The sequence below is a fragment of the Suncus etruscus genome, chromosome 1 (genome assembly GCF_024139225.1).
Source record: "Suncus etruscus isolate mSunEtr1 chromosome 1, mSunEtr1.pri.cur, whole genome shotgun sequence".
In the NCBI taxonomy this organism is placed as follows: domain Eukaryota; kingdom Metazoa; phylum Chordata; class Mammalia; order Eulipotyphla; family Soricidae; genus Suncus; species Suncus etruscus.
This window is the reverse complement of record NC_064848.1, coordinates 121,864,178-121,936,266: the sequence shown is the minus strand read 5'-3', so window position 1 is coordinate 121,936,266 and position 72,089 is coordinate 121,864,178. Positions and strand designations below refer to the sequence as shown.

The 72,089-nt window shown below is 35.8% G+C and overlaps 1 protein-coding gene and 3 non-coding genes across 4 annotated transcripts; 3 read left to right on the top strand and 1 right to left on the bottom strand.

Moving 5' to 3' along the window:
• The first annotated feature begins 4,595 nt into the window (after positions 1-4,595).
• GPR85 (G protein-coupled receptor 85) lies at positions 4,596-9,022 on the top strand. The gene is made up of 2 exons (XM_049783524.1): positions 4,596-4,971; positions 6,389-9,022. Exon 2 carries the CDS (start codon positions 6,559-6,561, stop codon positions 7,669-7,671), a length of 1,113 nt encoding a protein of 370 aa, XP_049639481.1. The 5' UTR covers positions 4,596-4,971; positions 6,389-6,558; the 3' UTR covers positions 7,672-9,022.
• Positions 9,023-29,672: 20,650 nt separating this feature from the next.
• Positions 29,673-29,805, top strand: LOC126031968 (small nucleolar RNA SNORA51). Its single transcript, XR_007503777.1, has one exon. It is a non-coding gene; the product is annotated as a small nucleolar RNA SNORA51 (small nucleolar RNA).
• Positions 29,806-34,596: 4,791 nt separating this feature from the next.
• LOC126032290 (small nucleolar RNA SNORA51) lies at positions 34,597-34,727 on the top strand. Its single transcript, XR_007503842.1, has one exon. It is a non-coding gene; the product is annotated as a small nucleolar RNA SNORA51 (small nucleolar RNA).
• Positions 34,728-66,343: 31,616 nt separating this feature from the next.
• Positions 66,344-66,475, bottom strand: LOC126032084 (small nucleolar RNA SNORA51). Its single transcript, XR_007503814.1, has one exon. It is a non-coding gene; the product is annotated as a small nucleolar RNA SNORA51 (small nucleolar RNA).
• Between the last annotated feature and the right edge of the window lie 5,614 nt (positions 66,476-72,089).

Genomic DNA, 72,089 nt, shown 5'->3' with positions numbered 1-72,089 from the left:
AATAGTATTTTCCGGGGCCAGAGCAAAAGCACAGCTGGTAGGGTGCTTGCCTTTATTGTGGCCAACCCAGGTTCGATCCTTGGCATCCTATATTGTCCCTGAGATTTCCAGGAGTAATTTTTGAGTTCTGATCCATGAGTAACCCCTAAGCAAGGTCGAGCATGGCCCCAAAACAAAACCAAAACAAAACTAATGATAATAATAATTCTCTTGGCACTGTAACACAATAGTAATCCTAGCTCCATCATCACCTATAGTTACTAACTGAATTCAGATTCTTTACTTCCAACTGCCTATAGACATCAATCCCTGATTATTCCAAAAGCATTTTCTACTCAATTTATATAAAATGCACCCCTATCTCCTTCATCAAACTAACCCTTTCTTGTAAAAAAAAAAAAATCTCTGCTAACCTTATTTAATTTTGTTTTCTCTAAGTTATCCAAGCTTAAAACCTTAGTCAATTCTTAGCCTCACTTGCTTTCTTTTTCTAGCTATAATAATATATACATTATGCTTTTTTCCTTTTTCCCCTTATCTATCAAATCTATACATTGTTACTATTCATTACATCCTCTCCGTTGACTAGGCTTTCCCCAGTTGGATGCAACTATCTGTATATTGTTCCGCCTCTTTATGTTATTGTTTGTGTATTTGTTTGTTTAATAGGTGTGACCAGAGCTTTGATGCTTTGTTGTTGTTGTTGTTGTTGTTGAGGCATACACTGTGGTGCTCAAGGGTTCCTTGCACTCAGGAATCACTCTTGGTAATGTTCAGGGGACCATATGGAAGGCTGGGAATTGAACCCCGGTCGGTCCCATGCAAAGCCCTATCCACTGTACTATTGTTTCAGTCCCATCGCTTAATGTTTTATTCCTTTCTAGATCTGGCACAGTGACTCCTACAGAATAGAAACAACAAATATGATACATTAAATAAAAGAAATAGTTATAGAATTTTCAGAGTGAAGCAAATTCTCAACATAAAAGTCAAAGATGGTAAATCCACATATTTTTTATTTTTAAGTCTGGATCTTAAATTTGAGCTCTCAAAGAAGACCTTAGAAAGTTAATTAAAAATTTTTAATTAATCATATTAAAACTTTGGACCCTGTTTGTGGCAGAATAGAAAGGGGAAAAAAATCTTAGAAATGAACCTTTTTTGCTGTCTGGAAAGAAACATGCCAGATTCTTTTTTTTTTTTTAATGCCAGAATCTTAATCTTTTCAAAACTCATTAAAATTCTAAAGAAATTTCACTGTTTGAGACATTCACAATTATGGTTATTATTAATTCCCAAGGCATGATTTAAAAAATAGCCAATGGTAATTATTCATCTCTATTGCATTCTTTCTCCATTCTGTTCCTTAAATGATGGAGTATACCAAATCCCTTCACCCCCCCCACCCTAAAAAAATCAGTTGCTTCGACATTATCATGAAAATTGTGACTTTTGCCACTAAAATTAAAACTACTGTCAGGCAGAGATAGTACGAGGGTAAGGTGATGTCTTGAACATGACCAAATTTAATTTTTTCCCTGACACTGCGCATGGTCCCCTGAACACCACTAGCACCCCTGAACACAGAACCAAGAGTAAGGATCTGAGCACTGCTAGGTATGACCACCCCCCCTTCAATTACTTCCAAATATCTCAGAATATAAATTTATAATTTATATTGTCATTTTAAATTCCAGTTAGTGAATTTTAAAAAAATGTAGTAAAGAAAACTTTTCTTTTTAAATCTTTCTGATCAGAGCTTTCCTTTCGAAGATAGCTTACCCCGTCAAAACATGTGGATATCTTGTGTGTGTGTGTTTGTGTGTGTGATACACATACTTATTTTTATAGCACTTGGTCTAAGAAATGACCTACTTTATGTACAAAAACACATTAAATGAATGACTAACGAAGCATTTCTTAGAATAATGTATCCTAGCTATCATCCTCATTTGCTAAGGTTTGTTTACTTTCAGACACATTTTCATATATACAATGCACAGGACAAAAACACTATTTGCTCATCATGATGTTGTGCATTTGGGGAAAAGTTTAAAATGTTCCAATAATTTTGAAGAGAAGCTAATTGCTATTTTAAATACACTTGTATGCATTTATGATAAAAAAAAATTTAAGCAAATATTCAGACTTCCCTAACCCATTGATTAATATACTATATGCCAAGATATAATATTCTGAGAACAATATACTATTTACCAAGAACCTGAAAATCTTTGGAAGGAGTATAGTATTTTTACTGTACTTCATTGTTTACATTATGCCTCTTATCTAACATTAACTGTTCTGCTTGGTAAGATAAATAAAAAATGGATAAGATCAAATATGGTTATTTTACCTAAATGATTTGAATAAATAAGTTAACATTTGAGAACTTCATAGATATTATGGTACATTTGTTTGGCTATTAAGTACATTTTAAGTCTTTGTTGATAAAGACTTCAGTTTTTCTCCAGTAGAGTTAATGAACTAGTAGAAAATATCTTATTAATTTTGTGACATACCTCCTCCCTTATGAGGTAGAAATGACATTCTTTTTTTAACAGTTGGAATAAAATGAATTAACTTCATTCAAAGCAAAGGAAAATAATAGTTCTAATACACCCTGACACATGTATATGAAGGAATATTGTATACACAGACATCTACTCTCTTTTATTTTTAAGGACTCAATTCCTATTTCTTAAAGTAAACAGCTAGGTAGATCATTGGGTTTTGGCCCTATATCTTTTGGCAGGGTAAATTATTGCCTTATGGTCTGGCAGTGCAGTCACCCATTTAATTTACATTTAAATAGCTTTTCCCTAATCCATACAACATAAGATCTATCTAATCAAGAATCATCAGCAAACTAATTTGTCTCTTATTTTATAGATTTTTCTTGACTGTAAAAGTCTCAGAAATATTTTTGCAAGTTTATTGAGACATTAATTAGGAAGTAAAAATTATCATAATTATAAGAAATAATTACAATACTTTATTATAAATAATAGAACAATAACAAAATTGAATGGATTTGTAATTCTATAAAGACTAATTTGACATTTCACTTAGAAAGTTGCAGGTCATCCTATGGTTTTAAGCTCTTAAATATTTTGGGGAAAAAAAGTATAGTGTTTCACTTCAATGGAAATGCCTTCAAGTTATTTTGTTTCTTAAAGTTACGGGAACTCAAAAATTAGGTGCCCTGCCCATATTTTTTTAAAGCAACAACAAATCAATATCTGTTATTTGATGGGTGGGAGTCATCAAAAGTAAATCACAGAAATGTAACATTCCAGCATCACCAACATAGAGTTTTGTGTAATAACTGTGATGTGACATCATGACAGTGAAATACTCGTTTTCAACTTCAGAGAAAGCTTTCCCTCCTTGCGTCCAATAGAAATGCAATATGCAAATTAGCCCATATTATCTGTATGCTGATTGGCCCGAGTTCTCCCGAATGTCACCATCTCACCACCCAGCAATGAGGTATTTTACTGCTGTCTGGAGATCAAATTATTACTGTAGAAGATCTTTATTTTTTCTGTTTCATTAACAGATTATAAAGCAATAAGCACGCAGGAGGAGAAGCAGACGTTTTTACACTGGGAATTAATGAAAGCATATCTACTCGGTTTATGGTTTGTTTGGCTTATTTTTTTAAGATGGGGAGCTGTTTAAAATCATATACCACCCCCACAAACAAAACTCTTTAAAAAATGATGATATAAGCAAATGCATGATGCCAGAGGACATGGCCCAAAGCACCCAAGTAAATATAGGTGTACCGTGATATCATCAGACCTTTTGGATGGGTGTAAGTTTTAGAGAATTCCTTATATTCCTCGTAATTTTTTTTTCTCTTAATAACAAAAGTGGAGGGCGGACGACACAGGAAACTCACATACACAAAAGCTTTGATTTACCAATCTGTTGGTTAGCCGCACTTGCAAGAAGAAAGCAAGGGGTTATTGCTCGCCGGGTTTTGGAAAGCTGTGAACGGTCATGGGGGGAAATAACTAAAAACGTTAAAGCCTGATTCATTAGTCCTAGTCATAAGGGAGAATGGATGTAAGTCCTTTCCGATCGTCTGAACGTAGCTTCTCCTAACTTACACGTCTGTGTGCGTGCATTCAGAGAAAGGAAGCGAACTGTCAAGCGAGGGCTGCTCTGATCTGCTTTCCCTCCTTCCCCATTGACAAAGATTTGTCTTGACTGCGTTTCCCCCCTTTCTTTCTTTTTCCTCTCTCGTTTTCCAGCTCGAGTGCAAATGCAAACAAAGGTCAGGTGGGGAAAAATCATTAAAGAAGACACATCCAAGCAGCTGCCAAAAAGCTTTGGGTCTCCCAGGAAGAGAAAGGAAGGGGGGGAAAAAACCTAAGGATGGACCAGGGTTCCCGGACGCCCGGGAGGGAGCTGACGCCCTAAACTCAGCGGCACCTCGGTGCAATGCCCTAAGGCAGAGAGGGTGGGCCGGGAGACGGGTGGCTGGGTAGCTGGGTGGGTGGTTGGGTGGATGGGGGAGTCCCAAGCAGCCCTCCCCTCCCCCTGCCACCACTACCACCACCATCACCAATGCAGGCAGGGGAAAAGTTCAGAAGCAGCCCCAAGGGACGCAAGGCTCATTTTGACAGCTCGACGGGACCAGAGAGGCACTCCGGGAGGCTTGGTCCTGCCAGCGGGTCGGGGTTGCTGCTGGCTCCTCCAGGGAGGCTGAACCCGCCAGCCCCTGCAGCCGCCCTCGCCGCCGCCGCCGCCGCCGCCGCCAGGGCCCCTGCGTTATACTGAGCGAGACGGTGCCGCTGCGACAGGGGAGGACGCGGCTGGAGCTCAAGGAGCTTCAACGCGCAGGCGCCGGAGAGCCCTTGCCTGGAAGCTCAGTCCAGGCACTAAGGCAGGAAAAAAAAAAAACCCAGCAATTTATAGAAAGAAGAAGCGATAGTCTGTCGGGATATCCAACACCAACAGGTAGGAGGATATACTCTCGGTTAAGTTTGGGGGGGAAGGGGGGTGCCCAGTGTTGTGAAACTGCAGGTTCATGGGGAAACAGCCCTCCCCGAGGGTGTTTTTTTTTTTTTTTTAAACAATAAACTGCATAATGGAAGTCCATTCAGACAATGCATCTTCAGGAAGGGCTTCTTGAGAGACTCCATTTCTGGAAGAAAAAAAAAGTGTTGCAAGGCTGAGGAGAGCAAGACTGCTGCGAATCCCTGGGAAGTGTTCCCTTGCAGCAAAGAAGCAATCTCTCTCTCTCTCCCCATCTTCGCGTATGTAATGCATGTCTCTCTCCCCCTCCCCCTCCTCCACCACCCCCCCATTATAAATCCAAGGGTAGCGGATTTCAGGTTTCGTAATGTTGCATGAGGCGATCGCTTATTTACCCGGGGATGTACCGGTGGGGAAATTAAAATCATCGGATGCAGTTTTTGCCTGCCTGGGCTTCCATCAGCCTGTTCCCCCGGCAAGTGAGAAGTGGCCGAGGAAACATGCTTCGTGGGAATAACAGAGGAAGCAGATTTCCCTGGTGGAGAGCTCAGGCACCTAAGAGCAATGTTCATTGTGTTTTAAAATGAAGCCACTTGCGATTTGCCACAAAGATGATCAGTGTAATGGGAAAGGCTTAATTGCCCAAGAAATACAGGTTCATGTTAAATTCATTTGAATTTAGCAGTCAAGGTTTACAAATGGAAGTGCATTATTCCTCTGGGTGTGTTTCCCTGTTCAATATTACATTAACCATTTTTAATAATCATGTGAGCTTAAAAGAGAAAAGATTTGCCAAAATGGGGGGTGAGTAGGGAGAAAAAGACAAAAGATCAAATCCTGGGACAAGTTCTTATTCATTGCAAAGTCTAATATTGAAATGATGCCTTCAGATGAATCAACAAATACTCTTCTTATAAATCACAGCATGGGCAGTGTCACTTGAATTGAAAAATATATTTTGCAATGATTATTTGGGTTTAGATCATTAGAGAAGCTACCAGTAAAGCACTGGCAGATAGTAACACACCCCAAATAAATGTAGGTAATCTTCTCTCGGTCTCCTAATAACAATGTTTTAGATCCTATTGCAACACTAGTGATTAATTCCTGGACTGACATATTTTTACAGTTATGGAACATTTTATGCCTTCTGTCCTAAAGTATCCAATCAAATGTATGTACTCTAGAATGGGAAATTTTTTCATTCGTCTAGTTCAGAAAACTCAGCAAGCCAATCCTCTGAAATTTCAAATAAAAAATACTTATCTATCAGAGAATAGTTTTCAAAAATTAAAACTTTATTTGCTTTCTCATGAATGAACGAACAGCTTTATGGTAACAACTGCCTCACATCATTCTTTTCAACTTAAGAACTGATAGCCACCTTCTTTTTTTCCAGATATTCTGATGGCAAATCAAATGGAAGAAAAGAGGAAACATGACTGCAGCTGGAATCCATTCTTTTTGTGGATTACATTTTCTGTAAAATGTATGGATATATCTTTCCCTTGTTCTTATATCTAGATCATGAGACTTGACTGAGACTGTCTCTTTATCCTCCATCTATCTATGGCGAACTATAGCCATGCAGCTGACAACATTTTGCAAAATCTTTCTCCTCTAACAGCCTTTCTGAAACTGACTTCCTTGGGTTTCATAATAGGAGTCAGCGTGGTGGGCAACCTTCTGATCTCCATTTTGCTAGTGAAAGATAAGACCTTGCATAGAGCACCTTACTACTTCCTGTTGGATCTTTGCTGTTCAGATATCCTCAGATCTGCAATTTGTTTCCCATTTGTATTCAACTCTGTCAAAAATGGCTCCACCTGGACTTACGGGACTCTGACTTGCAAAGTGATTGCCTTTCTGGGGGTTTTGTCCTGTTTCCACACTGCTTTCATGCTCTTCTGCATCAGTGTCACCAGATACTTAGCTATCGCCCATCACCGTTTCTATACAAAGAGGCTGACCTTTTGGACGTGTCTGGCTGTGATCTGCATGGTGTGGACTCTGTCTGTGGCCATGGCGTTCCCCCCAGTTTTAGATGTGGGCACTTACTCATTCATTAGGGAGGAAGATCAATGCACCTTCCAACACCGCTCCTTCAGGGCTAATGATTCCTTAGGATTTATGCTGCTCCTTGCTCTCATCCTCCTAGCTACACAGCTTGTCTACCTCAAGCTGATATTTTTTGTCCATGATCGAAGGAAAATGAAGCCAGTCCAGTTTGTAGCAGCAGTCAGCCAGAACTGGACTTTTCATGGCCCTGGAGCCAGTGGGCAGGCAGCTGCAAATTGGCTAGCGGGATTTGGAAGGGGTCCCACACCACCCACCTTGCTGGGCATCCGGCAAAATGCAAACACCACTGGCAGAAGAAGGCTTTTGGTCTTAGATGAGTTCAAAATGGAGAAAAGAATCAGCAGAATGTTCTATATAATGACTTTTCTCTTCCTAACCTTGTGGGGCCCCTATTTGGTGGCCTGTTATTGGAGAGTCTTTGCAAGAGGGCCTGTCGTACCAGGGGGATTTCTAACAGCCGCTGTCTGGATGAGTTTTGCTCAAGCAGGAATCAATCCTTTTGTCTGCATTTTTTCCAACAGGGAGCTGAGGCGCTGTTTCAGCACAACCCTTCTCTACTGCAGAAAATCCAGGTTACCAAGGGAACCTTACTGTGTTATATGAAGGAGCATCTGTAAATCTTTAGCCTTGTGAAACACTAACCTTCTCTGCTAAGTATTGGTGGCCTGTAGCCATATCGTGAGAAGAAATTAAAAATGGAATCAGCAGTTATAAGGATTTGGGCAACATTCTGCAGTCTTTGCAATAGTTCACCTATAATCCTATTTTAAATCTCAGAGTGATCCTGCTGACTGCTCATGAAGGTTTGTAATTAAGAAAGGACTGGACCACTGCCCTAAGTTTCTTTATGTGGTTGAAAACTAGATAATGAAAGTAGCAGGTGCTAAGTATCAGTGCTAAATGCTGTGTATATCACTACATATGAAAAAAACATTAAAAAATTAGCAATGGACATCTTAATAAATTAAGTTGACATGAGGTAAATGTGTTGATAACAAGTAATTTTAGGGGTTTAAAGACTTTAAAACATTTCATACTCTTATTGTTTTTGCAAAGACTAAAATATTTGGGGACATAAAGTACTGTAAGCCACAAAAGATGTGCCATGAATTACCGGATTATTACACTTTAAAAAAAATCACCTTGTAAGTTTTGGGGAGCATTCCAAAACAGTGTATTGGTTCCAATTAGTTTACTTTTTTGTATTAATACACTACTATTTCTAAGTACCACTTTCCTTACCTACTAGTGAAATTGCTAGCATTGAACTGTATTATGTGGTTTTTGTTGATTTGGTATAAAGTTTTTCCAATTGCTTTCTATTTTATGAATGCTAGATATTGGTCTGGGAGGCAACATTAATGGTACCAACCCATCACAATTGAGCAACTTTAATAATGCAGAATAAACACATGTTGCCTTAAAGGGTTATCTAGTATCATTCATCTGATTTAGCATTGGAACAAATAGTCAAAGGAAATCAAAATTGGTCATAGATTCCAGTAAATTCCAGCAAAGATTTCAGTCATGCATCTGGAAGTGCATGGACGATCATTCAATATTTTTTTCTTTTTCTTCCCATGGTTTGAAAATGAAGGTGCACACCACTAGGATGATGAGATTTTTCTTCTGAGGTGTGCTATCCATTCTAGTGTATTATGAGAATCAGGCAGTTGATGTATGTTCATATTTTAAGTCAGCTGTCAGGGAGAGACCACAGCCTTAGTATGACATCCTGCACAATTTGTGAAGCATTTACTCTACTGAAGGCACAGTCTTGTTGATACTTTCTGCACATTCAGTGTATTGGTCGTTTAAATTATTTCAGTTTTAACTCGTGAAAGCTTATTCTATGATTTCTGGTATTTTAGAAATACATTAGAGTCTGTGAGTCTCATTCTTTAAAATACAGATGTGTGAATTTCAATATAAAGTTGCATTTGCCAAAATTTAACCGTGTAGCCTGTTACTTTCCTTGAAATAAATTTTACTTTTTTTGGCACTTAATAATATTTTTAACCTGGGAGGCGAGCACAAACAGGAAAGACTTATAGAGTGCTTTAAAAAAAATTGTCGCTACTATATTCTGGAAATGGAAATGCATGAATGATAGGAAGCATAAAGCTGACAAATAATATTATTCAGAACAGCATTATTTACTAGCTAATCATAATTAATCCTCTATTTATTCTTATAAGTCAATAATATTTAGAGATATATACTTGCTTGGTTGGTTCAGAATTTTGATATAAATATCACATTTTAATTTGGAATATAGTAGAAATTTGGGATTCTATCTAACTTGTAGAAGAAAGGTTTACAATAATGTTATGAAAAAGCCAAAAAAGTTGTTATTGTTTTATTTGTTTTCATTGTTTTACTTTGGGATTTTTGTTATTATTTTTGTTTTGCTTTGTTTTGATAGTTGAAAACTTGAATATAAGATTAGGAATCTAATGAAACAATTCTATATTGCTAGTACATCTGTAAAGAGAATATAAACATAAACAAGGAAAAATAAATCACTGAAATGCTTCAATGAGATAAAACTATTCAGTTTTCCTCATGCAAGCACAGATCAAGTTATGATTTAGTGAGCACCCTGTTTGACCTTATTTTTACCTTATACCAAAATTGATTGGCTTGAGACTGAGTTAAATGAACAAGAGCGAACTGAATGTAGCAAGAAGGGCCCCCTGTTGGTATCAAAATCGTTATCCAAAATACAATAGAGGAAATGCTATGAAAAGATATTCTGATAAACATGTATTCCAACTCAAAAGAATTAATGCAGTAGAAATTCACTACAATGATTATGTATAGAGAGAACTTTTGCTTTCAGATTCAGATATCACCATCAATCAAAAAATTTAGCACTGATCACTTTAGAGAGATCATAATTTACAAAGGCTTGCTTCTATGCTATAGACAAAAAACAAAACAACAACAACAACAAAAAACCTGAGACATGAATTAAAAGTAGGGGATTGAAGATTCAAGAATAATAGTCAAGTAAAGATGCTTGACTCCACCAAGTTATTTGAAATAACAAATACCTCAAGCTTTGGTAAGTGATCAGTCCCAGGGGTCAGTGAATAATGCTGAACTTGTAATGCTTTCTATTTAAATTTATGTCAGACTAACTTGGCAATGAAGTCAGTGAGTGAAAAATAGGCTCAATAATTAACTTCGTTTCACAACCATTGAGTAATAATAGTTATCATATAAAATAAAATATTGCCTTCATGTCTTAATGATCAAGTCACATGATCTATTTTGGCACCCCTACCAATATTCAATATTTTAAAAACATTTGGTAGGTAATTCAACTTGAAAATGTTGCTAATAATATCCATAAAAATACATTTTCACTTGGGAGTCCAGCTTCTCTCTGAGAAAAAAACCTTTATCAATAATAATATGTCCCTCTTAAATTATATCTAAAATTAACAGTCTTTAAAGTGTTTGCCTTAATAGTGGTAATGTATGTGCATAAATGTGCTATTATTTCATCTGGTTCCTTTTATGCATTTGTGAGATACCTGGTGGAGCATATATTGAGATAGAAGGAGTTGAGTACTTGCCTAGTTTTACACAGTAACCCCATTTAAATAAACAAAATTAGCCACAGTGATTAGATGAAAAAAATGTTGCTTGTTAGGGCAACCTATTGTCTAAATTATCTTCTCCAAGTAATTGCTTGAATTTAGATGATAACATCAACATTTTTTTCACAGAAGTTATGGTTTATCATAATTAACACATAAGTAATGACAATTGTCCTTTTCTTTAGATTTCCATGAATGCTACCTAAACTGCTTCTTTATTATTAGAACTTGCAACAAAAATGTATTGGGCAATGGGGTTGGTACTGAAAGCTGAGTGAAGAACACGGCAGAAATTATCTCTCTTAGAATTTTCTTAGTCTGGTGGAAAGACAGGCAGATATGTGGTAGCAATAATTAATATCAAAATAGAAAACATCTCTGAAATAGACATAATATTAAAGACCATACATAAATAAATCGTTTTTAATTCTCTTTTCAGTGCCTATCTACTATATTTTCCCAGTATTCCTTGAGCTCTTTTTTTAGAGGTCGTGGCACTGCTCTCGGGATTACTTTTAGCCAGATATGGAACTATGGCCACACACATGCTAGGTATGTTCTCTACTAGTTGAGCTATCTCTTGTATTCTCTTGAGCCATTGTTTTTTTGTTTTGTTTTTTGTTTTTTGTTTTTTGTTTTTTGGGCCACACCCGGTAACGCTGGATGCTCAGAAATCTGACTATGTGCTCAGAAATCGCTCCTGACTTAGGGGACCATATGGGACGAACTAAGGTCCTTCCTGGGTCAGCCATGTGCAAGGCAAAAAGCCCTACCGCATTTTCCCCAGCCCTTGAGCTTTTTTTATTATCACTGGTCCATCAACTTAGTAAGATGCCCCTATTCTCTTCAAAATTTGCATTTCCACTAACAATTCATTTAGATCAATCACAACATTTTATCTTGGAATCTTAACTTCCCAAATTGTTAATACTATGTAGGAAACAACAGTGAGTCCAAGTATCAACTGAAAGTCGATTTTCCTTGACTCCTTCAAAAAACATAGAAATGTCTTTTTATCATACTCATGCTTACCTGTCTTAGAATGTCTGAAGTTCATTCAAAGGATGCACTTATTTATATATGTCTCTGTGCAGTTTAGGCAAGAGGCCAACTATGGTGTTTAAGAAAAATGGAAATAATTTGTATAACAGGGTGTACATCTTTTATTACTAAAGAATGCCTCTCCTTCAGTTGTTTAATTGCTTATTTTTGAAGCTATAGCAAAACTTTTATAAGCACCTAAATACCAGCCAAAAGTATTTACTTTCAAAATGTAATTCTATGGCAAATTCAAAGAAACATATATAGTTTTAGAGGTAAATTTTTTTCTCCGCTAAGTGAGTTATGGTATAATGAGATTATCTACAAAAGGAGACAAAACAACTTTAATCTATATATTCACATTAGACAAATTTACATTGTTCCATTCTGGTTTTTGTTTGTTTGTTTTTGTTTTTGGTCACATCCAGTGGTGCTGTACTCCTGGCTCTGTGCTCAGTAATTACTCCAGACAGGCTTGGGAAACCATATGGGAGACTGAGAAATTGAACCCAGTTGGTCGTATGCAAGTCAAATATCCTACCTGCTGTGCTCTCTTTCCAGCTCCCTACATTGTTCCAGACTTAATTCTATTCAACTCATAGGATAGACTTGATTATCAAAATAAAATCAAGCAAAATTAGTTTATATTAATTGCATATAAAAAGATAGGTAAGATGATAATATTAAATGCTTCTAAACATATTAAGTAGATGATTATTAGAATTGTGGATTATTTAAGACTCCAAAGTCTTGAGTTTTTATGTGAAAAATATACCACTTTCAAGTTTGTTAAGTTTTTCTTATAAATGATATGAATAGAAAGTGTAGGTTCTACTGAAATTATGTTTATTGCTCACATCTTTATTGTTTTCTTCATTCTGAAAATGTTAGCATTTTGTGATTTTTCCAATTCCCTCAGGAATGTATTCACACATTACTAAAATGATATAATTCCTCAATTGTGAGACAAAAGTCCATATCTATAAAGTAGTTAAAACGAAGTTGCCATTTGTAAATGACCAGATTATTTTTGCCATTAGTCCAAATAGTCAATTAAGTTAAAGACCGATTAAGAACTGGTGCAATGAAAAAAATATTTGGAGGCAAACGTTTTTGGTTTTTTTGCTGCCATAAAACAAATTTCTACAAATACATTAAAATTAAGAGGTTTTTAACTCTATAAAATAATTATTTAAATGGGAATTGGTTTTTTAAATTAAGAAGGTGTTGTATCATTTCCTTTTGTGAGAGCAAAAGATGTCCTCAGACTGCTCATACCCTCTGGATTAAGAGGATTTTAAATCAGTTTTCTTTCCACTAGATCAGGAAGGTAATCAGGGTATTACTATCCTGAAAGGCCCCAGAGAAATGCATACAGACTATGTTTCCTTCTGAGTGATTGTATGAAAAGGCTGCAAATAAGCCACAGGTGGTTTGGGGTTTGGACTTATTCACACTGGCATTTTCAACCAGCCCCAAATCGCTTCTGGTTCAATATTGTTCTCAGAAAGAGATATATAGTTAAGTGTGTCTTAGAAATAGAAAACAATTTTTTCTTCTACAGATTTGAAAATGGAGATATATACATATGTATATATTCTTGACTCAAGCATTACATGTCTCAAATTATTGGATTTTGAATACCATAAAATAACCTTGAAATTATATGAATAGTCAAGATAATGAAGTGAAATTTATGTGGCGGAAAAAATGTGATTCTAAAATTAACATTTTTAGACCAAAATGATCTGAGATTATTGATCATTGAACAATTTAACAATTTTTAAACAAAATTGATCATATTTTAAAATAAATTGATAATTGAAATTTACATTTTCTAAAGCTAAATTATTTCTTTTCATAATTTAAGAAGGCAATAATATGACTAAAGAGATCAAGGAGTTTATTTCTTCCCACATAAAAAAACAATTTTCAGCTCAGAGATTACATTTTTCTTCAGTGAAAAATACTTCTGTGGAAGAGGGACACTCCTAGCTGCACTCGGGAGTTACTCCTGGCTCTGTTTTCAGAAATTACTCCTGGCAGGCTCTGGGGACCATATAGGATGCCAAGACCAAACCTGAGACAGCCTCATGCAAGACAAATGTCCTACTCATTGTATTATTGCTCTGACCACTCAGTGAAAAAAGACTTTTAATCACTTTGAGTAAGCATTTTTACTTAGGCATAATGAATTCAAGGTTCTTTTTTTTAATTTTTTTTTTCAAGGTTCGTTTTTTGAGTGCCTACTGCATGTAAGATCATGGACAAGTTACTTAACCTTTCTATTTCTCATCAATAAAAAGGTAACTGTAATAATACATATGTCCTGAGGTTGAGAGAAGTAAATGAGTGTATCCTTGTGAATCCCTTAGAAAAGACTATAGCATCTCGGGGGGCCAGAGTGGTAGCACAGCTGTAGGGCATTTGCCTTGCATGTGGCTGACCCAGGTCAGACGTGGATTCAATCCCCAACATCCCATATGGTTCCCGGAGCCAGGAGCGATTTCTGAGCGCTGAGCAGAGCCAGGAGTCGTAACCCCTGAGTGCACCATTGGGTGTGGCAAAAAGAAAAAAGGAAGGAAGGAAGGAAGGAAGGAAGGAAGGAAGGAAGGAAGGAAGGAAGGAAGGAAGGAAGGAAGGAAGGAAGGAAGGAAGGAAGGAAGGAAGGAAGGAAGGAAGGAAGGAAGGAAGGAAGGAAGGAAGGAAGGAAGGAGGAGGGAGGAGGGAGGAAGGAAGGAAGGAAGGAAGGAAGGAAGAAAGAAAGAAAGAAAGAAAGAAAGAAAGAAAGAAAGAAAGAAAGAAAGAAAGAAAGAAAGAAAGAAAGAAAGAAAGAAAGAAAGAAAGAAAGAAAGAAAGAGAGAGAGAGAGAGAGAGAGAGAGAGAGAGAAAGAAAGAAAGAAAGAAAGAAAGAAAGAAAGAAAGAAAGAAAGAAAGAAAGAAAGAAAGAAAGAAAGAAAGAAAGAAAGAAAGAAAGAAAGAAAGAAAGAAAGAAAGAAAGAAAGAAAGAAAGAAAGAAAGAAAGAAAGAAAGAAAGAAAGAAAGAAAGAAAGAAAGAAAGAAAGAAAGAAAGAAAGAAAGAAAGGAAAGAAAGAAAGAAAGAAAGAAAGAAAGAAAGAAAGAAAGAAAGAAAGAAAGAAAAAGAGAAAGAAAAGACTATAGCATCTTAAGTATGTTTTACTTTTTTTTTACTGGCTCTTTCTTAGTTCACCATATTACAGCAGAGACATAAACAAATTATGAGACAATGTGATAAGTGTTGTAAGGGAGATATGTGAGCTAAGTGTCAAAGAAACACAGACAAGCAATTAACTCTGTGAAGATGGGAGGAGGAAGGTGAGATAGAAAAGGTGACAGCTGAATTCAATCTTAGAGGATAATTTTAATTTCATCTGCGGGACAAAGTCAGGAAAGCCATTTCAGATAGAAGAAATAATAAAATGCGCAAAAGGTAAAGAAATATGAAAGCTCATAATGTGTCCAGCATATGAATTCATTAATTGAAGAAGTTAATGTAGTGTGAATATTGCTTAGGTTTTTAAGAAGGAGAGGTATGACATAGAGGTTTAAAAAGCCTAAGATTTGAACATTCAAGAACTTATTCTATCCCTAATTTTGTGACTTTGAACAAGTTCATTAAAGCTGAGTCTCAATTCGATGATGTGTACTTGGGAAATTAGCATCAACGAATACTTTTCAAGACTAGCTTCTAAAAGTTAGTGAGATTAACAGTAAAACTTATTTCATAGTGATGTGTGCCAAAGACTATTCTAAGTACTTTTCATATGTGGAATTATTTGATTATCACAACAAGTAGGTGCTATTATTTTCAGTACTCTATAAATAAAGAACTAGAACACAGAGAAGTGATTCATATATTAGAAATAGATCAAAAGGGGAGTCAGGGGATATCAATTACTTGATACAGTACTTGGTACAGAGTGAACATTCAATACGTTTTGACTATTTTGCTGCTGTTGTTGTAAATTTAAAAATAAATGACTAAAGGATGATAAAGACTTATAGAAGCTGAAGACTAAGAATAACTAGAGTTCTAGCCTTAAGACTTGGCACTAAGAATCAAAAGTATCAAAGAGTAGTTGATTGCTTAATACTATCTTTTGTGTTCTCTAAGAATTGTATGATACAGAACCATCTTGATATTTTGTATAAATCTTTAAGGGACCTTTCAAATTAAATAATTTAAAATTTAAAAGTGGACTATACACACAGTATCATAGGAAAAATTTAACATGTCTCATACATGTCACTCCCTAAAAGTAATTATGTCACATTCATGAATATGTAGAACTTTTTACATGTATTTTCAAGTGATACTGCAGATAGAAAATATGTTTCAGGTATGCATCAATGAAAATCAAAATGTGTATGTACTATATTAAGGTAACCAATGAAATTCCAATTTTGATTTAAAAGTATTATCATTGATCAGGTAACCCTTTCATGGTATCTGTTGTCAGATCTCCTTTTAACAGCTTAATTTATAGAATCATCATTTCCAACCATTTCACAACCACTTGGATTAATTTTCCTATTTTTAAATATCTCCAGAGCTTTTTGAAATTCTTAACATTCATACCCCTATAGTACCCAGATAGGATTACTATTAATATTAATAGAAAATATCACGTCCAAATTACCTCAGAAGAAAGGAAGTCTTATGCAGCCACTTGGACCTCAGACTTCTCTAGTTCTACAATTCACCATTTTTCAGTGAATTTTTAAAACTTGTTTTGTTCATTTGAAAGCCCCTACATTTATCACAATTAAACATTCACTTTTAAAATTTGATCTCCTACTTTAGAGTTGGGCCCAGTTGATTCCATCTTCTAAAGTGACAGCTGCTTCCATCAGCACAGTCTAGTTTGGTGATGTTTGTGTTCTCAGTAAAATTAGTTTTTTTTTTTTATTCCCTCTCAGTAAACTTAGTTTCTATTTAATTACCCTGTGTAGAGTGAAAAAGAATGCCAGCCTGGGTGTCAGGTGCTGAACTGCTAACCATCTATAGGCCATGATCGATAAATGATCTCTGAATTTCCTCGACTATCTAATGAAGTGACTGATTGCTAAACTTGCACCAGCTTTGAAAATCTATAGTATTTCCATCTGGGTCATCAGTGCCTCCATCCCCTACTAATGGATTAATGGCATGGTTATTTTTAACAAACATAGCTTCCCAAGGCTGGCACCAGTCTACTAAGGGTCACTTACTATGTGCAATATTTCAATAAGGTTTCAACCTAAGCAATTGTCGACGGGGGCTGACCCTAGCTTGACAATATCAACAGGAGAGAATATCTAAAGCACATTAAAATATGCTTTCTCTGGGCTTTTGCCTTATTCATGTGCTAGCTTCATAATAGCACTTTTAATTTTAATCAGATAGACTTGATGCTCTGCTTTCATTTCAAATGACCAAATTATGGATATTTGTGCATGTTATTACTTTTTATGTTTCTATCCTCAATTATAAATAATTCATAAATCTTTTAGAGGGCACCAAATTTGTTTCAAGTTCCTATTTCAAATATTTTACAGAAAATTTAGACAGATATTTTAGTACGGCTGCAGTTTGATTTATAAAATAAGCCATCTTCTATCTGGAAATTTAATAAGTCCCTACTGTGTATTAGGAGTGGTAATGGAGGCTTAATACATATTTTAATTGAATCTAGTATTGACTGAAGTTTTAGTCTTAAAGACTTTTTAGATGAAAAAATATAATTTTTAGTTGATTTTTGCTTTGCTTTATATGCATGAAGACAACCCAGTGCAAAGTAATTTCCCATTATTTTTAAATCCATCCATAATTAGCCATAATTAGCAGTGCATTTTACTTATAATTTCTTACTTATAAAAACAAAGCAATTGGTTATAATAAAACACCCTTTGATATAGTTCAAGTCTAACAGATTATTAACTTTATAAAAATAAACTAGAAAAATGTTGCTAATATCCACTTAGAAGATATATTTGTATTATCTTTCTAATTACTATTGAATAATTTGATAGGTAGCATGTAAAATGTTCGTGTATCTATGAAATCAACCTAGAACCCATAATTCTAGGTTAATATCTTAACCTAAAACTCATAACATCTTAATCTAGTATTTGTAATCCAAGAAAACAAATTTTCTCACTTATACAAGGAACTGGTAAATCTTCAGTGTGTTTAGGGATTTAATATAATTGCTGCAGATATGATGCCACTCAGCTCCCCGACAGAAAGAACTTGTGTTGTTCTTTGTGGTGCTGTTATTTGCTGTGCCGGTAAGGTCTTGAGAATTTTCTGCAGTACCAGAGGTCTGGTGATTTATATTTCCATCATAGGCATGAAAGATCGTCATTTTAAGACAGAAAATATATTTTATATATTTTATGGGTTTTGCTGAAGATTTTTGCTGCTCTCATTTTAAAATAAACTTAAATTGTACATACATATAATCACAAATATTCAACCAAGTACTATAATTTTTCCCAACTAAAAGCAAATTTATACTAATAACCAAAATTTTTGCTGCTCTCATTTTAAAATAAACTTAAATTGTACATACATATAATCACAAATATTCAACCAAGTACTATAATTTTTCCCAACTAAAAACAAATTTATACTAATAACCAAAATCACTTATAGAGTGTTCGTCATAATAAAAGAAAAATATAAAGGAAGTTGAAGGCCAAACTTCCTCTTTCAATATATCTCTATGGTAGAAGATAGAAAATTATAGTCGAGCACATTTTTGCCTTTGTCGTACTAGGATGTAAGAAGATATAAATATATATCTGTATATAATAATCAAAGACAAACCATGTTAGGACTGGGGAGATAGTTTGGGGATAGGACACAGACCTTGCATGTACAAGGCCCTGAACTGAATCTCTGGCACTGCATTCTGTTCATGACTATCAGATATAGCCCTGATAACAAGAGTACCTGAGAGATAGTTGTGAGATAGTTGAGGTACCTCCAAGCAGCACCACATTACTGGGCCCTAATAACCAATGGTCTAGTCCAGTTGACTGAGTATTTCTGGGAGCAATTCTCTTTTATAAGTGAACATACTATTTAATCTTTTAGCAGCAAATGAATTTTTACATTTTCTTTCATTGCAAATATTTTAAATTATTCACTCTTTTACACTTTGTTTATTTGTGATCAATTTTAGACAAATATAATCTCAGAAAAGCTATGTGACAGAAAAGCTTTGTTTATAAAATTTGTTTATAATAATTTGGTATTTTCAATATAAAAATAATAAACATAGGACTAGAGAGATAGTACAATGGGAAAGGTTCTTGCTTTATACATAGCTGACCTGGATTCAGTTCCTGACATCTCATATGGTCTCCTGAGTCCACCCAGAGTGATCTTTGAAAATAGAGCCAAGAGTAAGCTCTGAAAACAGCTCAACAGATCCCCTCAAAAGAATGAGCAATATGAATTTGACTTCAATTTTTAAGACATCTTTATTTTAGAAATATCTCACAAGGGCAATATGCAAAGATGAGCATGCTACAGCAAACCGTTATCTCTTATATTATGAAACAATAAGCAATAAGCCTTAAATTAGATTCCAAATTGTTACTCATCATCTCAATCAAACAATTTATGGCGTAATTTTTTAAAGGCATACTAAGCCTCATATCACTAAGAGCAGCATCAGGAACAAGAGTTATATTAAGTGTATTCTTAACAGCAGAAAATTTTCCTACTAACAAAACTAATTTGTAAAAATATATTCTAGAGTAACCCAGTTTCTCAAATCATTCGAATTCAATTTTTGAAAAAATTCTATTCATGCCTATATGTGACCCTACAATTTTATATTCTATTTTATCTGCTAAAAATATCAAATTAATATTAATTTAATTCATAAAATGTATTCAAGAATACTTTAAAATCATTTTATTTGATTTAAAATATATTATAGGCTGTTAAAACAGCATAAATATTGTTGAGCTGGACATATGAGGGCAGTTATTTTATTAAATTATTGTCATCATGATCATAATTATTTTAAATCAAATTAATGGGAATAATTTTGGTGTCAGTTGGAAAAGCAGTAAGAGAGCCTTGGTCTCTCATTAATTCATTATAATAATTACCACTCTGGGAATAAGTGATAAATAAAGCTGGATGCTTAGGTTTCTATATGTTATATTTATTTAATAAGAAAAAAGAAAAATATTGGGCTTATAACTACAAAAATCAATTTCTACAATTAATACATTTTCTTCACTGAAACCTTTACTTGAAAGGTACTCCTGAGAGTTAAATACATAAAAGTTATAGGGACATATCATAATGCTTAATTTTATTCAACCAGAAGAATGGATACTTACAATTTCATTAAGGTAAGTCAATTTTCAAGCGAATTTATTCATCCAAAACTATGCACAAGATACTATGTTCCATTGCATTTATTATAATAATACAATAGTAAATGAGACAAAAATATGCCATCTCTTGAATATTTTTAAATATAGAATGACTCTATGTATATCTTATTAAACTGGACCCTTGATTACCTAACACCAAAAAAGAAATACTAAAAGCAGTGCTAATAATGTTTTAACCATTTGAAATCTTAGTCATCTCACAAATTGCTACCATTTCAGCTTATTTTTTGAATCAGGAAAACAAATACTCCACCCTACCAAAAGGTATTAAAATATGGGCATCTTCACTTCAGTAAAAAATATCAGCTATATCCTAAAACTAGATTTCATGGGTAACTGACACTGCTGGAGAACAAGACCATTAGTTTCTAACTTTGTAGTGGTTCTCAACAGGTGGGTATATGATTTTGTGCGGTTATCCAGTGAATTTATTTTGCCAGCCAGCTCCACAGGATTCCTGGTAAAAGTCAAGTTTCAGCAACATTGCAACAGTTTTCATCTATCGAGGCTGTGAGATTTGGTATATTTCATACTTAGTAGGAAGGAAATGAATTATTATTGATTTGATTAGCAATGGATTTTAAATTGCTAGGAAAGCTGCCAAAAAAAATGAAGGCAGCACAGATTTCCTTTTTAGCTTGAAGTATTTGCCCCTAAAGCCACCTGTTCCATAAATATAGACAGAGCTGGACAAGCCTGAAAGAATAGACCCATGGCTAGAAAGGATTCATTCAAAACAGTATTTATGGCCTAGTAGTATGGGTCTGGGAGAACTAAAATCGCCCCACCAGTAGCTTTGGTCCTATCTGATTGTCAAGTAACTTCTAATTTTTTTAACTCAGGGTTGCTCAACACTAAAATGGCAATAAAATGAGAGAGAAGCTGGACTCCCTGGGAAGCAAAAGAAACTTATAAATGTTTCTCAATGCTAGAGTTACCTCTCAGCCCCACAATTCATCTGCCATCTTTAAATAAAAGTGTGAAAAAAATAATACCATCTTGACTCCATAGTGTCAATGCCAAGCACATCGGCAATAGTAGTAAATGATTTTGAATCAAGAGACTTAAATTACATATTGTTTGGGTTTTTGGTTTGTTTAGGGGCTATGCCCTTGTGTGCTTGGGGCTTACACCTGCTCACTCTTGGGAGTTCTGGGGGGACCATAGGTGGTGCCAGGGATTGAACCCAGGTTGGCTGCCTTCAAGGCAACACCCTACCCACTGTGTTATTGCTTGGGCCCTTCAACTGTCGTTTTAAGAGACAGTAATTCTCATCAGTATTTCTCCATTGATTTACTTTCAAAAAATATATCTTTGAGGTTGGGGGAATCACAGGCAGCAATTATCAGGGGTTAATACTGTCTCTGTGTTCAGGTATGACTCCTGTTGGGGCTCAAGGCACTATATGGGACTTGGGTCAGCTGCACGTAAGAAAGGCGTACAATGCACTGCCTCTGGAGCCCTGATATGCTTGTTTTTAAAAAATGAATGTATACTTCACTTTGCACAAACTTCTTTTTCTATTTTTTATCTTTTGGTGTCTGCATTATTTCAAAGCTTTCAGTTAACATTTTCTTGACAAATTCAAATACAATTGCACTGCATTTTCTATTTAAAAAGAAAATTTTAGAATGCTATTTTGAAGACCTAAGCAATAGTGTAGTGGGGAAGGCACTTGCCTTGCAAAAAAATAAACATCCTGGGTTTGATCCCCAGTGACCACTGTAGTTACCCAAACACCGCCATAAGTAATTCCTAAATGCAGAGCCAGGAATAACTCCTGATAATCACTCTCCGTGACCAAAAAAATCAGAAAAAAAATCATCATAATACCAGGTACAAGTCAATGTATATTTGTTGAATGAATAAATAAATGCTTAAATTTTTTCATTTTTTCCTTTGACTCAAGCAGTCATTTTGCTCACCTGAATTATAGAAAAAGCCTTCTAACCGAATAAACTATTTCCTGTATCATTCTTTTTCTAAGCCATTTTCTGTAGTTCAGTAAAAATGAGCTTTCTAAAAACCAAACTTGGTCATGTGTCTGCCCTATTGAAAACCCTTAAATGACTTCCTAATGCTTTTAAGATAAAGTATAAACTCCTTGATGTAGCTTATAAAGCCACTTGTAGCCTTGACTGTACACACATCTATCACCTAATCTATTACAGTTCCTGTTTACACTTGATTCTCCAGCTATGCTGAATTTTTTCCATTACCTACACATGTGTTGTCTTTAATCAGAAATGCTATACTTTCTTTGGCCTGGAATAATGTCTTCCAATTGCCTTTTCTCCTAAGATTTTGTACCTGACCCTTTAAATCTTTATTAGGTGCATATCCTATGGGTTTCTCCTGACATGGAAAATTTCAGTACACCATATTTTAATTTCATTGAGGAAATGCATGATGGGTAAATACTTTGTATTGATCAAAAGCTATTCCTTGAACTCAAGACCTTGGATATACCCCTGTGCAATGCTCCTGGTACCATACATAACCCTGTTAATCACATGCAAGACAGTATACCTTTGAACTCATAGTCTCTTTGAACTCATAGTATGGAATTTTAATTGTCACTTACTTCCCTAATTTCTCCTCCTGAATATAAAAATCTATGCATTGCATCCATATAATTCAATACTAATTTCTACTGTAGCTATTGCTGTGCTTGACAGTTACAAGTTCCTCTGAATATATTGTTTGGGTGAATAATATTCTTTGTTTTCTATTATTAAATTAATTGATTGGCCTTTTGGTTGCATGATAACCTGTACTTGAAAGAAGGAAATAGGTGAGAAGGATGTTTTAGAAGGTAAAGTTAAAAAGCAAAAGTTTGGGATTGAAAGTAGTTTATCAGGCACAAATGGATTAGGACACACTCAAACATGAGTGGTCCCAAAATTTATCTGTAGTAATCAAGACAGAAAAAGAGATTTGTTTGAAATTTGAAATTGCTCAATGAGAGGTGAGAGACAATGAAGACAGACTAAGTTGTCTATTCTGGTAGGAAAATAACACAGATCAAAGAAAGTACAGCAATAGCTAATAATGGATTATTATTAAATGAGCAACTAAATGTGCATAAATGAATTCAGATTTCCTTCAATTCGCTGAGAAAAAAAGCTACTCCACTTTTGGGAGACCCTTGAGTGATAGTTTTCTGATGGAAAACATGAATCTGGCAGTGAAGAAGTCACAATACATAGGCAAGATAGTACAGAATGAATTTGCTTTCTTCAGCTGCATGTAAAGCAAATACCCTACCCCACTGCTCTATCTATTTGGCTCTGCTATGAGATTTTCCTCATTGCTGTAATCACTTAATAAATATTTTTTCTTTTAGTATATTAGATAGGTATGGTTACATATCAAACAACTCTGATGAACTCCCTATTCGGCTCTGCTATGAGATTTTCCTCATTGCTGTAATCACTTAATAAATATTTTTTCTTTTAGTAGATTAGATAGGTATGGTTACATATCAAACAACTCTGATGAACTCCAAGAAATTTTTCCTAATATCCTCTCTCCAGATATACAGAAGAGTACAAGTAATTTAAAGCTATTTCATCTTAAATCCTCTGAGAAGTAAGCATTATTATTCATTTTATGATAGATAGAAAACAGGCCCAAGGAATGCTTGCTATCACTGGAGAGTGAGGATTCAATATCTGCCTTTCATCTTCCATGAGAAAATTATTACTCTCCATGCTTTGTACATTATAAAAAAAACACCATATAATGGTGCTTATTTTATGCCAGTTGATTGCCTTAATTTTCTTACTTTGGTCCCCTAACAACTGTGAAGGGTAAAAACAGATTTAGAAAGAAAAAATATTTTTTCCTAATGTCAAATGGTGATGAATTGGAGTTGTATTTAAATAAAAATTTGTCTCCAAAGCCCAAACATTTATCTCTGCATTATTTTTTTGTTTATTTTGAGGCCACACTGGCAATACTCTGGTTTAACACCTGGCTTTTCACTAAGAATTATTACTGGTGGTGCTAGAGTTGGTGAGGATTGAACCCAGATTGACTGAGTGTAAAAAAGCACCTTACTTGCTGTACTCATTGCAGACTTTAACTCTGCATTGCTATCAGTGTTCAGAAAAAAAAAATCTTTACCAGGAGATGTGTTATGGATTAAAGCTAAATGATTAGTCAGGATGAGCTAGGGTAGCACTGAACTGAGCTATGAGGACTCTTTCCTCTATTCTGCACTGTCTGTGATTAATTATAGTAGGAACTAGGAAAACCAGGATAAATTCAGGGGATTTGACAACCAGTAAAAGGAAGAGATAGGACAGAGCCCTATTACTATGTAGTTTCAGGGGATATAGACTTGAGAGATAGACTATATAACAAGCTAAGAATGTATGACCACTGATAGACATAAATGAAGAAGGAAAGAAAAATCTGGGAAAAGCAATAATTATCTTAAAGATTGACAAAGTTACGGCTATAAGTCAAGACACAATTTTACATTTACATTTATAAAAATTTGCTTTGCTACACATTTAATGATTTGGTTTTCTTGCAATGAAGCAACAAAGCATGTATTTTCTTTTTCCTTTTTTAATATATAAAATCTTTATTTAAGCACCATGATTACATGAATGATTGTAGTTGGGTTTCAGTCAAAAATAGAGCACCCCCTTTCACCAATGCAACATTCCCACCACTCACTGCGCCCACTCCCTTCTTCCCAGAAATCATTCCTGGAAAATTCAGGAGACCTTATGGGATTCCAGGGATAACCCTGGTCAGCTGCATATAAGGTAAGTACCCTACCCACTGTTCTATCTATTTGGCCCTGCTATGAAATCATCTTCATTCCTATAATCATTTAATAAATAGTATTTCTCTTAGTAGGTTATGTGGATGTGGTTTCATATTCAAACTACTCTGATAAACTCCAAGAAACTTTTCCTGATAACACAATGTTCCAAAAATGCAATCAACAATTAAAAATTATTTTACCCTATCAACTCACATTATTTTCTGTAATGTTTGTAATGTAATTAGATTATATTGAAAATATTGTTAGCTATTAATTATATATTTAAATTAAGTTATTAATTTTTAATTAAATTTTTCCTTTCTAATATGCTAATTACCAAAGAAGAATAAAAGATGTAGCTCATGAAGGTAATGTGCCAAAAAAGGGAGAACTTTCAAATGCAGAAATACCAGCAGGCAGCAGAGTCCTCTGTTTGTTTCACAAGTTCATACTGGAATGGAAATAAGTCAACAGATGATATTTTTATTTTTTCCTTGTTAAGAGTTAAACAATGTCATATGTTAGCAAGAGCGAAGATTCAATGTTAGGAGTGAGAGTTTGATTATGGTTGTCTCACTAGTTATTTGTGTAACATTGCACAAAATTTGTATATTCTTTAGGCCTTTTTCAAATATCTATAAAAATTAAATATGTTACAGAGAATTCCTAAAATTCCTATCACTTTTGAAATACTGTAATGCTAACCTAATTGATTTGGACGACTTTAAAACACTAGTATTATGGCTGTATAGATAGCCATAATAGATATAGATAATCACCCTGTCTGATTTCTTAGCTCAGAGCTAGGAGTAACCCCTTAGAGCTGCTGAGTATGACCCAAATCCTCTCCCCAAAAAATATTGAGAGTACTAAAATCCTAGGTTTAAGTCTAGCTACATCATGGCAATTGTTAAGATGGAAATTCATATCACAGTATTTCCCAACCAATGGCCAGTTCCCATATTCGTTCATTCCTAATGCTCAGCTGTTTCAAGACAAGGAGTAATGATAGAATGTAAACAGAAGTCAAATTCCCCCATGATACCCTGAAAGCAGTCCTGTAGCACCTGCTTCTCTACTCTGTTCATTAAATAAAAGAAGATCCCGCAAGTCCATCTGGCATTATTCAAAGGTTGCCAACCCGGCATCATTCATGCTACTAAAATCACTGACTTTTATGTAAAATAACTTTTATACTTTCTGTTCAGGGGCTCAGCATGAATGGAATCTGCAAAAATTGTTATAACTGGTTTGCAACATTTAATTATAATAATAAGCTACAAATTCTATTTAACCAGTTTTGAACCCTGCTCTTCAATACCAATTATAGAACCATCTGTTTAAAATTGGGGTGGCAGTTGAGTGATAGAATAAGACAACTCTATAGTGTTTAGTTTTTATATTTAAATAACTAATATTTTTGTTGTTTTGGGGCCACACCCTATGGTGTTCAGGACTTACTCCTGTCACTGTACTCAGAGATAACTTTGGTGGTGTTCAGAGAGATTATATGAGGTGCCAGGGATCAAAAATGCAACATCCAGGGGCTAGAGAAATAGCACAGTAGTAGAACGTTTGCCTTAGACACAGAAGGATGGTGGTTCGAATCCTGGCATCCCATATGGTCCCCTGAGCCTGCCAGGAGCGATTTCTGAGCATAGAGCTAGGAGTAACCCCTGAGTGCTGCCAGGTGTGACCCCCCAAAAAACAAAACAACAACAACAAAAAAAAAACATCCACATGCAAGGAAAGTACCCTATACACAATACTATACTATAGATCTTGCCCCCCAAATAACTAATAATTTTTAAATTAATTTAAAATAAAAATATTAATGACTGTTAGAGATTAACTTTATAAAACAAAACTTGGAAATTATTACTCAATGGAATGAAATATATTTATTCTAACTACAAATACATAATGATCAATGAACTTTTTTCCAGTAAAATGTGACTATGAATAGGACCAAACCTTGCCTTACACATAGCCAACCTAGGTTCAATCCCTAGCAAGCCTGCCAGGAGTGATCCCTATACACTTTGGGGTGTGGCCCCAAAACAAATAAAATATGTGACTACACATTATCAAAAATTCTCGAGGCTGGAGAGATAGCACACAGCAGTGTTTGCCTTGCAAGCTGCTGATCCAGGACCTAAGGTGGTTGGTTTGAATCCCAGCATCCCATATGGTCCCCAGTGCCTGCCAGGAGCTATTTTTTAGCAGATAGCCACGAGTAACCCCTGAGCACCGCCTGGTGTGGCCCAAAAACAAAAAACAAACAAACAAACAAAAATCCTCATAATTAAAAATGTAATTGTTTAAAAACACCAGAAAAGTAATGTGTATTCATTCTAATAGAGTATAAAAAGTATCTACAGTCAATCCAATCAAATGATAAATATTTCTAAAATTATCACATAAAATTTACTTGTATGTTTTGTCATTTTACTGCCATTATCATTGACAATAATGTCAAATATTCATTTAAATTTATTTTTTAACTAAAAAGGATAGGTAGAATTAACATAGTCAAAATGACTATTTTACCCAAACTGCTATATAGATTTAATGCAATCCCTATCCAAATCCAGACACAATTCTTTAAAGAAATAGAACAATCAATTATAAAATTCATTTGGAACCATAAAAGACCCAGGATAGCTAAACACATTCTGAAAAATGAGAAGTTGGGAGGTATCTCCTTACCTAACTTGAAACTATACTATAAAGCCATAGTAATAAAAACAGCATGGTACTGGAACAGAGACAGGACCTCAGACCAGTGGATTAGAACAGAATTCCCAGACATAAACCCCCAGATATATAGCCAACTAATATTTGATAAAAGAGGCAAGAATATGAAATGGAACAAAGAAAGCCTATTCAACAAATGGTGTTGGTACAACTGGAAACTCATATGCACGAAAGTGAAAATCGACCCATATCTCACTCCTTATACAAAAGTCAACTCAAAATGGATCAAAGATCTGGAAATCAGACCTGAATCTATAAAGTTTATCGAGAATAAAATAGGCAGAACACTCGAAGACCTTTATATCAAAAGGGTCTTTGAGAATGGAGCACCAATGGCAAAAACGTTAGCATCAACTATAAACAAATGGGACTATATCAAACTAAAAAGCTTCTGCATGGCAAAAGAAACCCTACTTAATGCAAGAAGACAGCTAACAGAATGGGAAAAAATCTTTTCACTTGATATATCAGATAAAGGGCTGATATCTAGAACATACAAAGCGCTCAGAAACCTGAGCCCTTCAAAACCAAACGAAGCCATAAAAAATGGGGAGACGAAATGAATAGACATTTCTCTGAGGAAGAGAGAAGGATGGTCAACAAACACATGAAAACATGCTCACCTTCGCTCATCATCAGGGAGATCCAAATCAAGACAACAATGAGATACCACCTCACACCAGTGAGGTTGGCTCACATCAAAAATAATGGAGATAGGTAGAATTACCTATCTTTGTTGGAGAGGATGTGGTATGAAAGGAACTCTCATTCATTGCTGGTGGGAATGCCCCTTGGTCCAACATCTATGGAGAAAAGTCTGGAGAGTGCTCAAAGAACTTAGAATTGAGCTGCCATTTGACCCAGCAATTGCTCTCCTAGGCATATATCCCCAAGATGGAAGGACATTCATTCCAAAATACGTATGCACCCCACTATTTATTGCAGCACTCAGTATAATAGCCAAATCTTGGAACCAACCTCGATGTCCAACAACAGATGAATGGATCATTAAGATGTGGTACATATATACAATGGAATATTACATGGCAGTTAGAAATGATACAATCACATACTTTGCAGCAACGTGGATGGACCTAGATCATGTTATGTTAAACGAAGTAAGTCAGAAGACAAAAGAAAAACACAGAATGGTAGCACTATTCTGAAACACCTAGAACACATAAAAAACAAAAAAATGACATTGAAGAAGCTTAACTGCTAGAACCACAAAGAAAGACTTCATAAACTCCATTCCCTGATCTGCACAGCCACCAAGATCTTTAGAAACAGGTCTGATTTTACCATCCAAGATAAAGTAGAAGTCTTCCACATACCACGAAAGCAGCAAGAGGAGAATAAATGATCTATTTTTTTGACGTCTTTATTTTGGTGTGGAGATTACGGTTGATGTCTCCAATATTATTTTATTTTGTTTTGTTTTTCTCTTTCTTTTTTGCACTTGAGTATGATTTGATTTCAGAACCGAGATTATTGTGTGGTGCCTGTCTTTATTGCTGTGGTGCTTATCGGTTATTTAATTCGATATTTTTTTGTGTGTGTGTATTGTTGTGGTATTTTAATTATTTTTTTTCACATCCTCTCTCAAACTGAGGTTGGAAGCCTCTAGACAGGACTCTGCCTATTTTCAGCATATTTGATTTTTGATTGAGAAGAGGACATATTAGGTGATGGGTATTCCCCTGATTCAATGTGAATATGTACCCAAAATACTACAGTGAAAGATATGTAAGCCATTATGAAAAAAAAAAAATTTGTGTTTTTAATCAGAAATTTTCTTTGACTTACATGTATTATTATTATATCAATTATATTATATGTTATGTTATGTCACTATATTATGTTATATTAGTTTACCTCATTATGTTAATCAATTTTGTCCTTTAAATGAATTCTTACTTTAAAAAAAAAAAACAACTTTAGTTTGCCCTGAAGAAAAAAAAATAAAATAAAATAAATAAAAGATAAGATAAGGCCTCCCAAATCTTACCACAGGCTGTGTTCTTTACACTGGCTGTATAGAAAGAGGAGGTACAGTAAAGGCACCCCATATACACCTCAACACAGGCCCCTTGCCGGGTATGTATTGTGAATTGGGGGACAAAAAAAAAAATAAGTTCTTATTTTTCATTTTTGCTTAAAAAAAAAAAAGTAATGTTTTTCAAAAGAAAAACGAACATTCAGGATCAGAGATGTAGTTTCATGGACTTACCATTCAAAGTTAAGAATGAGAGTAGGGTTATGGTTGTCTCACTAATTATTTTATTATTATTATTATTATTCAAGTTATATAAAGACTTCATGGGAAGGACAGCAGTAAGTCTTCTTCCCACTCTAGAGCATTTATAAAGTTCAGGAATTCATCTTCATCTTTAACTACTTCCCAATATTGGTAGCTGGGGACTGGAGAGATAGTAATGTGGTTTAGGCTCTTCCCTTTCAATATACAACCAACTGCAGTTCAACCCCTGGCATCAGTGATCCCTGAGCCCAGAGTTAATCAAGAATGCTACTAGATGTGGCCCAAGGACAAAAAATTAAAAAGAAATTTGTAATTGGAGGTGAAAGTGCTGAAAGCAACATAAGATGAAGTTGACTCAGAGTTTTGATGTAGGTGCCAGAAAGGTAGTTCAGTGGGTAAGGTGCCTTGTATGTTCCATCCTGGACACCCCATATGTCCTCTCCAGTAAAAAGCAAAGGGTAATACCAAAGATCTACCATGTGTGACCCCCCAAAACTGTTATAAAAACAGTTATTGAATTATCATTTTATAAAAATTTAGAGCCAGTGAAATCGAGGCATTTAAGTGAAATTATCATGTATCATTACATAGGAACAAATAACATCCACAATTGAGCATTAACTTTGCCAAGCAGTATGCTATGTACTTTACATACTCTATTCTGGTTAAAATAGTTACAACTCCTCAAAGTAAATGTTCTTTTTTTTTAATGAAAAGTACATGGAGTCTAAGAATTTAATTTAATTTTCTCAGTCACTGATAATAAATGATAAAATAGAAACTTAATGTTTAGATCTAACAGAAGTACACACTATTCACCAATAATAAAATGTCTTACTAAGTCAAAATGAATGACAATACTATCAAAAATAAAATGTGTTTTACTCCAAAACTTTGTAACGCCACTAATTCTCAGCTCAAGTAGCCAGCAAGAATAAAAATATATATAAACAGAATACATATATTTAGAAGACAGAAATGGAGATAAGATAAAATGGGTGAGGCCACACTAACAATCTTAAGAGTACCTTCTAAGACATGGCTAACTCACAAAAGCATCAAATACTGTCCACCTTTATCTGTGTGTATGTGTCAGCACACACACAAACACACACACTTGTGTTTAGGTAAAACAGAATGTCATGAATCTCTTTTTGTGTTCCAAATTACATCATTGTATGTAGTGTTGTTTTCTTGAGATTACAACAATTAGGAAAGTACAAATTTTATCCTTTTGATTTTGTATTTGTGTTTCTTATAAACATTTAAGTATGTATCACTGCCAAAAGAATAAAGATAAAGGACATCTACATAGAAAATCAGTTGGGAAACAATAAATTGTATTTAAAGTAAATCTAAAAATTGAATCTAAAGCACACACCCTAAAATGCTTCTGGCTGCATTGCACAACTTACTCAGCTGCATATGGAAAAAAAGAAAAAGACCTATTTTCACATGTACCAACACAATTTTTTCTTTCAACTAGGAGATATTATACAACAAAAATAAACTAAAATACATTAGTAATTAAGTGAATTTGAGAGACTAGAAATGTAATTCAGCAGATAAAGCACTTGTCTAGGGGCTGGCGAGGTGGCGCTAGAGGTAAGGTGTCTGCCTTGCAAGCGCTAGCCAAGGATCAGGACCACGGTTCGATCCCCCAGCGTCCCATATGGTCCCCCCAAGCCAGGGGCAATTTCTGAGCGCTTAGCCAGGAGTAACCCCTGAGCATCAAACGGGTGTGGCCAAAAAACCAAAGGAAAAAAAAAAAAAGAAAGCACTTGTCTATACATAGCTGACTTGAGTGTAGAGCTAGGAGTAAGCCTTGAGCACTGTAGAGTGTAGTCCAAATCAAAACAGATAAATAACAAATGTTTCTCAGATAAAGTTCTATTAGGTTCTGCAGTGTAGTGGGGGGTTTGTTTTGTTTGTTTGTTTTGGTATGGTTTTTTGGGCCACACCCGGTGATGCTCAGGGGTTACTCCTGGCTATGTCCTCAGAAATTGCCCCTGGCTTGGGGGACCATGAGTCCCCCAGGGGATCGAACCTTGGTCTGTCCTAGGCTAGCACGTGCAAGGCAGACGTCTTACGCCCTGTGCCATTGCTCCGGCCCCTGTAGTGTGTTTTAATGTTCTTTGGCTTGATCTTGGAAGATTATACTACCATAGCAAAAAGAATAATTCTGCAGCAAGAATTTTATATTCTTCAGAGTGAATGAGGGCATCCTCTTCCCACCATCTTATATTTCCAGAAGTACTGGCAACTGAAACAAACCATGCCCCAGAAGTACAGTTGCCATCTCTGTATTTGGTCAGTTCCATAGGCTCATTCTATTCTCGAAAAAGATACAAAGACATGAAAAGTCACAGATGCACTACTTCACAGCTGAAAACAGCTATCATAAAAGGAGAGGGCAAGCCAAATCCCCATCCTGCCAAAACCAGCTATATACCCTACCACCCACAACTGCTGCTTCACCACTTAACACTGATCTCTGCAGAGATATCAAACAGACAAAAACTTCAGGTATGCAACTATTTGGGCTGATGTCATCAGGGCATTTTTTGTTGTGAATGCAAGTATCCTCCTTCCACCTTCTCATAATTTCAGAAGCTGTGGCCCCTGAAACCACACCCCACAAAAACTGCACTATCAGCCACAGAGCTAGATATGCCAGGTCCCTGTAGTCTCATACGCAGCCATGAGATAACGCCAAATTTTTTTTTTTTTTTTTTTTTTTTTTGGTTTTTGGGTCACACCCGGCAGCACTCAGCGGTTACTCCTGGCTTTATGCTCAGAAATCGCTCCTGGCACGCTCGGGGGATATATGGTGCTGGGATTCAAACCGATGACCTTCTGCATGAAAGGCAAAAGCCTTACCTCCATGCTATCTCTCCGGCCCCAACTTCAACTATTTTTAATACTGTAATCCCAGTAGTAATAGACTAATTTAGACATCAAGGTGAATTCAAAGCCACCTAATGTTCAGAAACAAAGTAAATAACAGAAAATCAACTTACTACACATCATTTAGCAAGCTTTCTAACAATGACTTAATGGCCTCACTGCGAGATACGTTAATTTTCTTTCTTTTTTTTTTTTAAATTTTTATTTTGATCATAGTGGCTTACATAATGTTGACAATAATATTCTAGGTACATATTTACATAAAATCAGGGGGGATTCCCATCCCTAAATTGTCCTCCCTACACCTCCGTTTTTGTCCTACCTCCCATTTCTTCTTCCCTCACCCCCAGGGTGGCTAGAATATGTGATCCCCTCTGTATCTGACCTACTACTTAGTAGTCTTGCATCAGTTTGGTCTTGGTGCCTCCCTTATTTCCCCCTCTAAGTGGGGGCAGGGCTAGCAGTTCAAGTTAGGTGGTTTTGCCTGAAAAGGAGAAAATGAGTAAACTGGGGTGAGAGTCTAATATCCCAAAAATGGGCAGAATCCTTCTAGAGGTTCTCCTCATCGATTTGGATAATGTAGGAGAAAAAGAAGGTGAAACACCCCATCAGTACCAAAAGAAGTGTCAAATATCCAGTGAGGACTCCAGTTATATCGATAAGCACCACAAAAAACTGATAAAAAAATACAAACAAAAACAAACAAACATATGAACAACAACAAAAAAAAAAACAACTCGCCTTGGTCTTGAAATAAGAGACATGGTGTAGCACATAACGAAAGAAAAGAAAGGAAAAAAAATAAAAAATAAAAAAAATAAAAAAAATAAAATAGAAACACACACACACACACATAAAAAAAAAAAAGAAAAAAAAGAATAATTGGGGACAACAATTTCAGTAATTTTCTTATTAATGTGTTTGTATTTCATTACTACTTATGAGAATCAAGCAACAAAATATTATTCCCAGGGAGTAGGCTTGGGAATGAGTGGAAATCCAGAAAAATGGTAGAGGGAATTTTACATTGATGGAGCAATTGGTCTTAGAGCAAATGTATTATGAGCAACTAGTAATAATTAGACTTTAAAGTAATTTATAAAAAGAAACCTCCAGGTATATCAATGAACAATAAGTAAATATATAATTATCTTTCATTAATGATTCAATATCACTCAAACAATAGTTTATTTAGGTATATAAATGGTTCAATGGGTCGGAACATTCATAGCATGTTTGAGGCCCAATATTTAATCCCCATTATTCTATGCTTACTTATGCCCTCTAGGTATAGACCTGGAGGCTTGAGCAATTAGTCCCACATCAATGTGCCTAGTATTACTTTGTATTAGTATTAATAGGGTTTTCAGTCCCTAAATACTACTGAGTGTGGTGTCTTATAAAAATACACAAAATGTCAGGAGCTGGACCCTCCAGTCCTCCTCTATTTTGTCTCTGAGAATCATTACACAAATGTTTTTCATTTTTCTCAAAACCCATAGATGAGTGAGACCATTCTGTGTTTATCTCTCACCACAGGGATCATTTAGTGCAGTCACAGAAATAATTACACTGAGAACTATCATAACAAAATGTGACTGAATGAGGGAAGTAGAAAGCCTGTCTAGAGTACAGACCGATGTGGGGTGGGGAGGAAGGACACTTGGGATATTGGTCATGGGAATGTAGCACTGGTGAAGGATATATATATATATTTTTTTAATAAAAAAAAAGAAAAGAAAAAATAAGGCCTCCCAATTCTTACCACAGGCTGTGTTCTTTACAATGACTATAGAAAGAGGAGGTACAGTAAATGCACCCCATAAACACCTCAACCCAGGCCCTTTACCTGGTCTGTATTGTGAATTGGGGGACAAAAAATACACAAAAAGTTTGTTTATTTTAATATTATTGAATTTAAAACTATTGTGTTCAGAAAAAATGAACATGGAAATGTTAGTTAATTTGCATATCTTCCTCATAAAGAAAATTAGAATCTGTTGGCAATGACAGTATTGATTAAAAAAACTCATATGTTATTTGTGAGAGGTAACAATTATTTGATAAGACAAAATGGGGAATAAAAAAAGAATCATTTAGAAGCATAGAATATTAGCAGAGGTACAAAGTTGTGAAATTTCAAGTTTTATGGCATATATTCTACTTGAACTATAACCCAAGATATATATATATATATATATGAAATATTCCTAAGTAGGTAAAGTTAGGTTCAGAATTGGAGGCTTTTATTACCTGACTGTATAAATCGTTATGCAGAAGCTAAAGAAATTATGGTTTGAAAGAATTAGTATTGTTAAAGTGACCATTCAACCTGATTAGAACAGAGGAATATCAAGTTAATGAAAATAATTCAGAGAGCAAAGCAAATACCAAACTATCTCACTTGGCTATGGTATCTAGAAAGAAAAAACCAGGGAATAAACAATATAAGCAATTACAAACACTTGAATTTGAATTATAAAACTCAAATTAATAAGCAGGTTAGTAATTAAAAGGTGGACCAATTATATTTGAATTATAATTTTGAATTATAAAACTCAAATTAATAAGCAGGTTAGTAATTAAAAGGTGGACCAGAAATGTCATAGAGTGATGAGGGGGTCTTGGGCATTTTGAGGGTGATGAGTGCAGTAACTTTAAACTTTAAACACTAATAAACTCTAACACTAATTTCAAAAAATAGTAAAATTATTATTTTTTAAATTTGATTTTACTTTATTGAAAGCATTATTATTTACAAAGTCCTTCATAGTTGGGTTTCAGACATACAATGAATCAGAGATCATCTGACCACCAGTATCAATATGTTCAGAGTGTATTCTTTTTTTTTTTTGTTTGTTTCTTTTTGGTTTTTGGGGGGTCTCACCCAGCAGCACGCAGGGGTTACTCCTGGCTCTAAGCTCAGAAATCACTCCTGGCAAGCTCGGGGGACCACATGGGATGCCAGGATTCGAACCACTGTCCTTCTGCATGCAAGGCAAACACCCTGCCTCTATGCTATCTCTCTGGCCTGTTCAGAGTGTATTCTAAACTCCACTTTTTGCTCCATAGCCTGCCAGTATAACAGGCCCATTTAAAGTTTAGGTTGTTATAGTTTGACTCTCTTGATTCCATTGTTGTTGACTTTGGCTTGGATATTTAGTTCTGTTTCTTTTTTTCCTACCAAAATGCACAGGAGCCAGCTTGACCCCTGACCATCCTTTCACATTAATGTTTCTCTTCCTCCACTCAGTTTCTTTCCTTCTTGCACAATACTCTGGGATCAAGAGTATTTGAGACAACTATGATTTAGACTATTACACTTCTATTATTAATTATTCTAAATACCACATATAAGATATATTCTGTATTTATCCTGCTTATTCTAGCTTACTTCATTTAAAATAATATCTCTTAGTTTCATCCATGTTATATCATTATGAAAATAATTATTCTATTTATATGGAGGTACAAATATATTTTCAAATTAAAGTTTTCATAGTGTTCATATAACTCATAGGAGTGCTGTTACTGAATAATATAGAATTTCAATTTTTTTGTGTTGGTTTTTGGGTCACACCTGGCGCACTTAGGGGTTACTCCTGGCTCTGCACTCAAAAATCACTCCTGGCAGGCTTGGGGGACCATATGGGATGCCAGGATTCGAACCACAGTTCGTACTGGGTTGGCTGTGTGCAAGGCAAATGCCCTACAGTTCCTACCTCCGGTCCCTCAAATTTTAATTTTTAAAAAATTCTCCATGCCAGTTTCCACAAAATTTGCACCAGTTTATATTTCCGGCAATAGTATATCAGATTTTTATTTTTCTCCACATCCTTGCCAATATTTGTTATCTCCAGTCTTTTTTATTTAAGCCCTGCTTATTTATATGAGTTGATATTTCATTGTGACTTTTATTGCATTTCCCTGATAAAATCAATGTTTACCATTATTATGTGTCAATGCACCATCTTTATATATGAATTTCTACTTTAAGGAAGTTATTAATATTTCTTTTTTTCTAAAAAATGATAATTTCTATTGCTATATATAATGCCATTTTTGGAGACCCACACCTGGTACTGCTCTGGGGTTACTCCTGGCTCTGCATTCAGAAATTATTCCTGGCAGGGCTGGGAATCGAATCTGGGTCAGCAATATGCAAGAAAAGTGCCCTATCCTCTGTACTATCCCTCCAGTCCCCATAGAATGCTTTTTATTTATACATTATATTCTCATTTGTTTAGCCTTAAATTTATAAAATATTATATTGATTATGTATTTTAAAGTATTATTATGTAAATATCTATAATAAAGCATTAGTTTGGGGGTCTGAGAGCATACTTTCCTTACATTCAGTTGTCCCCAGACTGATGTCCCAAGTTATATATGTTCTCCTAAGCCCTGACCTGAGTGATCTCTGAGCTTAGAGCCAGGAGTAAGACCTGAGCACAGTTGGGTGTGGCCCCAAAACCAAAATTTAAATTACGATGTTAGTTTCATTTAGAGTGAAAGCAGAAGAATGATTCAGAAAAAAATAGAAAGATTTTTGCAACACATGATGGAAAAAATTAAAAAGTATGTAGATAGGAGAAAACAGGGTAGACCAAGTAAATAAAAAAACTCTAGTGGAATAAGTCTATGTTCCCTAATAGATGCAGGCAAAAGTAGAAAATGAGTCTCACAAAGATAAGAAGCTGGCACATTCGCACAGAAGCTGCAGGATAGGTAAAATTTTCTTAATTAAGAGTTTTGGAGATTCAACTACTTTGGATAGAACAGCTGAAATGTGGGTGTATAGTGTATTAGGGTGGCTGTCACAAAGTGCACAAATTACTTGTCTCGTGATTCTAGGAGTAAAAAGGTTAAGATCAAGTTATGTGTACTAATGAATTTTCTGAAGTTTGTGAGGAATAATTTCATGACTCTCACACCTAGTGGTTTCTTAGTAATTTTTGGCATTCCTTGGCTGAGGAATAGCATCTGTTCCCTATCTACACCTTCACAATGGTATCTTTGAAAGAGAGACAGACAGAGAGAGAGAGAGAGAGAGAGAGTGTTTTTGAGTTTTTGCTCCTGAGCTATTCCAGCATGATTTCATCTTAACTAATTACCTCCACACTCTGTTTCCAAATAAGTTTTCATTTTGTTGTAAAAGGTAGGACTTCAACATAGGAATTAGAGGTGTGGAAATAAAATTCAATCCAAATAATGAAATTTGCAAAATGGTGGATTTGGAGCACTGAGATACATTATCCTTGTAATCAGATTTGGCCTTAATATCTTCTCACAGTTTCCAGCAATGGTTAGGAAGCTAATAAAGAATATATGAAGTTCTATATAGTTGGTCCTCTGCAAAACCTTTGGATAATTGACTGCAGTATTTACTGTTGTCTAGATGCTTAGGCATTCATTTATTCATAAACATAATCTGTGTTCATATAACTGTCTAATAAAATGACTGTATACAAGTCATTCAAGTGCAAAGTTTAGTGGAATAATGCAGAAAATGGCTAATTTGTAATATAATAATGCACAAAACAAGCATTATCATTCTATTCTAAATCCCATAGCACTTTTCTCTGCAAGGCTGATCAGCTTTAGCCAAAAAATAATTAATATAAAGGTGTTGAACCATAATTAAAACATGACAGATCTAAAAGTTATTGAAATTAAGGGATCCTTTGCTGAATTTTTTCTCAAATACACAATGATGGTTTCATAGTGAACAATAGCCATGAGAGTCCCAAGAGCCTAAATATTGATTTTAGTAAAATATTAAACAAATAATCCACAGAAAAAGTTGACAGCATTCAAAATGTTAAGATTGTTTTGCCATCCATAAAGAAATGCACCTTTTATGCTTTGGGTTCTCCAAAAGAATGAGAAGTAGTATGCCTGTCTCGAATACAGGTAGGGAGTGGGGGAGGAAGGAGATGGAGGGGATTGGTGGTAGGAAGGTTGTACTGGTAAAGGAAGGTGTTCATTTTTTGTCACTGAAACACAACTACAAATATGTTTCTAATCATGGTGCTTAAATAAAAATATTATTTAAAAAAGTAAGATTTAAGTATTTATGATAAAAAGTTTCCTTTTTGTATTCAATAATAATAATTTGAGAAAATAATATAAAGGATTCTGATTGTAGGTAGTTCATACAAATTCTAATATACAAATTATATATAGTATATAATATAATATATAAAATACAAATTATATTATAAATTGATGAACTATGAAACTTGATGCCAGTATATGAGAAAGATGACTTGATAAACTATTTTGATCACTTGTTCTCATTTTTAAATACTTGCTCATTTTGTGATGTATGTGATTTTGTGAAGGATGACTATTATATTTGCATTTTAATGTTTAGAAAGAGATTTAAGTCAAAGCAAAATGAGACCAAAATACTCTACTTCTCACTTCTCACCTGGTTAACACCTACTCATTTTCTTGTTTAAGCTGGCTTCTCACTTCCACCCTTGACCCCAATTTTAAACTTCCTTAAACTTTTCCTTCAACATATTATAGTTTGTTGCACATTTATAAAATTATTTAATTCCTGCCTTTCCACACAAATTCTAAATTTTACCAGAACTGGAATGAAATTTTTTGACACTAGTTCAAAATGGTACTACACAAATAGTAATTCAATAAACGAATATACAGGGTGGAAGAATGGAATAGTACAAAATAATTACTCTTATGTTGCTTAAAAGTTCTAGTAACAGAAAAAGGCTAATAATATACCAATTTTGTACTCTGTATAGATCTACTTTCCCCCATTAGTCATCATTATTTACAGGCCTTTATTTTCCTCCAGACTTTTGAATTACCTACAATCAGAACCCTTTGGCACTGTGACTGTTCCCTCACTTAATATGAGGCTTCATCTCAAAAAGCCCAGTATAGATGTTTCAAACAACCCAAAATGTAGGAATTTTCTACTAGAAAAACTAAGTGGAAAAGCAAATACTTTTTCCATATTTTGTACATAAGGCTAAAAACATTAGGGAAGATAACAGAGACACTGTTATATAATATAACTGAAATAATATAAGAAACAGGTTTTGGGGCTGCAGAGGTAGTATAGTAGATTGCATGCAGCCAACCTAAGTTCCAGCCTCAGAACCCAATATGTTCTAAGATCAGAATCAGCTGTAAGTCTGACCACAGCTGGGTGTGGCCCCCCAAAAAAACAGGATGATAAGTTTTTGCTTTGTTGCTTAAGAATATAAACTAGAAAATTTCAACACTGTACATTTATTTGATTTGAATAGGCTTTTGACTACGCTGCAATTGAAATGATTCACTCATGGCTTATGAAACAATCATCTACTTCAAAAAAAATTCAAACTTAGTGTCATTGAATGTTCTGCCTGTTTTCTTCTATGTCCCTTATGGTTTCAGGCCTGATATCAAGTTCTATTTTGTTTTCAATTTTATGCCTGGCATTAATGAGAAACTAGTCAGCATGTAGCTGACCTGTTTTTCCAAAAACACTTGTTGAAGATTTCCTTGCTCCATTTAGTATTTCTTGCCCCTTATCAAGAATTAATTTCTTTATATACCTGAAGCTAGGCATTAGGATATTCAAATACATTACATTGATCTGAGGTCTGTCTTTATTTTAATACCATGCGGTTCTAATGACTACTTAGTTATGGTACAGTTTGAAGTTGGGGAAAGTAATGCCTTCTATTTTTTTTTGTCCCACAAATTACTTTAGCTATTCATGGATGTTTATTTTTTATATGAATTTCAGGTGTGTTTTATCTATTTCTTTGAAAAAATGGCATGGATTTCTATATCCTTATAGGAGTTGTATTAAATCTGTACAATGCTTTGGGAAGTATTGTCATTTTAATGATGTTAATCCTCCCAATCTATGAGTAGGGTGTGTGTTTCATTTTCCTTATGTGTTCATTTATTTCTTAAGTGCTTTGTAGTTCTTTTTTGTATAGGTCTTTCACCTCTTAGGTTTAGATGATTTCAAGGTACTTAGTTTTCTGAGGAACAATTGTGAATGATTTCTTTTATAAATGTCTTTCTTCTCTTTCATTATTTGTATATAGAAAAACCCTGGATTTTTTGTGTAATAATTTTGTAGCCTGCCACTTTACTATACAAATCTATTGTTTCTAGAAGCTCTTTTGGAGAGTCTTTAAGATTTTCTAAATATAGAATGAAAATCCACTGGGAAAGCAAATGAAAGCAAAGATAAGCACTTGGGACAACATAAAATAAGAAGCTCTGGGCCTCAATGAAAATAGTGAATAGGATGACCATGGAATGGGAAACACTATTTACCCAATACTCATCTGAAACAAGATTAATATCTAAGTTATATAAGGCACTGTAGAACTTAGCAAGAAATAAAATTTAATCCCATCCAAAAATGAGAAAAAAAGAATGAACAGATATTTCCTCAAAGAAGAAAGACAGGTGGTCAAAAGACACATTAAAAAATACTCAACGACTCAGAGAATGTTCCCCAGACATACAATCACCTAATTCTTGATTTAAAAAGAGCAAGAAATCCTAAATGGAGTAGGGAAAGCCTCTTCAACAAGTGGTATTGGCACAACTGGTTAGCCACTTCCAAAAAAGCAAACTTAGATCCCCAGCTAACATCACATACGAAGTTAAAATCCAAACGTATTAAAGACCTTGATATCAGACCTGATACCATAAGGTATATAGAACACCATGTAGGTAAAACACTCTATGACATTGAGACTAAAGGCACCCTCAAGGAGAAAACAAGTGAAAGCACAAATAAACACATGAGAATATATTAAGCTGACAAGCTTCTGTACCTCAAAGGAAACAGTACCCAGGATACAAGAGCCACCCACTGACTAGGAGAAACGATTCACCCAATACCCATCAAATAAGGGCCTAATATCCCAAATATACAAGGTACTGACAGAACTTTACAGAAAAAAACATATAATCCCATCAAAAAATGGGGAGACACCTTGAAAATATGTCACGCGGACTCAACTTAGACCTCAAGTGATTAGACACCATCTGTCCAGCCCTGAACTCTGGATCCCAGACATAGAATCGACACAGTTCTTCACAACAGCTACAGGAAACAAATCCCATCCGGGACATCCTTAATACCGCTGGGCCACCAACAAGTGCCAGCTCTAATATGATATCCTGACAACAATGAAATGGGAACAACTTGACCTAAGAACAGGTTATCCTATCTTACCAGCTAACGATAGACAAAATCAGAAGACTTGTCACCCTTTGGTCGGCCCAAAAGCCAATATCGCGATTTACAGATGACTGGCTGCTAGAACCATGACTGGACTGAATATATCTTCAGGCCAATAAAAAAGCCGTAGTCTAGGGTTTGAACTACGACCCACACAACAACCATGATCCCCAGTTCCAAAGGTCCAGCAGAGACAATCGCAACGAATGGGCTTCGGGAAACACAATGAAAGACACTATCCTAGGTTCTATCCTAGGATCAGTGCAAAGACCAAGACCACCAACCACAGAATAAGGATTAAAATGACACTGAGGGAACAGAACTTCTAGACCACAAAGAAAGACCTTCATCATAAGTCCCACTCCTGGACCTGTGCAGATACTGAGATCTCTAGATACAGAGGTCTTATCTCATCACCCAGGACTGAGCAGAAGTTTTTCCAAACACCACGAAAGCACTACCGAGAGAGTAAATGAACCTGAACGGAGTCTATAGTTTAATCCTGACAGTATACCCCAAAGGGTGGAAAACCCCATAGCACTAAGGCCAAGTGAATTCCTTTCGAATGACCCAATATTTACTGTGCCAGTGCAGGAAGGAAAAAAAAAAGAGGCAAAAAGCACAAAACATTTTTTATCTATTTATATATTATTTTTTATTATTTTTATTTTTATTTACCTATCTACTTTTGTCGATTTCTTTGTATTGAAGTTGTTTGCCCCCATTATATTTATATTTTTTTCTTTTCTTTTCTTTCTTTGGGTTGCTCTGCCATGTTTTTTAACTCAAGACCATGGCTTTTTTGTGGTGCCTATCGTTACCACTGGAGTGCTCACTGGATATTTTGACACTTCTTATTTGTATTGTTGGGGTGTTATCACCTTCTTTTTTCTCCTTCATCTCTCAAACCAACAATGAGAGCCTCTAGAAAGATTCTGCCCATTCTCAGCATATTAGACTTTTACCCCAGTTTATTACTTTTCTCTTCTTCAAATAAAACCACATAACTTGAACTATGTAGCCCTTCCTCCCAGTTAGAGGGGGGAATAAGGGACGCACCAAGACCAAGACTACTAAGTAGTGAGCTAGGTACAAAGGGGACCACATATTCTCACAGCCCCGGGGGTGAGGGAGGAGGATATGGAAGGTAGAACGAACACAGAGGTGTAGGGAGGACAAATCGGTGATGGGAACCCCCCTGATTTTATGTAAATATGTACCTATAATATTATTGTCAACAATATGTAAACCACTACGATCAAAATAAAAATTATATTATTAATAAAAATGGGAAGAAAAAATGGACAGATAGTTTGAAAAAAAAAAGTAATGACAAATGGCAAAAGGCACATGAAAAAATGCTCCGCATCACTAATCATCAGTAAGATGCAAATCAAAACAACTATGAGGTGTCATCTCACACCACAGAGATTGGCACACATCACAAAGAATGAGAACAAAGCAGTGCTGGATGGGATGTGGAGAGAAAAGCATTCTTATTCACTGCTGGTGGGAATGCCACCTAGTCCAACCTTTTTGGAAAGCAATATGGAGATTCCTCAAAAACTGGAACTTGAGCTCCCATAAGATCCAGCTATACTACTCCTAGGGATATACCCTTGGGACACAAAAATACAATACAAAAGCCCTTTCTCACACTTATATTCATTGCAGCACTATTTACAATAGCCAGTCTCTGAAAACAACCAAGATGCCGTTCAACAGATGAATGGCTAAAGAAACTCTGGTACATATACACCATGGAATATTATGCAGCCATCAGGAGAGATTGAAGGTCATGAAATTTTCCCCTACATGGATGTACATGGAATCTATCATGCTGAGTGAATTAAGTCAGAGGGAGAGAGATAGACACAGAATAGTCTCACTCATCTATGGGTTTTAAGAAAAATAAGACATTCTTGCAATAATTCTCAGAGGCAAAAGAGAGGAGGGCTGGAAGTTCCAGCTCACTACATGAAGTTCACCATAAAGAGTGATGAGTGGCAGTTAAGAAATAACTATACTGAGAACTATCATAACAAGTGAATGAATGAGGGAAGTAGAAAGCCTGTCTAGAGTGCTGGCTGGGGTGTGGTGGGAGAAGGGAGATTTGGGCATTGGTGATGGGAATGTTGCTCTGGTGAAGGGGGGTGTGCTTTACATGACGTGAAACCCAACCCACAATCATGTTTGTAATCAAGGTGTTTAAATAAAGATATTAATTTTAAAAAATACTTGATGATATTGCAGTGGTAAGGTGCTTGCCTTTTATGCAGCTGACCCAAGACTTGACCTCGGTTCGATCCCCAGCATCCCATATGGTCCCCCAAACCAGGAGCAATTTCTGAGCGCACAGACAGGAGTAACCACCTGAGCATCACCGAGTGTGGCCCAAAAACCAATATATATATATATATATATATATATATTGGTTTTTGGGCCACACTCGTGAAAATATATATATGCTCAACTTCATTAATAGTCAGGGAAATGCAAATCAAAACAACGATTACATGTCATCTTACACCACAGACAGTGGCACACATCACAAAGAACAAGAACAACCAGTGCAGGCGTGGATGTGGAGATCAAGATAGTATGATAATAATATTTAAAGGCAAAAGAGATGAGGACCAGGAGGATCAGTTCATGGTAGGAAGCTTACCATAAAGAGCAGGGGAGTACAGTAAAAGTAGAGAAGGTATCATTATGACAATGATAGTTGTAAATGATCTCTCTGGACAAGAACTGGGTGCTGAAAGGAGATAAAATTATATACATGATAACCCTTCGGTTACAAATTGCAAACCACAGTGTTTAAAAGAAAAAAGAGGGAGAGGGAGGAAGGGACATGAAGGGAAGGGGTGGGGGAAATGCCTGTCCTAGAGGCAACCAAAAAAAAAATTAGGAGAGAGGGAAGAAGAAACTGGTGGTGAGAAATGTGCACTAGTGAATGGTGTTGTACGGTGTGTGATTGAAACCCAATTCATGAACAACCTTTGTAACTGTGAAAAATACCCAACTCGAGCTGGACCCAGAAAATCCCACATGACAGGATTACTGTTCCTCTCCTACAGGTATGGGCTGGGAAATTTGGCAGACAGCTGGCCATTGGCCTCCTGGGCTGACCAACTAGTCCAGGAGACCGAGATTCCCCCAATGCCAAACTGGTCCTCAGGGCCAGTTTGACAACTGGGCCTCTGGGGGGGAGGGGGAAGGAGGGGAAACTTCAACCCCATGCTTTCTCAAACTGGAGAGGAGAGGCTGCAGCTGGACCCAGAAAATCTCACATGCCAGATTACTGCTCCTCTTCTACTGGCATGGCTGGGAATCTGGACAGACAGCTGGCCAAAGGTCCCCAGGACTGACCAGTTAGTCCCTGGAGACCGAGAGCCCCCCATGCCAAGCTGGCTTTCAAGGCCAGGTCTGGCATCTGAGCTCTGGGAGATATGGAAGAAGGCAAACTCCTCCCCTATGCTTTTTCATAACCGGAGAGGGAGGCTACAACTGGACCCAGAAAATCCCACAAGCCAGGATTACTGTTCCTCTCCTACAGGTATGGCTGGGGAAAACTGGCAGACAGCTGGCCAATGGCCTCCTGGGGGCTGACCAACTAGTCCAGGAGACCGAGATCCCCCCAATGCCAAACTGGTTTTCAGGGCCAGGTTTGGCAACTGGGATCTGGGGGGAAGGGGGAAGAAGGAAACTCCTCCCGTATTCATACTGGACCCACTGCAGCGGTGTCTTTTCATACTAATACTCATTTTTATAACCGCGCAGGAGCATTTGCACCCGCGTGACAAATATACTTTTTGAGCATTATCTAAAAATGTTCTTCATTCTAATCTAGACAGTTCCTAGGAAAAGAAACGGAATACCAAAGATTTGGATGATAACACTCAAATAGATCTTTAAAGTCAGTCTTTTTGACGTGACTTTCCGTACTTGACTCCAAGCCGAAATCACAAACAATTCATATATATGTATTGTATATAGCCCCTGTCATATATTGCCTCTCCCCTTCCCTGTGTCTCCTCTATCCCCTCATTTTTCAATCCTGATCCTTTATCTTCCCCTAATTTAACCCTCTTTACCCTCAGTTCCTAACTCGGTAGGCACCAAGATTAACCTCCTGCCCCAACAGACCACCTTCCAGCTCCTCAGTGAAAGACACCCTCTGGGTCCCCGTTCTCATGCCTCGGCAAAGAACTACAACCAGCATGCCTGCTGACTCATGCTTGATGGCCCCTCTCACTCACACCAAATTGTGGACTGTTGCACGATACAGGAATCAGCCTCAGCAAAACTCCCAGCTCAAAGACACTATATGGTCTTGTAATGCAGCAAAGCATCTCTCAAACACAATTCCAAGGCCTGTGAATTGAAAAGTACGTTGGCTTTTACTCCCCACAAGAACATATCAAAATACTTAATTGGAAGTCTTATATTGCCTATTGGAAGCTCAATACCTGTATAACAATACATGTTAAGATGTGTATTCCTAAATATACAAGTAGCCTCCTCCACTACTTGTTTTATTCGAATACCTTTTCTTTTAAACTCAGTTTTATTTATTTTTTTCTATTTTAATATATACATTTTTTCCCTATCCTTACCATTTTCGGTGCTGCTTGGTACAAAATGCCTTGACTGGGATAAAAGCTTAGAACAAAACCAGACGACAGAGACTGTGTGTGCAGCCTGTCATACTTACCCAGAATAGCACCAGCAACACAGTATGACACTATACCTTTTTGTATGGGCACAGTAAAAAAAGGGGAAACCATAGACACAGAAACAAGATCTTATCTTCTAGGGATAAGAACTCACTTTTTATAGCAGAAGGGTGCCTCCCATCCTGAACATGTGTCATGTGGATGTAACCAGTCCCCAGGAGATTGGACAGTGTTAGTCCAATCCGAAACCCCAGATCCCGACGTAGAAATGATACAGCTCCAGGCAACACCACCAGGAACTAAGCTCCATTGGGAGATTTATAACACTACTCTGGCACCAACTTGTGCCAGTTTTGATATGACAATGAGGAAAGGAAAATTTGACCTAAGACCAGGCTATCCTATCACATCACCTAACACTAAATGGAAATCAGAAGAGCTATCATCCTTTGAACTGTGAAAAATAAGAGCACCAACAACAGAAAACTGACTGACAACTGTGACTGAACAGAACCTACCTTGGGACTAATAAGGAAAACATCCTAGGCTGTAGTCCAGGACACATAAAAAACAACAACAACAACAACAACAAGATGTCTTATTGCAGAGGTCCAACTTGGACAACAGAGACTGAACAGAACCTTTGGATCCATAATATCCTAGGCTTCGGCTTAGGGACTGAATGAAAACAGGGAGCAAGTGTTACAGAAGACTGAACACCACAACAACGATGGATAGAAACCTCTAGAACCTAGAGACTCTATCCTAGACCCTGACCTATAACCTGCTCAGATACCAAGATGGCTAGCTACAGTGGCTTGATTTTCTCACACACAACTGAGAGGAAACTTTCCTGGCATCACAAAATGATGTGATGAGGGGTAATGAGTATATATGGAGCCAGGAGTTGATCCCATGATGGTATGCTTCAAGGGTGAAGAAACCCTGAATCTCTTAGGCCACGGGAATTCCCTTTCTTCCCCAATGCTTACTGTGCCTATGCAAAAAAAAAAAAAAGTGGGGGGAACGCTAAACCTTACCACTCCAGCACCCATACTTTTTCTTGTTTTGTTTTGATTTGTTAGTTTTTGACTTTATTTTCCTTTTCTTTGTTCTTCCACTTTTCTCTTTCTTTTTCACACTTGTGTTTATTATTTAGAGATTTATTTTTATTTGCCGGGTCCATTTTTTTCTTTTTTCTTCCATTTTTCTTTTTTTTTTTTTTCTTTTCTCCTTTTCTTTTTTGGTAGTTGTCACCAAATTTTTTTCTTCCCCTTTTTCTTATCATTTTTATCTCCAATGACAGTGGAATGGATGCTCAATCTACAACAAACTGTAAAGTGAAGACCAGTTGCACTGGCATACTGGGGGGGTAGAGGAGGGAGATGTGGGATGCATGCTGGGAATAGGGGCGGAGGAAGGACAGCACTGGTGGTGAGAATGCCCCTCATTCATTGTCACTATGTACCATAAATGATGCAATGAAAGATTTGTAATGCACTTTGGTCACAACAAAAATTTAAAAAAAAGAAAAGAAAAATACCCAACTCTATTATGAGCAACATTGTAACCATGGTATTTAAATAATTAAAAAATTTAATTCAATATTTCCTAAAAAAAAAAAGGTTAAATATTTTTCTGTGTGTATATGCCACATTATACATTCACTTATTTTCTTTTCCATTATATTTAAAACTTTTGAAACATTTTATATACTATGATTCTGCTGTCATTTTCCTGTCCATCAAGAAAACTACTTTTCCAGACATCAGGAGAAAAGTAAATTTTTCATGGAAATATCTGATCAAGAATGAACAACTCTTGTGCATAGAGAAAGGTAATCACAGGACAGATTATAATAAAAAATATCAATCACATAATATAAAGAGGAATTGCAAATCATAAAAAATATAATTGTAGAATGGTGGTTTAAAAATAATATGATTTACTACAACTTACATTTTTTGAAACTTTTTTCTTTATTTAAACAATTTAAACATATTTTAAACAATTACAAATATGATTGTGATTAGGTTTCAGTCATGTAAAGAACACCCCCCTTCACCAGTGCAACATTTCCACCACCAATGTCCAAATCTCCCTCCATCCCACCCCACCCCCACCTGTACTCCAGATAGGCTTTACAGTTCCCTCATTCATTCACATGAGTATGGTAGTTCTCTGTGTAGTTATTTCTATAACTGCACTCACCACTCTTTGTGGTGAGCTTCATGAAGTGAGCTGGAAGTTCCAGCCCTCCTCTCATTTACAACTTACATTTTGAATTTGGTCATGAGCATCCTCATAGAAAAGCAAAATTAGAATTATATAGATCTCCTTGGTTTAAAACCTTATGTCAGTCATACAATCATAAAAAAAATCTTGTTTCTCACTCTAAATTGTAGTAGAAATTATCTATATGATTTTTATGTAAAAGGAACAATAAATAACAACTCACAGTAATTCTAAAAACTTCAAATATTTAAATAGCCATTTTACAGTCAGGCAATGTAATAAAATTGAAATATTAATTAATAATTTTAGATAAATAATATTTTTATTTCAGCCATTTCCAGGAGGGGTCAAGGGTTACTCCTGGCTTTGTGCTCAGGGATCACCCATGTCAGGACTTGGGGGACCATCTTGGGTACCAAGGATTAAACCTAGGTGACTTCAAGACAAGGGTTCTATCCACTGTTCTATAACTCCAGCCCTTAATTCATTTCTAATACAATACAAGTACTTACTTTTGACTAAAGTTCTGAAGGAGAAAATATAAATACTCAATTTTCAGAGACAGTAAAAATTAATTCCTCCTATACTTTATTCAGGAGTCAGACATGAAACACAGCTCAAAGTACAACTCTGGTTAAATAATGGGCCCCTCCCCGCTTTTTTTTTTTCTTACAGAACCATAGAACATGAATCATCTTGTTCTGCTTCATATTTCTATGTCTTCTACAAATTTGAAGAAAAAAAAAGGATGGTACTAGAGGAAAACAGTCTCATGAGCTCAAACCTAGGAACCCAATCTAAAGTCAGCAACGGTAGAGTCAGGAGACCCAAACTACAACAAGCTATACACAAAAGAGACCTGTTCTACTGGCAGTCTAGGGGACTAAGTTTGGAGGTATGGGATGCATGCTGGAAACAGTAGCAGAGGGAGGTCAACACTGTTGGTGGGAATTCCCTAATTCACTGTCACTATGCACTTTAAATATATCTGAACATCTTTTAATTCACATTGAGCTCAATAAAAATTATTTTAAAAAAAAGAAGCAGAAAGAGCCCTAGGATTCTACTTTACAATCATTTCTCTTTCAGTCATGCTTTCTTATATCTCTGATATGTTCAAGATAGATTTCTTCAGAGCACTTTTTATAAATATTTTTCTTAGAAAAAAATTACTAGTTGATTGGTCCTTTGGCTAACATATGCATGCTATACTTTAAACCTATAAGAAAATAAGATAAGGTTATCTCTGTTGCAAATGTAGAAATCCTAGGAAGTACAAAGGAAATTAAAATGCTCTATAACCCTATTAGCAATGGTAATGATAGTCAATAATAATAAAGGTCTCTAAAGCATTAAGTTATGTTACATGGCAAGAGTATAAATATTTTAGACATTATCCCACTCTTCAAAATTGATGATTTGAAAGATATAAAAAAATAATGTTAATGTATATCAGTCAAATATAAATAAAAACATTAGGGGCGGCGAGGTGGCGCTAGAGGTAAGGTGTCTGCCTTGCTAGCACTAGCCAAGGAAGGACTGCGGTTTGATCCCCCGGTGTCCCATATGGTCCCCCCAAGCCAGGGGCAATTTCTGAGTGCTTAGTCAGGAGTAACCCCTGAGCATCAAATGGGTGTGGCCGGAAAAAAAAAGAATCAGAAAACATTACTAACTTTAAATTATGACTTTAACCTTTATCTAGTGACTACTTTACCTTTAGACTGTTGATATTATTTAGGATCTTTATACACAGCATGGGCACATTTTGTTTAAATAGCTGATATTCTTTCTCTATTACTCCAAACCCATGAGATTAAATCCTATTAACATTAGCATCATTAAGAAGATAATCCTATTTGGCCTACATTAAATTCATTTCTTTCTTTTTTTTTTTTCAACAATGCAATTTAGCCATGTGTTTCTTCTCACTAAAGAAAGAAAGAGATAAAGGTGCTAATCTAGAAAATACTGCTTGTATCTAGTCTGTCTGCCTTTAAATTCTAGTCTTCATTACACCCCATCTCTATGCAATTAAGTTATAATAAGATAGAAGTTAGACATCATTTAATAAAGAATTTATTTACTAAAATTGTGACTTTTTGTTTTGTTTGGTTTGAAGGGCACATCCAGTGGTGCTCTGGACTTGATCCCAGCTATGTGCTCAGGGTTCACTCCTGGCAGACTCAGGGACTCATAGGGGATGATGAGGTTTGAACGCAGTACAGTGACATGCAAGGTCTGTGTCCTACTTGCTGTGCTGAAACTCTAGCCCTTTACTAAAATTACATCCTATAAAAAGTGTCACACACTGCCCTTTACCTCAGCAGTGCTTAGTCTATATAATCATTGAATGAAGTACTTTAGCTGTGGGGAAGAAAATGAACTGGTTTTGACACTACGTCCTCTATGATAGGGAAGAGTGAAGGGGTCATCAAACTGTCCAATGAATTATTGCTCTCAGTGAAGTCAGAAATTATTCTGGTCCATCCCACTAAATAATTAATTTGCAGTTATTTTAGTTCTTAGTAATCCCAAATATTAATATCCTTTCCAAATATATATCCTGAAACTTTCTTTAACAAATAATTCCAACCAGATGTCTCATTATTTCCAAACATATCTACCAGTGAACTGGTAACCTCGAACTGGTAACCTGTCATTTTGTGGTTCCATAAAAATGTTACAAAGTTTCTTATTTTATTCCATCATGTACATGATGTAAATTATATACATATAATTTGTTATTGAATTCATAGTGTTTACATGTCAATGTAATTAAAAAATGCTTCACCTGCTTTGAGAAAATAAAAGTATACCATCTAGCATCATATAATTTACTTTGAATTAAGAGAAGCAGAAAATAAGAAACAAAAGTAGAAGCAAGATAATACATAAAATTTAATTATTCAAGACAATTTTCTTCTAGATGCATTCTAGATTGCATATTTGCATATTTTTCAATTGCTATTTTCATCTTTCTTAAATTGGTAGGGTCACCTATCCTATTCTTGATAATAATACCCTATGCCTTTTATGTGAATATAAATGTTTGAATTAGTAAAAATGTCACCAAAATGGTAGATTCTTCTTTGTGGATAATAGAGCTTGAGATAATTTCATAATGTAAAAATAGTCAAGCACAGTAAAGTTTAATGCAATAAAAAGGGATATACAATGTTCCCTAAATACATCTTGCAAGATTCTAAAATGTTGATCATGCCTTCTTGGAATAACTGAAGGCTGAGTGAGTAATTTCTAGGCAGCATTATTCAGGTCAAACAGAAAATGGTACTCACAGGAAGAAGTTGGAAATATTCATCTTTTAAAAATGCAGATTTTTAATGTGCACATTATTCTCAGTGAATCAATTTAAACATGCTTGCTTTGACTATATAATTATTATAATTTTTCTACTAGTGTTACACCATAGTATCTTCTGTCATTCATCAGCAAATCTTGATTATTCTTTCTTCAAAATATATTCAGATTGCTACTGCTCCAATACCTTACTGGAATACTATTTTGGAGCAAGCCACAATAATGTCCCTTTTTCAATAGCTTATTAAATAATTACCCATTGGCACTTTTGTCATCCCTCTTTCCCACAGAATCTTGTCTACACAGAAACTAAAGTATCTTTGAGAAAAACAAAAAAATAATATCATTCTTCTGCTCTGAACCCTCACTTAGAATTAAATCCAGGGATGTGGGATGTAACTCAGCAACATAGAAAGCATCTGTTTTGTGCATGTAAGACAACAAGGTTAGCCCCACATGACCCACATCATTAAGTATGATTCCCTGCACTGTTAGATGCAATCTTTGGTGCCACAAATGTGACTGGAACACCATAACTACATGTGAGCACCAACACCACATGAGCCCTGAAACACAAGCATGTGACCCCTTAAACACAATTATAAAACCCCTGCACACTGTAACCGCATGCAATCACCACCACTACAAAAAGAATAAAATTTAAAACCCTCAACAATAGCTTTCTGGAATCAGTATAATTTATGCCCCACCCACCCTCATCACATGCTATTTTCAGGGGTTGTCTCCTACTAAATCCACTAGATTTTCACTTCTCTGTTGCTCTGTGTTCTAAAAGCATTGAATTTTCTGCTGCCTCTGCAACAACCACGAATGAGTTCTTCTAAGACACTGGACTTTGCATAGAATGCTCTTTAATGAACTTCCCTAACACTTCCTATATTATTCTCCAAACTCAGGTACAATTTCCAAATCCATCTACCACAGTTCTATGACTCTTTCATGGTTCGCTATTTTTTTCCTCCATCTCAATTTCTTTTTCTGAGTATTTGGAAATAACATAGACCTGGGTCTTTGCTTCTATGATTTTTATTATCCAATAATCACTAGGTTTCTGCTTATGTCTATCTCATTATCTCATTTCCAAGAGGTCTCTGCTCACATGGTTTCATTATTAGTTATCTGAGCAACCCATATAAAATAGAATCCACTACTTGTTTTCCATTTCCTTTACCTTACTACTTTTCTTCTGAGTTCTTTCTACCATTTGTCTACTTATTATATATTTCCTCACTTATATTTATGACAAAGTAAAGTTTTGTCTTCCCTCACTAAATCAAATACTCTTTTTGACACAAACTATTATCTGTTTTGTTCATTGCTATACCCCATCATCCAGAGCTGTACTTAGCAGATATTCAAAGTTTAATAAATATGTATCTGCTGAATACATCAAAGGATGTACAAAGTTACTTCCCTTAAAGTATGTTCTTTCTAAAAATAAATCAATGAGATTATTACTGAAACACTTCATGTATTCCATCATTACCCATACTTTGCTTATATCAGGCACTATATATCTAGAGAATGGTGAAATTTATTTCAGTATGACTCACGCTGTGTATGATCCTAGTGATAAAAATAAAGAAGATAAAATAGGAATGAAACAAAGCAAACATCAATCTAAGCAATTATGATTCGTCAAGTAATGATAGAGTGGCTCAGAAATGTTTTGTTTATAATAAAATTATTAAATAGTCTTCTCAAAATTATATTATATTACCTGTGAACAGTTTGGGTTATTAAATATAAACAAAAGGATCTGGTCTGATTATGAAAGTCAGTCAGTTGTACAGAACCTTACTGGTTCAAGAAGTAAAACAGTCATAGCACTCATGCTAAGACCGGTTGTATTTCTTGTCAGTTAATCTACCCATTTGTTTTCTGTAAGGAAGTTCTAAGAGTTTACATATCTTTAAAAAATAGCTTAGGCTAATGAACTTTTTTCATATTTAAAATGGTTTATAACATATGCTTGCAATGAAGAGCCAAATTAAATTTAATCATCTCTAGAATTATTTGCAATTTTTTATGCTGGAGATTATTTTTATATTAGAGATATACCTTCTTTAAATTGAAAGATAAAAATGACTCTGGAGACCACTTTCTTGACTAAAACAATTATATTCCCTTGCTGTTTTCTCTAGCAGCAAATCTATAAAGTTCAAATTAAATAGTGGAAGAAGGGCCAACTTTATTAGATTGTTAAAATAGGTGACTCGAAAATAGAATTTCTGGGGAAATGCTAAAAGTTCCTTAATATTCAATATAGATACCTTGGAGGTTAGCCAAATCATTAAAATTTTGCTATGCTATTTTTCTATTCAATGTAATTATCCAAGCATTTATAATAAATTGAAAGATTCAAGAGAGTTTAGATTGAGATATCTCAAAGGGTTTGAGCTGAAAAGGAAGCTCCATATTCAATCTATGTCACGACATGGTGCCCTGAACACAGCCAGTTGTAGTCTTGGTGTCTCCTGGCACCATTGAACCTCAGCACCACACATCTCTGGGCTCACACATTAAACTTTTAGATCTACACAAACAGGCCAAATATCACTGATCTTGATCCCTGGAATTATTAAGCACTGCTTGACAGCCAACAGTCCTCACCTCACTCACAAAAGAAGGGACTTGGAATTTAGTATTTTCAGCTTAGTCTATAAAGTAAATGAAGGATAAAACTGGCTTTTTTCATCTTGATATAAAATAAAGCAGACAACTATTATAATTACAATCTATGTTTTACTAACATGCATTGTTTCTGAGCTGCCATGTCTGCACATAAGTCTAGATTTTAGGTTGAGAATCCATTGTCAAACAAATCACTTTCATGCAGAAGGTGGTGTAGAGAAAATAAATCAAGCCCAAATAAAATAAAAAATTTATTCTATTCTTTCCCTCCAGGAATAACAAGATTCATTTAACTATCCATTGGTCCTAATGGAATCTTCTGTTGTACATATAATGCAGGTGAACCTACTAACAGCTGTCTCAATTTGATGTGTTTTCACAAACCAGAACAAACTGCCAGAGTGGTGCAAGAGAAAGCAAATGCAGACCTAGATCATCCCTGGTTTTTCAGTCAAGTGTGACTTTCTATTTTCCCATTCTCCACCCCAGCCCCCATGGAACACGTAAAAATTAATTTGAGGCTATTCTAGGTTCTCATCCAGATTTGAGCTAGTATAATTCCCTACTCATAACAGCCATGAATCTCTCAAAAGGTCAGGGACAGAGAAACAGTTTGACTTCTCAACTATGACTGCAACAATCACATTTTCTAAAACAGCAGAAAAGAGTCTTAAAGCTGAGGAGAGCTCAGTGATTGCCAAAGTGGAAGCATTGGTAGTGTGGGCTACTTCTTCCAAAATGTTTGGCAATGTTTTGTTCGTTTAGTTCTTGTTTTTAATACAGACCGCCATGGCATTTTCTAGTTAAAAGCTTTCTCTTCTAAATCACCAATTGATTCTTGATCTCTAGACTTAGCACTACAAAAAAACCATATAAATAGTCACACTTCTTTTCCTTAACAATTCCAACAGGCAAGATCCTACGAATGCTTACATGTTTGCATCTACTGTTCCTCCACCTCATGTGACCTTGTTACTTTTCCCCAACTCCTAACCTTCTGTTAAGCATTTATTTATTTGTTTTTATATATTTATTTGTATTTATATCATTTATTATAATTTATATCATTATTTGTATTTATATCATAGCTTTTACTACATTGCATTGTAATTTCTCCGTTAAGCTTGCCTTGCTCACTAAACTACTTTTGAAAGAAAAGAATTTTTACTTATTTTTGTGCTGTCAAAGTCTAGTACCATACCTAGCATATAGCAAAGGGCTCATTCAAATTGAAGTTTGTGTGGAATTAAAAATAGATTTAGACAATGAACAATAACTTCTATAGCTTCAGCATCATTTATTACTAATGTTAATAAAGTGAGCTAAATACCTATTTAAAAAACCTTAGCATATTTAATATTCCTCCTTACAACAAGTATAAAAGTGATAAGATATTCCCTAAATAGGTTTAGCAATCAGAAAAAAAATAGCACAGCCTCAATTTTTTTTGAAATGGAGTAAACATTAGGTACAGGCAGAAATTCATTCATAAACACTATTGTCTGTTCTCAATGAATTAAACAACCCTAGCATGCATAGTAATGAGAAGTATTACCTTGAGACCGGAGATATAGCATAGCAGGTATGGCATTTGCCTTGCATGTTGACAATCTGGGTTCAATCCCCAGAATCCCATATGATCCCTGAGCCTATCAGGAGTGATTTCTGAGAGGAGAACTAGAAGTAACACCCTGAGCACCCCTGGGAGTGCCACCCCCCCCCCAAAAAAAGGAATTATTACTTTGAGAGTTTAGTTTGGGAGTTCAGTTCTCTCCTCCCCAAAATGTTTCAGAATACCCTTTAACACATGCAACCTCAATTGAATTTCATCATTTACTTGCTGATGAGTAGGTAAAAGTGTTACCAAAACAATGCTCTCTCTCAAAAAAAAATGTTACAGTATAATTCTATTATTATAGTTGTAGAAGAACACCAAACTCTTGAATATTAGTCTATTTGCAAAAAGGTTCTTTCCCTGATAAAACATAATGGGTCCACAGAGAGCCCAGAAACAAATCCATGTGTCTAAAATCAATTGATCTTCAATTGTCAAGAACACAAAATGGAGAAAGGATAATCTATTTAATAAATGGCCTTGGTAAGCTGGATGTTCGAAAAGAATGAAATTGAGCAGTACTTCACAACATTTTCAAAAGTCAGTGCAAATTTGTGAATCACACATATCAAAAATCTGGAAAGAGACTGTGTTGGAAGGATTGTGGTGAGAAAGGGGGCCTCATCCTACGCTGGTAGGGATGTCATTTGGTTCAGTCTCTAGGGAAATCAGTATGGAGATCTATTCAAAAATTAGAACAGAACTCCATATGATTCAGCAATACTACTTTTTTGGTATCTATCCCTAAAACACATAAAATTAATCCAAAAAGATATAATATACACATACCTATTTACCTCACTGCTTAGTGCAATAAACAAGATCTGGAAAAACCACAAATGACCAAATATGGGGGCCCCAGCAATACAGCGAGTAGGGCATTTCTTTACATGCTACCAACTTGTTCTATTTGTTGCATCTTTGTGGTTTCCCCACCCTGAAGGAGTAGTCCCCAGCAGAGTCAAGATAATCCCTATGTGCTACTGGATGTGGCTCAAAACCAAAAAAAAAAATCATTTTAAAAATTTTCATTGACTTCTTTCTGCGGGAGGCAGTTCAGAAGATACCAACGAACATAATCTCTCCAGGACCCAAACCCGGTAAGATGTCCCCACCCAGCAAAAGTGGGGACTGATTCCTGCCATGTGTTTAGGCACAAGAAAGCCATTATAAAGGACTGCTGCCCTGCTCTCTGCCTGCTTTCTGTGGGAGATGCCAGAAGATGCCAACAAACATAATCTCTCCCTGCCTGCTTTTTAAGTGGAGCCAAAACACCTAAACCTCACCACAGCACATAGTAAAAACCACACTACTATATACCCAATCTACAACAAGCTAGATACAGAAGGGACCACTTATTCTAGCAGCCCAGGGGGGAAAAGGGAGGATATGGGATGCATGCTAGGAACAGGGGGGAAGGAAGGACAACATTGGTGGTGGGAATGCCCTTGATTCAATGTCACTTTGTACCTAAAATACTACTGTGAATGATTTATAATCCACTTTGGTCAAAATAAAAATTATTAATAAAAAAACACTACAAGTGTTACAATGGGGAAACAATGCAGGACAAACCCATGTATAGAGAATGAAGATGACTACTCTGATGAAACGAAAAGTACCAAACAGCTAGGTATCTTTTCAGACAAGGTGTTTAGAGAAGAAATATTAAGGATGCTCATGAGACTCAAAAAAAGCATAGATAGACTGGATAGAACACAAATAAGAATCAAGAGGATATGAAGATCAAAATTAGAAAACGTCATACTGAAATAACAGGTCTGAAAAACTCGGTAGATGAATTGAAAACCTCAATGGAAATCCTCTCCAATGGAGCAACTGCAGCTGCAAACAGACAGTGAGCTAGAGGATGAGATGCAGAACAACTCCATACAGCAGAAGATATTGGAAGAAAACCTTAAAGCAAATGATCAGATAATGAATAAAGTACTCAAAGAATGTGAACAGATGAAAATAGAAGTCTTTGATAAACTCAACAGAAACAATATAGATAGGAATAATTGAAGTCCCAGAGACCCAGGAAGAGAATAATAATAAGAGGAGTTGAAGGAAGAGTGAGAAGAAAAGAAAGAAGAGTAAACAGAAGGGGAAGAGGAAGAGAAAAAAGAGGAGGAAGAAGAGAATAAAGAAGAATGGGAAGAAGAGTAAGAAGGCAAAGAAGAGTAAGAAGAAAGGGAAGAAGAGAGAAGAAAAAGAAGAGGAAGAAAAAGAGGAAGAAAAGAAGACAAAAGAAAAGAGGAGGAGGAGGAGGCTAGGGATATGGTTCAATTTGTAGAGCAGATGACCTATATATGTCAATGCATAGATTTGATCCCAGATGATCTCATGTTAATGCTCTATTATTCTCACAACTTGTATGAATGTGTGTATATCTGTATGTATAAAAATATGCGATATACTTTTGCATGTTGACATCTAATAAAGCAACTAAAAAATAAAAATAAAAATTTTCATTGCAGTAACCTTGATTTACAAGACTATAAATGTTTGTACATTTTAGGAATACACCTTGGCAACACCACCCCTACCACCAAATGGTTGCCCCTATTTTTTATTGTAGTTTATTAAACACCTTGATTACTTCAACCTATGCTCTCCTTAAGTAGCCCTGGTTCAATGGTTAGTCTAAGATAGCAGTGGTCCTTAAACTCTTTAAACAGGGGTCTAGTTCACTGTCCCTCAGACCATTGGAGGGCTGGACTATAGTAAAAGAAAAAACTATAAACAAACTCCTATGCACACTGCATATATTTTATTTTGAAGTGAAGAAACAAAAAGAGAACAAATACAATATGTGGCCCGCAGGCTGTAGTTTGAGGACCACTGGAAGGAATAAGAAGAAAAAATTATCTTTGAGAGAAATGAGAAAATAACAAACTTAATATCCAAAGAAATGTTTGTTGAATAAGTAGATAAAAGACTACTAAATTCACATTTAAAGAAATTAGCAAAATGCCATTTGGATTAGCATGCATTCTTCTAAAATAAAGCTAAGAGCATGTTAAATCAATTTAATGCATGATCCTGAACAAAATACGGCTGATCTTGACCACTGATTTTGAAGCAATTTGTTGAGGACAAAAGCCTCTAAAGTCACAGGAAAAAGTCAGAAATTCAATTAGGCATCTTTACTGTCATCTTAGTGCATTCCACTCTGGGGGGTGGGGGGGACAATGGAGTAGTAGCTCTAGTTTATGATACCATTGAGTCTATCTCCTATCTGTTCATTTATTCTCCTAATCAAGCTAAATATATGAAAAACCAGGGTAATTCCAAACTTAGGATAATTATCTTTGAATATTGTATATGATATTTACCAGATAAACATTGAGCACATTAGCCTCCCCACTTACATTATCATTTCAAATGAAACCTCAAAGATTGCTTTATCTGAGCTTATTTTCACAGCACAGCAAAAATTAAATCTATGGAGAAATAAATGTTACTTAAAATAATGAAATGGGGGAATTATGAAGATTTTCTTCTGTCTACTCTTCTCATTTTGTAAGCATTTTTACTTTGGAAGGTAATATTTTAGTAGTAGGGAATGCAAAGTTCTCTACTTTGAACATTTTATAAAAGGATAATCTCTCTATTCTTAGTATCTTGCCCTCTCTTTGTTGAGGGAGGGAAAAAAAAGTCACACAGCAATGCTGCTCACAATCAGCTTAATATGCTTTTCTTAAGCAAGCTGAATCAGGTGATTGCCTGACACCTTTAATCTTTAATCACTCTTGGTGATAGTTTAGTTCCCTATGGTCTCATTACTGTCTATATCCTCATCATGATTTTCTTACTTTCAGAAACAAAACAAGATTTATGCCAATATCAACTTTAATGTTAGTCATTTAGTAGCTCCAAAAAGAAAACTTTCTCAAAAAATGTTTCAATCAAATTCAGTCACTATAAATATAGAAGAAAAAAGCAAGATGTCCTCTCCATTTCCTGATCTTTTCTACTATTGATTCATACATATTTAAAAATAAAAAGTATAATGACAAAAGTAATAACATTCTTGGGATTTTCAAAAGGTTGAATAATTGTATAAAAGGATAATAACTTCATTTTAGATGGTTTTCTCATACAGGATTAGAAAAATATACTTGCCACTAAGCAATAGCAATAAATAAAAAGAAAAGATTAATAAAAATCCTTTCTGTTGAGCTTTCAAGAAGCCTGCTCCCAGGCATATTTATATATTCAGAACTCATAAACTTAACTTCATCTGTTTCTTTACATTTGGGGAAATAACAAAAAAATTCTCATCACATTTAGAAAAAAATAGCTGTATTTTGCCTACACTGTCACATATAATATTCACTTGAACAATGAACTATTGTTATTCCAATTTTTTGTATAAAACAAGAGGGGTAGAACACAAAGGAAATTAAATGATTGTGGTCCAATGCCAACTTAAACAGAATAGACACTCCAAAACAAACCTGACTTAAAAACTCATGTTTCTCACTATTACTAAAGTGCTTTCTTTAGATAACTGTCAAAGATAAAAGAGACTTATTTGAAACTAATTATTTTCTTGATGGTTAAGATTCAATATAAAGGGGCCGGAGAGATAGTATGGAGGTAAGAAATTTTCCTTGCATGCAGAGGTCAGTGGTTTGAATCCCGGCATCCCATATGGTCCCCTGAGCCTGCTAGGAGTGATTTCTGAGCATAGAGCCAGGAGTAACCCTGAGTGCTGCCGGGTGTGACCCCCCAAAAATTCAATATAATACAATGAAACATAAAAAATAATCATAGCTCTCTAAGTACTGTTAAACTTGAACCTCTATTTATTGCCATGCACAAAGGTCAAATCAAAGTGGATTAAAGACCTTGATATCAAAGCTGAAACAACAATGTACATAGATAAAAATGTAGGCAAAACATGGCCCCTGTGCAAGGATGACACACAAATTCATGAAGCGTTCCAGATTTAAAAACAAAAACAAAAAAAACAAAAAAACATTTCAAGACATTGAAACTAAAGGCATATTTAATAAAGAAACACCACTGTCCAGCAAGTAGGAGCAAAGATAAAGAAAACTATGTTAAACTGAGAAATTTCTGCACTTCAAAGGGACAGTGACTAGGATACAAAGGCTAGCATGGAATGAGAGGAACTATACCCATCTGATACACAATACCCATCTGATACAGGTTAATCTCTAAGATACTCAAGGTACTGATAGATCTTAGCAAGAAAAAATAATCTAGTACCATCCACAAATGAGAGAGGAAAGGAGCAGACACTTCTCCAAAGAAGAAATACAGGTGGCCAAAAGGCATATGAAATTATGCTCTATTTTTTCACTAATAATTTGGGAGATGCAAATCAAAACAACATGAGTTACATCATAAAGAATAACAACAACCAGTGCTGGTGTGGATGCGGGGAAAAAGAAAATCTCATTCACTGCTGGTGAGAAAGCCAACTAGTTCAGCCTTTTTGGAAAACAATATGGATATTCCTCAAAAAGCTAGAATTGAGATTTCATATGATCCAGCAATACTGCTCCTAGGGAACCCAAGAAACAGCATGCAGAAAAGACCTCTGGTTGCCTATATTTATTGCAGCACTGTTTACAATAGCCAGAAACAGGAAACAATCCAAGTGCCCAAGAACAGATTAGTGTATAAAGAAACTATAGTACAGCTACACAATAGAGTACTATACAACTGTTAGGAAAAAATAAAGTCATGAATTTTCTTATACATAGATAGACATGGAGATTATTATGCTGAATAAAATGAGTAGAGATAGAGGGATATACATAGAATAATCTGACTCATTTGTGGGTATAAGGTAAATAAAAGTCAGTCAGTATGGTAATAGTATTGAGAGACAATAGAAATGAAGCCTAGGAGGATCAGCTCATAGTAGAAAGCTTGCCACAAAGAGTGGTAAATGCAGTTAGAGTTGAGAAGAGATAACTATGACAATGACAGTTTGAACTAACCACTCTGAACAAGAACTGGGTGCTGAAAGTGAATTCATGTTACCCCTTTATTAATAATAGTGCAAACCACAGTGTCAAATGGAGAGAGAAAATGCCTTCCCCAGAGACAGGTGAGGTGGGTGGTGGAAAGTAAACTGGGGACATTGGTGGCAAGAAAAGTGCACTCATGCAAGAAGGTGTACATTCTAAGACTGAAATTTAATTATAGGGGCCGGAGAGATGGCATGGAGGTAGAGCATTTGCCTTGCATGCAGAAGGATGGTGGTTTAAATCCCGGCATTCCATATGGTCCCCTGAGCCTGCCATGAGTGATTTCTGAGCACATAGCCAGGAGTAAACCCTGAGCACTGCTAAGTGTGGCCCTCCCAAAAAAATAAAATTTAATTATATACAATTTGTGACCACAGTACTTAAATAGAGTAATTATAAAATAAAAAAATAATAAAAGAATGACCTCACTTGGAGGAATGAAAAGTCCTATACATATCTACTAAGTCATTTACTTCCATATCTTCCTTAAGAGCGAGTATATTCTTCTTGAGTTTTATTCTGGTTGATCTCTCAAGAGGAAACAGGATGGTGTTGAAATCTCCCATTATTATTTTGTTGCTATTGATGTCTTTATTCAAATCTATTAGCAACTGTTTTAATTATTTTGCTGCCCTTTTCTGGCATATATGTTTGGAGGTGTGATTTCTTCCTAAATTACACATCTCTTGATTGTCTGACTCTTACAATTTTTTTTTAATTTTTATTGTGAACAAAGTGCATTACAAATCTTTCACTGCGTCATTTATGGTACATAGTGACAATGAATGAGGGGCATTCCCACCACCAGTGCTGTCCTCCCTCTGCCCCTGTTCTCAGTATGCATCATTTGATATTAGGATAGCCACCCAAGCCTTTTTATGGGAATTGTTTGCTTAAAGAATTGTCCTCCAACCTTTGACTTTGAATCTGTTTTCAGATATGTTTCTTGTAGGAAGCAAAATGTTGAATTTATTTTCTGATTTATTTTGCCAATCTATTTTCTAACTGGTGTATTTAGTCAGATTTAGTCAGTTTACATTGAGAAACATTATTGTCATAGGATTTTGTCTCATCTTTTGGGTGTATTTGTAGGGTCTGTCTTGCCTTAAAGTAGTCCTTTCACTTCTTTTTTTTTTTTTTTTTGGTTTTTGGTTTTTGGGTCACACCCGGCGGTGCTCAGGGGTTACTCCTGGCTGTCTGCTCAGAAATAGCTCCTGGAAGGCACAGGGGGCCATATGGGACACCGGGATTCGAACCAACCACCTTTGGTCCTGGATCGGCTGCTTGCAAGGCAAACACCACTGTGCTATCTCTCCGGGCCCTCCTTTCACTTCTTTTAAGGTTGACTTTGAATCAGTAAGTCCTGGGTAGTTGTTTATCCATGAAGCATATGGATATATGTATATGGATATCTGTATATCCATGAAGCATATATATATATATATATATATATATATATATATATATATATATATATATATATATGGAAGTATACTTTCTTCAAACCTGAATGAATGTCTGGCTTGGTGAAGTATCCCATTATGAGATGTTCATTATATTTGAGTATATTTTTTATTATATATGACCACTGTCTTCAGATCTGGATGATTACTTGTGATAAATTTGTTAGTTTTAAGAATGCTTCTTTGTATGTAAATTTCCCTTTTTTTATCTTGCTGCTTTCAGTAGCCTATCTTTATCTGTGATTTTTATTACTGTGATATGATGTGCCTTGGGTTGCTTTTATTTGGGTCTCTTAGCTGGTACTCTTCAGGTATTCAGGATATGTGTGTATGCACTCTTCAGTTCTGAGAACTTCTTTTTTGTTGTTTTTGTTTTTGTTTTTGGGTCACACCCAGCATGCTCAGGGGTTACTCCTGGCTCTATGCTCAGAAATCGCCCCTGGCAGGCACGGGGACCATATGGGATGCCAGGATTCGAACCACTGTCCTTCTGCATGGAAGGCAAACGCCTTACCTCCATGCTATCTCGTCAGCCCCCACAGTTCTGAGAACTTCTTATCAATGATGTCTTTGTTGCTTCTTCATATGGGTTTTCTTCCTGTCTCTCTGGGGCCCCAATAATTCTTAGGTTGTTCCAATTGAATTTAACCCAACATTCTATTTTTGTTTATTCACATATTTTTGAGGATTTTTTCCTTCATCTGTTAGTTTATTTTAAGGCTCTTTTCCAGTGTCTTCTGCTATATGGAGGTTTTATGCAGCTCATCTTCTAACTCACTGATTATGTCTCAGAAGCTTTTACTCTGCTGGTGTGGCCTTCCAATGAGTTTTTCATTTTGCCTACCAAATTTTTCAGAACTTTAATTTCTATTTTAATTTTTCTCATTTCTACTCTTATATCCACTTGAGTTTTATTGGTTGTCTGTTCCATGGTTTCTTTGAGTTCTCTGAGTTCTTTAAACATTCTCCATACATTCTCTCTAAAATCCTGTCAAAGAGGCCATATACGTGGTTGATGTTAGTTGAGGTTTTGGAACTACCATCTTCATTCACTAAGTGTAGCCAGACTCTGAGTTGTATTCCCATAGTGACCTTTGTAGTGTAGAAGAGGTTTGTTATTATTATTATTATTAATTTTTATTTTGACCAAAGTGGATTGCAAATCATTCACAGTAATAGTTTAGGTATATAGTGACATTGAATCAGAAGCATTCCCACCACCAATGTTGTCCTCCCTCCATAACTGTTCCCAGCATGCATCCCATATCCCCCTCCTTTGGCCCCAACTGCTAGTATAAGTGGTCCCCTCTGTGTCTAGCTTGTTGTAAATTGGGTATCAATTCTGTTGTCGTTGGCTTTGGATTTGGTGTTTAAGTCTGATCATTTTTTATTTCTACTCAATGTTCATACGACTGTTTAGTCTTGGTACCCTCCATTATTTCCCCTTAATTTATGAGGCAACAATATGGTTCAAGTTATGTGGTTCTGTTTTATATGTGTTGTGGTGGGACTCCTTGACTAGAAGTGTGCAGCCGTGGAGCAAAGCAGTGTGGCGTGCTCTTCACTTGACTCTTTTGTTCACAATGGCCCTTTTGATTCCAAAGGCTTCCCATAGTTACCAGAGCTGCTGGTCTCTGGCCTTGCCTATCTAAATGCCATGCATTTCTCTAGCTGTAGGAACCTTAGTTCAAACTTCAGGCTAGGCCTTAGGCCCTTTTTGGGTCATCTGGGAAGGTGGGTAAGAACCAGGCAAAAGGATATCCCTAAGTAGAGTTCCCTGACCTCATTGTCAGTGCTGTACATCTTGTAGCCTGCCATCCACCACTGCCTGCACCACCACTGCCTGTTGGCCAAATCCAGAACCCTCCTTCCTCATTTCCCTTTTCCCCATATAGCCTTTCCTGTTGTACTGCATCTAGTGAGCTCAGCAGCACAGATGGGCCTGCACCATACTCCACAGCTCCCAGCCCTGACCCAAGACCAAATCAGAGTACTAGTCGCTGGCAATCTTCTGGCTCCTGCACTGCCACTGTTGCTTAAGGTCACCGACCGCCATGTTTTTCCTCAAGCAATCTCCCTAGGAGCTTGATTTTTTTTTAATCTGGTGACCAAATCAGTACTGTTGCATCTCCAAAAGTCCAGTACCCTGTCACAAGGTGCGGGAGTTTTAGGGGTTTACACTGTGGTCATGCTAGGAAGAGCTGCTCTTGGCATCTCCAGGATCCTCTGCTCCTGCTGCTGCCATCACTCTGCCATTTTTCCCCTCAAATACATTCTTTTTTTTTTTTTTTGTCCCCCCATTCACAATACAGACTAGGCAAAGGGCCTGGTTTGAGGTGTATAGGGGGATCATTTACTGTACCTCCTCTTTCTATATAGTCAGTGTAAAGAGCACAGCCTGTGGTAAGCTTGGGAGGCCTTATCTTTTCTTCTTTTTTTCTTTTTTTTTTTTTGAATTTTTTTATATATGAAAAAAACCCTCACCAGCGAACATTCCCATCACCAATATCCCAAGTGTCCTTCCTCCCCATCCCACACTGGCCTGTACTCTAGACAGGCCCCCTACTTCCCTCATTCAGTCACATTTTGTTATGACCAGTTCTCAGTGTAATCATTTCTGTGACTGCACTAAACAATCCCTGTGGTGAACTCATGTCGGGAGCTAGACCCTCCAGTCCTTCTCTATTTTGTCTCTGAGAATCATTACACGAGTATTTTTCATTTTTCTCAAAACCCATAGATGAGTGAGACCATTCTGTGTTTATCTCTCTCCCTCTGACTTATTTCATTCAGCATAATAGATTCTATGTACATTAATGTATAGGAAAATTTCATGATTTCATCTCTTCTGACGGCTGCATAATATTCTATTGTATATATGTACCATAATTTCTTTAGTCATTGATCTATTGAGGGGCATCTAGGCTGTTTTCCAGAGTCTGGCTATTGTAAACAGTGCTGCAATGAATATAGGTGTGAGAAAGGGATTTTTGTATTGTTTTTTTGTGTTCCTAGGATATATCCCTAGGAGTGGTATAGCTGGATCATATAGGAGCTCAACTTCCAGCTTTTGGAGAAATCTCCATATCGCTTTCTACAAAGGTTGGACTAGACGGCATTCCCACCAGCAGTGAATAAGAGTTCCTTTCTCTCCACATCCCCTCCAGCACTGCTTGTTCTCATTCTTTCTGATGTCAAATACATTCTTGAACTTTTTTGGGTTTTTTGTTTGTTTGTTTTTGCAGGGCCCACACCAGGCAGTAACATTGGCAGCAATTAGGAATTACTTCTAGCTCTGCACTCAGATATAACTCCTGGTAGGCCTAGGAGGTGCCAGGAATTGAATACGGTCTGTTCTGGATTGACTGTGTGCAAGGCAAATGCCCTACCACTGTTGAACTTCTAAGATGTCAAAAGTTTAACTGAAAATGGGTTATTAGTAGCCCAGAAGTTTGTTTCCTATTACATAAATTTAACCATTTCAAGAACAGAAAGGCCAACAATTCTCATTAGTCCCGCAAAAGAAAGTTTAGACTCCCCTTCCTCTATCTTATCTTCATAAAAAACACTCATAATCTTGCATTTCCTTACAAAGAAAGAATAAGAGAAGGAATTTGTCTTAATATGACCATTGTGTGTGTATGTGTATGTGACTTGGCAGACAGAGGGAGATTTGAGTTTGGTAGCCAATCTACTTGGATAAACATATTTTTTCATCTCCATTTTCTAGATATGCTTACAATTTCATGACCTATGTAATATTGTAACAAAATGGCCTGGGTGGGGCCAGTGAGGTGGCACTAGAGGTAAGGAGTCTGCCTTGCAAGCGCTAGCCAAGGAAGGACCGCGGTTTGATCCTCCAGCGTCCCATATGGTCCCCCCAAGCCAGGGGCAATTTCTGAGCGCTTAGCCAGGAGTAATCCCTGAGCATCAAACAGGTGTGGCCCGAAAAACCAAAAAAAAAAAAAAATGACCTGGGTAAATCTTTACTGTCAGTTCTAAATTATGCATATTGGACAATTACAAAGAAATGATCAGATAATTTTTAAATAATCAAATAATAACTGACTGGACTGTCATTGATTATGTCTGGAAAAGTCAATATGAAATCATTTATTTTTAAAAAATCTATTTTTCCCTTAGTATATCCGTTGAGAAAATATTTGCCTAGGTACCAGACAGAATAAGTTAATAAAACAGACCTTTAATATGAAATTTTGGGCAGGTGAGATAGTATGGCAAAGAAGGGCAAGAGATTCAATACAGGTCTTGCATGTGGCTGCCCCAATTCAATCCTCACACTGTACACAATTGTCTAACCACAACCAGAATTTTCCTTTGCAAAAAAACTAGGAGTATATATACAAAGAGAGAAACTTTTTCATCCTATTATTATTTTTATTGTTTATTTTTATTTTTTGTTTTTTGGGCTAAACCCAGTGATACTCAGGGGTTACTCCTGACTATGTGCTCAGAAATTGCTCCTGGCTTGGGGGACCACATGGGACACTGGGGAATCAAATCGCGGTCTCTCCTAAGCTAGTGCGGGCAAGGCAGATGCCTTACCGCTTGTGCCACCACTCTGACTCCTCATTCTTTTATTTTTAAAGCATTAACATTTACTGACGAAACAAGAAGTCATCCTCAAAGGCCATTTAATACTAAAATAACATGTGCTTAATGAAGCAGAAACAAAATTGTTGATTTCATGAATCATTTTTAATGCTTTGATAATAGTAGATAATGACTTATGGAGCAAAAGGGATTACAACTTGAGTTTTTTGGTTAGTGTGATATTAAGCGCATGTTGCTACAATCTGTTATGTGTGAACTGGTTTATTTTGATAATTTTCTTTCACCCTGTGTGATTAATTTAAGCAAGATATTTTTTTCTGCTTCTGACTCTCCAATCTTTTCCAAGAGTTATACAAATTCCAAGTTCTGAATACATTTAGATATTAATGGAACTGGAAACTAATGACTTTTCTTTTTCCTTCGTCAATATTATGGCATTCATATGACTCCCTCTGGTGGCAAATGTAGCATGGACTGTTCATCTTTTTCAAGAAATATACATATACATTTATCTTCACATAAAATCCATGATACTTTCCTTCTTGTTTAAAATGTTCTTCTATCTTACTTAAGATAATTCACAATTTGAGTTGACCATTGGAAGCTTTCAAAATGATCAGTTCAATTAATACCAGTATGGACTAATCCTTTTGTCAAAAATCAGTCTTGACAATGGTGTAACAGTTGTACACTTTCAGTAATAAACCAGAATCTTAAAATTATAAAAACATAGTTCAAAATTTAAATGATTCAAAAAACAACCCCAGATCTTCTAAATATAGTTCATCCATGTAAAACTAGCCTAAGGAAACCTAAGTATATGCCTTCAGAAAATTCCCTTAGAGCTCTTTACAAATATAGGAGTTGTTCAAAGATTCAAAGATTGTTTTGAGATTCGGAGATTTATCTCGATTCTATTACCTGGTAGATAAGTAATAAAATCAAGTTAAAAAAATCATAGGTTTTCATTCTAAAAGAAAGGAAAAATGACTAATGTATTAACTTCTTAAAAAATAAAATAAGGTAAAGCATGACAGTACCTGACATTTAGTAAAACACTAAATATTACTAGATTTAATCTCTTAATAAATTGAAATAAAAATAATAGAAACTTACATCATTTCCCCCAAATACATTTCTACAGGGAAGAGAAGGGAAGCAATACCCACAATGTCAGAATGTATTCCTGGTTCTGCACTTAGGGAATCACAGATGATGGTGCCAAGGAGATCCCAGGAGTACCATATGTGGTGCAGGGGATTCAACTTTTATAAATTTTTTTTTGGACCACACCCGGCGGTGCTCAGGGTTTACTCCTGGCTGTCTGCTCAGAAATAGCTCCGGCAGGCACGGGGGACCATATGGGACACCGGGATTCGAACTAACCACCTTTGGTCCTGGATCGGCTGCTTGCAAGGCAAACGCCACTGTGCTATCTCCCGGGCCCATAAATTTTTCTTTGTAATTAAAAAAACTCTCAGGAAAACATTCATCCAAAAGGATTCAAGCACATTACTATTCTCTGCAGCACTCAGTCCAATAGCCAAGACTTGGAATCAACCTAGATATTCTATACAGACAAGTGGATCATGAAAATGTGGTACATATATATAATGGAATACTACATAGTTGTAAAAATGATGCAATCATGCAAATTGCAGCAACATAAATAAAACTGGAAAATATTATGTTAAATTAAGTAAGCCAGAAGAAGAAGAAGATAAATACAGAATGATAGCAGTTATATGTGGTATTTAGAATAACTGCATAAAGAAATGCAGTGGTCTAAATGGCAATTGTCTCAAATGGGAGTTAGCCCCCAGAGTATATCAAGAAAAGAAACTGAGTGCAAGATGAGAAACACAAATATGAAAGGATGGAACCAGAAGCTAAGTGTCTCAGGTACATTGGTGGAGTTAAAAACTAATAGAACTGGGGGCCAGAGAGACAGTGCAGTAGTGGGCATTTGCCTTGCATGCAGCCGATCAGGACAAACGGTGGTTCGAATCCCAGCATCCCATGTGATCCCCTGTACCTACTAGGAGTGATTTCTGAATGCAGACCCAGGAGTAACCCCTGAGGGCCACCAGGTGTGACCCAAAAACCAAAACAAACAAACAAAAATAAAAATGAATAGAACTAAATGTCCAAGCCAAAGTCAACAATAATTGAATCAAGAGACCCAAATTCTAACAGTCTAAACTCTAAATGGGCCTGTTATATACTGACATGCTGGGGGTGGGATAGAGAACAAAGGGTGGTGGTTGGAATATACTCTGGAAACATGATGAGGGAAGATGGTGGTGGGAATGGCCCTGAGTCACTGTATGTCAAAAACCCAACTATGAAATACTTTGTTAATCACAATGGTTTCAATAAAATAACCTAATTTTTTTAACAGTTACTTTATCTTCAGTAGAAAATAAGGTTCAAATTCAATTGAACTCACCAAAGTAAAGAATGGCATTTATGAGTCAGCTTCTTAAGTGGTAATCAAGTAGAAGTACATACAACAGATGTGAAGAGAATTTGTAATATGTGTATGAACTATCTGAGTATTTTATCAGACCATATCTAATGGCTGGGGTGGAATATCAGAAAATGCTTCTTCATTCACATTTGTTTATTTTCTATGGCTCAAGTCAATATAGAAATGTTTATTTCTGAGCTATTAAATAGAAAAAATCTTTCTCTTCAAGGAAAAATATTTTAATAGCCTTTTACAGTTATAGAATTTTACAGCTATAGACTTTTAAAGTAAGTATAGCAGAGATAATGTTATAACTCCTGGCAAAAATTTCTTATACTTATTTAACAAAATAATTGGCCTATGAAAACTAATCATGGCTTAAAAGCTGCCTGTGGGACATCTGTTTTAAGTTTTTAATAGTCAGTTAAAACCACACTTTTATCCTAATATTTTTAGTGTTGTTTTAGTTGCTAAACTTTGAGATTAGATTTATTTTTAAATTTGAGAGATTAAACTAATAATATAGAGAGATACCTATCTTATAAAGGTTTTGTTGCCAAGGTTAGTTGCTCTAAATCTCATTTATGAAGAGAGATTTTGCATTATTATTTAACCTACCTTCTGAGAAGGGGTTGTTAAGATTGACTGGTCAGGGATAAGAGCACCATAGTGGTTTGTTTTGTTTGGGATTCTGTCTTCCATCTGAGACTCGGTTTTTGAGAATCTCGTTTTGTCTCTCTCTGGATGCCTGCCAAAGCAGCTAAATTCAGAGCGACTAAGTCTGCCCCTGTGCCTATCACCTCTGAAGCTTTAACTATTGCTCCTTCCAGAGCACAGGCTTACTTTTTTTCAAGAGATAAATATAATCTGAGGTTTGAGTGTGGAATTTAAAAAGAAAAATGAAGGGAAGGCTGCTTGACCTGTTTTGTCTGCAGCTCTATTAAAACCATAATTTTGGGTTTATTATAATACCTTATTAAAGTCATTA

Bases quoted from the DNA above. Each gene is read 5' to 3' on its own strand.
- GPR85 (XM_049783524.1), top strand. From the start codon at position 6,559: ATGGCGAACTATAGCCATGCAGCTGACAACATTTTGCAAAATCTTTCT.